The sequence below is a fragment of the Rissa tridactyla genome, chromosome Z (assembly GCF_028500815.1).
Source record: "Rissa tridactyla isolate bRisTri1 chromosome Z, bRisTri1.patW.cur.20221130, whole genome shotgun sequence".
In the NCBI taxonomy this organism is placed as follows: Eukaryota; Metazoa; Chordata; class Aves; order Charadriiformes; family Laridae; genus Rissa; species Rissa tridactyla.
This window is the reverse complement of record NC_071497.1, coordinates 165312-234689: the sequence shown is the minus strand read 5'-3', so window position 1 is coordinate 234689 and position 69378 is coordinate 165312. Positions and strand designations below refer to the sequence as shown.

Here is a 69378-nt window from a genome sequence, read left to right as displayed (position 1 = left end):
AGGAGCCGCTGGAGGCTAAGTCCTTGCAGGGAGGCAGCTGTAGTTACCTCCCGCCACAGCACGGCATAGGGGGTGGAAGTCGCACTGTTTTGGGACCGTTTTCTTGCCATGGGGCAAGAAACAGATTTGCTGCGGTGGGTTTGTCCAACGAGGGCAGGGATCCCTGCTCCCTCCCAGAGGCAGCAGAGTTGGGGTCAGGATGCCCCAGCTGAGCTGTTGAGCTGATCCCAGCAAGCAACGGGTGTAATCGTGGCTGTGGTGCCTGCAGAGAGCAGGACAAAATTGTCTTGTCTTTACCTCCGGTCATTTTGCCTCCCCAGCAGCTCTGGACCAGACCCAGCCCTGACGAGCCAGATCCTTCCCGTCTGATGCTGCAGACCCGCGAGCCTCGGGACGGTCTCGCTCTTACCAACAGATCTTGTTCCACCCACACTCCACTGAACGGCTCTTCCAAGTGCCGAGATTTTGCTCTGTGAGAGAATCAATTTAAAAGACAATCCCAGGCTCAGTTTGCGTGGATGGGTGGATGAGGACACCTCATCACCTCAGGCTTTCACAGGCTGGATCAGCGAGGCAGCGCGCTCACACCGCCCTGGCTCACAAGCGCTTTTTAGACAGGACTGGATTCTCCTGCCGGCGGGTCAGCAGCCCCCACCAGAGACTGGCCCCTTCCAGAGCTGGGTTTGCTTCTTGGGCAAAGGGATTTCTCCTTCCTCACCTGCTCCTCGCAGGTGCTCCCACCAAGACCCTACCACCAGTGCAAAGAGGATGATCCAGCATCCGCAAAAGGTCTTCTCCTGGTGGAAATGGGGTTGTGTTCAGCTCCCAGTGTGTGTGTCAGTTTGGAAGATGATTTGAGCAGGGAATTGAAATGCTAAACCCTCTCCTCTTCCTCGCTGGCGTGGCACAAGCCCTCTCAGGTGTTCACCAGGAGGGAATCTCCTGCTCTGCAAAACTTATTAAATCAGGCGAAAAACACGTCAGGGTAATGTGAGGGAAGCTGCCCACATGGATGAGGTGCTCTGTGCTTTGCTGCTGCCGAAACGTCGGTGGGTGCACTCGATAAAGCACTGCTGGAGCAGGAGAGCTGCCATCACCGTAAAGTCTGTCTGCAGCATTTTGACTTCCTAATCACTGGGTCCTGCAAAAATTCATCTTTATCCTGGTTTTTGGGGCTTAGGAAGAACATAAGCTCTAAGAATCCCACTATACGGGAAATTCAGCATATGCTGAAGCAGGCCAAGCAAAGCTTTATCCTCCTCCTCCTCCTCTTGCTTGTGTGTTAAGAGGTTTCTATTGAACTCCTGCTGGATTTTCTGTGCACGGTGGTTTTTCATTTTGTCTCACAATTTTTCCTTTAATGATTTACTTTCAACAAAAGAACAAAGTCAACACCAAGCTATAAAATGATATATTTTTAAAAATACACACATTCACACATTCTGAGCTTTTTTAAACTTCTAAAATATATGAGCAAAACCGTCTCGGCTAAAGGTAGGAAGCACTACCTAAAGTGGATGTTGTTTGCAGATCACACCCCTCGTCATCGTTAGAGCGCTGATTTGGCACCTCAAGGCCTCTGCTTTTCTGTCTTCTACATGGGTACAAGAAAGCCAACAGAGTTTAGACTCGTGCCCAACCGCGTGTGCCCTGACAGGCAGAAATCTCTCAGAGGAGCGCGGGGGCCTGGAGAGCTACGGCGTCCGGTCCTGCTCCCGTCCTCAGCCTGGGCAGAAGTTTGAGGCAAGGAGACACAAACTGGCTGCTGCGTCTCCCTTCTGCTCCTTGCTGCTGGCATGACTGAGGACATCCTGGAGAAGGAACGAAAGCCTCATCACCTTCGCATAGCTTCTCCAAGCCTTTTGGGGAGCAGGAATTCACACCAGCAGCCGCACAGCCCCTGCTGACAGCACCCAGCCGCACAAAGGGCCACCCGGCCGTTGGCCATGCTCCCAGGCGATGGCGGCAGGGCCAGGGGCAGCTGCGTGAAGGCAGCAGTGGCAGGGCACGAGCGTGACAGTGGGGAGCAGCCACGGGACCTGCAGCAGCATGTGGGAGCGCTGCTGCAAAGAGGGAACCGAGGCGAGCCTGCAGCATCACAGCACGGAAGAGCCCTGCAGCCGCCTGGGCGGGCGGCGGTGGCAGAGCGGGGTCCAGCTCCTGGGACGCGCAGCAAAGCCCCCCGGCCCCGGAGGGGACCAGCTGCACACCCACGGCCCCGCGCTCAGCCTGTCACGGTCCTGTCCCTGTGACCCCGAGTAACTCGACTGTCGTCACTGTGTTCGCCGGTACCAACGCAGACTTTCAGACAGTTACAGCTGACTGTGGCACGACAGCCAGTAATTGCACTTTTTTGCATTGCAAAACGATTATTAGCACCTCAGTTCATTATCAAAGCAAATTTAATTTTTCAATGTAAAGGAGCCAGTTGTATTTATAAAGGAAACACTGTTGATATAGCCAGAAAAAATTAATTCATGACAAATGTAAGGAAAATTAATAGTCTTTAACCAGGACAATATTTGACTGTGTCTAATTGTGCTTTGCCGGGTAAAGTACACTATCTTTGAAAAGTCCTGACAGAGATTCTTGCAGAAGCATTTTACGCTTCTTCTGATGAAACTGCATTTAAACATTGGGGGTTTTAATTAACCTTGTACCAGTTTGGTCAAATCATATAAAAACTGTTGTGGAAACTCAGTATTCTCTCGTGTATTTGGGCACTGGTAGAGGCGTTGTGTGCATTCAGGATGGTCTTGTCTAATCCAAACCCATTCAGGCAGAAAAAAAAGAACAGGGAGAGGAGGAAATACCAAGGGCAGAAAGGCGTCAGAGAGCCCCTGGACTGCAGGTGCGGGTCCTCGCTGGCAGGACAGCGTCATGGACACGCAGACGCCGGCCGGGGTCAGCTGGTGTCTCGGCCACGCCGGCATCTGCCGTGGCCTCCTCTGCTGGCCACCCCTGCACCGGGGGGCGCCTGCTGGCACCTCCGTAAGTGAGAAGTGGGACTGGGAAAGGGAGCAGGAAGCTGACAAGGTGGGGTGATCCCGCATCTCCCTTTGAAGGGGAAGCCAAAGAACCGGGCTCTGGTCACCACGGAGGGCTCATCCCCACTGGCGCAGATGGCCTCAGACAACAGAGTCCCTGCGCCTTTCCCTGGGCTCGGCTGTCCCCGATGGCTGTCCCTGAGGTAGACAGACAGGGAGAGCACCGCTGCGTCACAACAAAAGCGGCCACGCACCCGTGTTCACCCAGGGCAGGACAAGTCCCCTGGTGATGATCTCCATCAGGCAGGGTCTTCCCTGGCAGATCCCCTGGCTGACTGTGGCCTATTGATCCTGCAGACAAGGGTGGCCACAGGGACCCCAAAAGTGGAAGGTTCAGCAGTTATTGAGGGGGCTGGTGTGGGAGGAATCTCACAGAGACACATAGGCATCTCTGGGTCTCCTTAGAAGTTTTCTGGCAAGAACACGCTGATGCAAGTGACATTTTGAATGATGGTCTGCTTGTGTGTAGCAAGAACAGCTTCAGTAGAAGAGGCATAAGGCCAGCCGAGGCTTAGGTGCCCCCTTGGGTTGGAGCACCAGAAGGAAGGTTTCCATGTCCTGGCTGTGGCCCAGCCCCTCTACAGCACCAGCTGTCTCCATTCCATCCCTTGGACGCAACTGCAGCTATCCTGACTGACAGCAGGGGAGCTGCACCCTTCAGGTGAAGAAACCTCAGGTGCAGACCCCCTCAGGACAGGGTATGGGCTCATTAACACCTTCCCGTTACACTTGAGTGGAGGTCTCTTGAGGAGGCTGGTTCCAGTGCCAACTCTCCCACCACCTTCCTGGGGGCTGTGGCAGCGCCATGGGCTCCCCCAGCACTCCCTCACCGAACGACGTGTCTGGCTCCTGTGGTGCCCAGCAGGAAGATGCTGGTGTGTGACTCAGAGCCAGCCCCGGGCCAAAGTGGCATCTTGTCTCCTTTGCAGCCGTGCTGGATGCTGGCTGCAGCTGAGGCCAGAGACGGGAGCAGGGCGGTGCTGGCCGGGGCCACCTGCCGATGGGCTGATGCGTCCCGCTCTCGAGGAGAGTCAAAGCTTCTCCGAGCTTTGGAGCTTTGGAAAGGCAAACTGGAGAGCCCCAGTGCGTGTGAGCACCAGGCAGGTGGGACGAGTCCCCCCATTTTCCTTGTGGGGTTGCAGACAATGTCCGTCCCCACAGTGTCCTCCCCCGGCCCTGCGGACAGTCCCAGCCTCTCACCCTGCCATCGCGCGCAGCTCTTCTCAGGACAGCTTGGAAACACGCCATCTTCTCAACTCAGCCTGCCAACTTGAAGCCAATTTGCATTGGATAATTATTTTCAATTAAGTGATAACAATCCTGTTCTGAACAGAAATAATCTTGTCCAAAGGCCAAACAGTTTATCCTGTCTCGGAGATGAGGCTGCAGCTTTGTGCAGGCGCCCATCAGTGTCAGCGCCGTTATCGTCTCGGTGACGCTGAGGGGTACGGCTGGTGGCCAGGGAGGGCTATATACAGCCAACTGGCCACCTCAGCCCCCTTAAGGCCACCCAGCCACCCGCCCGTGTGCCTTCCAGGTCCTCACCAGCACCTCTTCTTCTGCGCGGGCCCACCAGCACACCCGCCCTCCCCTCCCGCTCCCCAGCGAGCCAAGGGGGTCCGCAGCCCTGGCGGTTTTATTCTGGTCCCCAGGTGGGAGCGGAACCATTGTCCATCTGCAGGTCTCGCCCGGCCACCGCCTGTCTTCTCCTGCAGCACCACATGGAGAGGGCACAGCAGGGTTCAGCCACAATGGGTACACACCGAAATGGCCCCAATTCCCCCAGCCAGCCGCCTCGGCAGAGAGGACTCGAGCACGTTTCTTACGAAGGTGGTACCTCTCCGCTCAGCATCCTCCCTGCTGCAGAAGCCATCCCGGAACCCCTGTGCACCCCAGCGCTGGTTGTGTGCCAGGGTCCATGGGCCACCGAGGGGCTCATATGCAGCAGGCAGTGAGTGTGGGTGGGTGAGTGACATCCCCCCCGAGAAGCTTTGCCTGTCGGTCGTCCATCTTTACCTCGCCATCATGAGAAAAGACAAGTGGCACTGATGCCACCAAAGTACGGAGCCAGATGGGCCCTGTCCTGCCCTCGGTGGGACGAGGACCTGCCCCAACCAAACGCTGTCACTTTGACAGAAGCCACAGGAATTTGGTGCTGCAATTCAGAGACTCTGCCGAGCTCCAGCTGCAGTCCCATCCCAGCAGACGCCCAGCGCGGATGCACCAGGGCTGGGGCAGCCACCTCGGCCGAGCTGCTCCAGAGATGTGACCCTCCGGCCACAGTCACGGCCCGTCCTGGCTTCCGCTCCCTCGTCCCTCCATGCCCAGAGCCACAGCCAGGGGCAGGCAGTGGCCACGGCTGCAGGGGAGGGCTGTCTGCAGGGCGCGGGGCGCCGGGCTGCGCTGTCGGCAGTTGTACACACACAGATTTCTGCACTGCGCTTTGCTGGATGGAAGTTGGGGGGTTTTGTTGGTTTTTTTTTAATCCACCAAAGCCCAGTCAGTTGGGAAGATTGGACTCCGGAGCTCCTGCAAGTGAAAAATAGCAAATCCAATATCTTTTTAGTGGTGTTTTTATATTCAAATTAGACATAATCTCCATGAATAAAATTACTGTTCCCAAAGGGATCATGCCCAATTTAAATGTATAAAATGTCATTAAAAGGGCACTGGCTTGCTATTAAAATTTAACTCCAGCAAACCCCCAATGTCATTTGTATTATAGTTTTACAATTAAGCCAGAGATGTTGGAAATAATAGTTTTGATGTACAATCTGGTACCATACAGTAGGAGCGCATTGTTCCTAAGAAGACTGCAGCCAGACCCATGGCTGGAAACACGGACACATCCGAGCGGCGATGCCAGCAGGGCCAGATGCAGCTCCTGGGGAGGGGGCGCTGCCGGGGGGCGGCCGCTCGGGAACAGGCCCGGTGCCACGCTGCGCCCTCGGCCGCTGCTCACGGCATGGCGCCACACGAGACCAACAGCCACAGCACCGGCAGGGCACGGCTGCGGCGCGGGGCCATGGGGCCACTGAGCTTGTGCAACGGCCGGGAGCCTCCTGGATGGAGGGCGGCACTGCCAGGGAGGAGGTGATCACAGTGGCAACGCTCTGAGGTCTGGGTCTCCACCGGAGGAACAGTAGCACATGTGTCACCCCACACAGCTCCGCTCCTGAGCCTGTGATGCCACCAAAAATGTCCCACAATACCCAGCTCTGGTGGGGGAGAGGCAGATCCCTCCTGCTGCTGGCCCCGGGGCTCTGGTAGCTCCCAGGAGGGCGAGCAGAGGGTGGTGTGTCCGTGCTGGCTGCCCCATCCACGCTGTGGAGATGGCTCGCTGCAGTCAGGGCAGCCCACAACGGGGGGCGAGGCATGGTCAGTGCAGGGAGCAGCTTGGCTTTGCCCCTGCTCTGCTGCAGCCGCACTGCTGGCCCTGCTTGGGACGCGGCGGCTGCCCAGGGCTCAGTGCCGCTCCCCAGGGCAGGACACTCCCGGCAGGACCTTCCCGGGCAGCCAGTGCAGCAGGAAACGGCTGGAAGCGGCAGCAGGAGGGACCTGGCAGGAGGGAAAGAGTCTTCGGCACGACGCCTGCAGAGGGGCCGGGGAGGCGGTGGAAGCTGCTCACCTGCCTCCCAGCCAGCAGAGGTGTAGATCAGGGTCCTGTCACAGGAGACGACATCTGGGGGTACGGGAGGAAGGCAGATGAGCTTTCAGACATACAGAGATCCCTCAGTTAGCAAATGACCTAACAAAAGCTGTTTCCACTCCCATAGCAGATGGTGACTCTGCTGAGCCCTCGCTGTTGTGTTTTACTGTCCAAAAGCAAAAGCAGGTAATCCTGAGCGGTGAGGGCAACCGCCAGAATGGCCTGTGCTGTCCTGGGCACTGGTGACCCTGCTTCCCTTGCATGGGCAGGTCTCAGCCTTTGCTGAACACCGGCCAGCATTTCCAGGGCAGCTCCTGACTCTGCGCACCAGTCCACTGTGGCCACCGAAAGGATGCAATCCATGTTTCCTACAAAATCTGACAACGTGAAGCACCCACCTAAAATCAGCAGGAGTTACCTCCTTGACAAGCTCGTCACCAGGTCCAGAACCTTCACTGAATTTGGGCATCTGAAGTTAGAGCATCTTTTGCTGAGATCTGGAGGAGAAAAAGGAGTCCGAGCGAGCTCTCTGGACCCTTCCCAGCTGACGCTTCTGTCACAGAAAGTGCACGAGGGCCCCAGGAATGGAGCTGCTGCCCTGTGCCACGACCCAATGCTGCAGTGCCGGCAGAGGTCTGTCACCCACCCTAGGCCATGCCGGGTCACCTGGGGGACCGGGGCACGGCCACCAGTCCTTCCCCTTCACCCCTGAAGCCCGGCCCTTCACAAAAGCTGGGGTGTTTCTCTGTGAGCGCCGGCTTCAGACCCGGGAGGGCGAAGCGGCCACCGCAGGGAGGAGGCTGCCGGCCGCAGGGACCGTCCTGCAGGCACCGTGTCAGTGCCGGCGGCACACCGGGTACGCAGGGCTGCGCAGGGCGACGCGAGCAGCCCCGCCGTGCCCCGTGAACTCAGCAGACCTGAGGCGTTTCACCTCCCAGAGCCAACGTGAGACCCCACAAGACAAACATCTACTCCCTTGAAAGGGACTCCTCAAAAAGAGCCTTTGCTCTCTACCAAATCATTACTATGCATTAAAGGGTATAATGCATATTTAAACATGCATTTAACTGCCAGAGTAAGCAGGTGAGTGAATACGCATGTTATAAAAAATACGTGTTTAACTAATATGCAATTAATGGGGCAAAACATTCAAAACTGTTTATTACTTTTGGGAACAGAACACCTTCCCAAGCATTTTAATTACTGCAGTAATATTCTGAACACAAAGATCACATTCAATCTTTCTCACTCTCTCTTCTTTTTCCCTGAAGAACAGAACTATGTTAAAACCTAGCAATCCTATGCGTAGGAGAGAACTGTTGAGCAAAACAGAGTATGTGGACCCCTGAGAAAGTTGCAATCGAACACATGGCCGCAACAGGAGAAAAGTAAATACCCTATTGTGGACTTTGCAAAAACCAACCCAGCTCGTGGCCCCAGCTCCAGCATGGCGAAGCCGCAGCCCCCGGTGACACCTGGCAGCGCCACGGGCAGCCGCACCACGAGGGACATGAGGCGCTCCAGTGCAGCTGGCCCTCCCAGCCAGGCTGGTGGCCACCCCCCGGGCTGTGAGAGGTCCCAGCCACGTGCCAGCGGCAGCACAGGTGGCAGCCAGCGTCGCCGCGTCCTCTGCCCATCTCCTCTCTCGTCATCTGTCTGGCAGTTGCCTGAATTACTGCCGGAGCTCATAAAGCACATGCAAACAGCCTGCAAAATGGGAAGCATTCATCTGAGACATGCAGCCCAAACACCCTGCTTGCACTGCAGACGGATCACTTAGCCTTGTCACTGTGTTTATGAGGGTGAGAGAATTTTTCGCTGCCGTGATATTTTCCCATTAGCCATTACAAGAAGATGCTGCTGGAGGGAACAAGGAAAAGGCTTCTCCTATGCATGACTGAGCTGCAAAGGCCAAATCAAAGGGACAGGTTGTGCCCTGGGTAATTCTTACCTTGATTTCCATGTTGAAACATGATAAGCCATGTAATAAAAACCCAGTTTCCTTCCCACACCCGCATGTCCTCACTACCAGACCCCCCTCCAAGCGCAGCCCCATGGCCATGAAAACCACCAAAATTTCCATGGCCTCCCCAGGCCAGCACTGCCCCTGTGCCCACCACAGCGGATCTCGAGGGCCAGTGTCTCCTGGCTCACGCCAGAGCCTCTGACCTGCCACTGCAGAGGTGCAGCAAAGCCTCGGCATGTGGTGGCACACAGGAAAGGCCCCGGGACCACCCTGCACATCGGCATGAGGATCGGCGAGCTGTGCCATCAGAGCCACCGCGGCAGCAGGCGGTGCCCATCCTCTTGACTCTGGTCCCTCTGGCTGGGTCTTCTCCACACACATGGGGTCTCCTCCTGCCGGTGCACGGGCACAGAGGGAGAGGGGGATGACAATGACGCCTCCTGCCAGCCGCCCCCCCCAGCCCTCCCGCTGTGCCACACGTGTGCCCTGCGGAGCCCGGGGTGCTCTGGCAGCTCCGCAGCCGTGTGCCTCCCCAGGGGTGACAAGCTGCGCATAGCTGTCCCGGGGGACCCCGGTCACCCTGGAGCCAGTGGAATGCATCCCAGGGCGCTGCTCCGCTCATCCGCCCCTTGCTGCTTCTCCCCTCTGCAGGGGACACGGGCAGGACCCCTGTGAGCACCATCAGGAACCACGGCACAGGTCTGTGGAGCAAAGCAGTGTCTCTCCAGGCTTCTCCTCAGTGCAGAGCTGCACTGAACACCTTGCTCCCGTGCGCACCCGGAGACCAGGATCCGCCGGCGCACTGTGGGTCCCCCGTCTGCCAGACCCTCCCCAAGCACTTTCTGTGCATCCTGCCCCAGGGAGGGAGCTCTGCTTTTATTGTTGGAGACATGCAGTAACTTAACGAAAAATACATTTTTTTATGTTAAAGGAAGTTTCCAAATTTATGCTAGTGGCAGAATGCTTCTGAGTCATTAGGTGGCTGACAGCACACCAGGTCATATTTTGCGTTAAAATACATGAATCCAAAATTAAAATACTGGCAGATTTAGCATCTAGCGTTCTGGTGGGGAAATGCCCCCATCTGGGCAATTCCAACAAAGATTGCATCTAAAACAGTTCTGAGTTCGGTCCTGACCACTAATGCTCTGCACAATCACATGAAAAAAGTCCCTTTTAATTCTTAAAAGGAAAACAGTTTAATCATTATAAGAAACTATACCTTCAGGGTATCATTTCAAAAATACAGGCAGAGATTAGAAGGGATTTGCGAGATTGTGTTTATTCCCAATTTAGGTGCTTTCCATAAATTAATTATAAAAGCAAGCCCAAACCAGTCAGAAGTACACTGGGAAATTCTCAGAGTGTTAGTCATTTTCATGCACTAATATTCATGCCATCTGCCTGCCTTTTTTCTCTTTTCTCTAAATGCTCCATTGTTAACCGTAGCCTGCTTTCTTTCACTGCGTTTAGTCCCTCTCCCCCTCACCCTGCTGCAGGTAGTCACCCTGAGCACGCCGCTATATTTTTATTGAAAGACCATTAGGAGGAGGAAGGCTTGTTTTGGCAATTGGCAGTGATGCACAGCAAACAGCGCCTCGTCACAATGCCGACACCAGCCACTTATTTTGTCCCTGTTTAGAGGGTTTCGCTCCCTCTTGGGCTGCCGTTCCCAGTGCCCAGAGGGGCTGTTGGTGAGGAATACAGGCTGGACCCCCTCTCCCCGTATCCCAGCGGGACGGGGACCCCGGGACAGGGCTGCCGAGCCCCCAGCCGCTGCTCCACAGCAGGGGCTGAGGCGTTGGGAGAGGCCCGGCAACGCGGGGGCTGAGCCAGGATTGGGCAGTGCCGGCTGCCCATTTCTCCACACGCGGCATCACATAATGCAACCGCAGGCTGCCTTCTGGGTCCACGTTTAACGGCAACGGTAAAATGCAGGTGCCAGGCCTCCCCCAGAGGAGTTTCCTCCAGCAGCCTTCCAGTTACATCTCTGGAAACTGGTGGCTGCCGTGCAAACCCAGCGTCGCTGCCCGGGATGGAAGCTCATCTGGTAAGACTGGAGGATGGGATGAGGTCTGACAAAAAATGGTGCAGCACCATCGCAGCCTGTTCAGGAGGAGTCTGGGGATTAACGAGCCTTCCCTCTTCTTGGGAACCAGCTTGACTCACCTGGCCTCGGCCTCAGCCAGCAGCTTTCGGCCAGAAGCGGACGGGGCGAGCGGAGGAGAGCTCCAGGGAGGGATGAGCTGCCAGGCTGTGAGTCTGGCATGTCCTCCCTGCACACCGGGCAGGCGCGGGGCTGGGGGGACACCCGATGCCATGATGCCAGCCGGACAACCCTCCCTCTTGCCGGGCTGGCCAGGGTGACCACTGGCCCAGCAGCTCAGGAAGACGGTGCTGCCCACACCTGTGTGCGATGGCTGCTCGTGCAGCACTGGAGCTCATTCCTCTCCCCGGTCTCTCTGGGCCGCACCAGGTGCTGCGCGGTCATACCCCTGCGAGGAGTCTCCCCACTCCCCCCCAAAACGGCTGCCTGCTGTGAAAATCCAGAAGCCCCGTCTCTGCTGCCTCTCCTGGCCAGCCCAGCAGGGAAGCAGCCGGCGGTGGTCTGGGCTTGTCCATTGGGCCTGGCAATGGGAATGCAGGGCAGGAGATGCGTGGGGAAGCCCCAGGAGCTGCCCCAGTTCCGGGGCCATGTGGCCGCTCCTCCAGCCCCAGCTGGCAGAGACCCAGCACGGCGGCCACCACAAAAAGGCAACTAGTGCCCAGTTTGATCTATCTGCTGTGAATTCTCTCCAGGTAGAACTTTGAGCCTCCTTTTAAAGGTGGCAGTTGTCTGTTTTAAGAAAGGAAAATTAAAATATTGCTCCTTAGAACAGCATCGTCTAAAGGTTTTGGTTGCTCATAAATACAAAATCCTAGCTATCCCTTAAGAAGGATTACAGAAACTGGTGTGGTTGAAATCCCTAATGGAGATGATATATTTTTCCTCCCTACAGGAAACCTCGGGAAATGCTTTAAAAATAATCTTGTGGTAATAGTATAACAGCCTAAGTACACATCACCCTCCAGTAAAGGCAGACTTTCATCTGGCTAATAGACTTCTGAACATCACAGAGCCTCAAACGGCAGTGCCCTGCACATTGCAGCCCACCTGCAAAATCCCTGGCCCTGCAAGCTGCATGAAGGCGAGGAGTCGCCTCTGCTGTGGGCACAGCAAGGGACGCGGGGACACGGGCACAACGAGGCAAGCAAGAGCAGCAATGGAAGGATGCTCAGACTGGGACAGGACGGGGGAAGCCGGGCTCCTGCTGTCTCAGGCCCCAGGGGGATGGGCGATATGCTCCCATGATCAGCTCGGGTCCCTCTGTCCAAGGCGGGACCCTGGAGATCCCGGGGAGGTGAGGGGTGGGAAGTGAGTACATTCGGAGGGACGACCCCGAGGCTCCCTCCATTCCCCACGGGACAGGGCAGTCCCTCCAGGCATGTGGAGGCCAAGGGGCAGCACAGAGCTTGGAGGGCTTGGAGGGCTTGGAGCCACGGGATGCAGGGAAGGAGAGACGAGTGCCGGTGCCTCAGGAGGGCCCATGGAACCACAGCATGAAGCCGTGGATCAAAATCTTCCTGTCACCAGAGATGCTGGCAATGACAGGAAGAATGACTGATGGAGGAAAAAGCCCCTTCTCCCAGTGGGTCCTTGTCTCCATGTCTCCATGTCCACTCTTCACTGGCCTTGCAAGACCGTGACACCTCCAGGCAGCTTTGCCAAGCCCTCACCCTACCCGACAATCTGGCATTTATGAGTTAACGGGGCTAGCAGCACCTTCTCAGCAAATTAAACCACAGGCTTGTGAGTACAGGGTCCTCTCCCACCACCCCACCTCCACAGCTGCCACATGGAGCAAGGGGGTACTGGTGACCCCAGTCCTGCCCAGAACTCCCAACATTGAGTGTCCAGGACCCCAGGGCTGTGCATCTGCTGCTGGAGGAGACGCAGCCTTGGCCAGAGCGGCAGGAGGCCACCAGCCCTGCTGATGGAGGACTCTGTGGGGCAGCAGCACGGGGCTTAGAAGCTATATGGGACAAGGAAAGTGCCTTGTGCTGAGACAGTCAGTGGCTGCAGGCGCTGCGATGAAGCTGACTGACGAGGTCCTGCTCTGCTGGGGACGCGGCATAATGCTGCCAGGCTGGCTGGTTGTGGTTCTGGGGGGTCCCTTCCAGCAGGAGATTACCCATTTTGTCAGGAATAGACCCCAGTGGGGGCTGCAAACCACCACCAGGCCAGCTTCACTCTTGCCATGTCAGGAACCCAGACCCAAGAGCAGTTAGCACCACTGCAGAGGGACACGGCCACATTTACCCCCGGGGAGCCCAAGAGGAGGTGAGCAGTGCACGGTGAGCAGAGCGCGTCCAGACCCTTTCCCCACGGCGCAAGGCAGGGGCTGCCGAGGGGCTCTGGGCAGGAAAGACGCCCAGCCCCGCTCCCCATGGGCGAGGGGCACGCAGAGCCCACAGCATGGACCGACCCACAGGGCACGGACCCACAGGGCACAACGCTCAGGTGCGCAGGTCCCCCCGCTCCTCCCAGGAGCCAGCACCACTGCTGGTGCCTGGCTTTGACCCCGGAGACACAGGGCACATCCTGGAGTGTGAACGCAGCCATGCCCCGTAGCAGAGTTATTAATTAACCAGCTGGATCCCAACAAATAGGCTTTGCTCTGAGAAGCAACCAATGAATTTGGTGGGTGTAAGTTTGGCTGTATTCGGTCCCACCACCAGCCCTCTGGGCACGTGCTTTTCCAGTCCGGGCTGACGTAAACCCCTGGGAAATTGGTTCTCGCCCCCAGCGCTCCCTGGAGAGCCATCACACCTTGAAACCCCCAATGCATGGCCAGGATGGGATGGGATGGACGAACGGACAGTCACCCAGCCATACTGCTGGTTTTTCGCAAGGACCCTCCACACTCCTGTATCCCCTGCAGAGCCACAGCCTTTGGCAGGGGTGACTTGTACTTCAAAGGACATCACCTTCACATAGTGAAAGCCAGTGGTTGTTTTCGTCCTGCCCTGACAAGCACTCCTAAAGTGCCCTTCAGACCCCTGCTGTACCCAGGAGGGTGACATTTCCACCTCTGCCAGGGGAGCGCACACTGCAGGGGCACCGGCAGCGGCGGTTGCTCAGCTCACAGCAGCTCCGCGGCCCCGCTGGTGATGGCCCATGGCTGGCAGACACAGGGGCGAAGCTCGGACACATCTGCCGTGGCTGCCTCCTGACTCAGGTGGCCAGCTGGCTCTCTGCACCGAGCCCACTGGCAACAAGAAATAAAAATGAAATGTTGGGAATCAAAAAGCTTTGCACAGGATAGATGTGAAAACAGTGTTCGGGGAGGCTAATCCCATGGCAAGGTTTTTCCAGCTGTGATAGCATCAATGTGCTGCTAAGGCAAACTCCTGCAAGTTTGCACAGGAGGAAAGAAAAGCTGTCCCCAGTCCGGGCTGGAAGGCACCCGGTGTCCCTGCTCCTCCGGGAGCAGCCCAGCCACCAGCCAGAAAGTGGAGGAAGATGTGGCATCCATTCATCTCTCTCATTTTAGCTTCCAGAAAGGCTTTGCAGAGCTCTGCAGGGTTTTCCAGGTGTGAAATGGTCTGCAGGTCTGTCTACAACAAACCACATGGCAAAAACAGAATTTACAGCTCAGTTTTCACCAGGGTGTCCAGATAACAGGAAAGATGCTGAGTTGGGCATGAAAGACTGATTAATTACTTTAACAATCTGAAACTCCAGGGTGAATCAAAGCATGGCAGAGCAAGGAAAGGCTGCAAGGCATCCCCAGGTCAGGTCACTGCAGCGTTTCAGAAGGAGCAGCAAAGGCGGGTGGGTGGTGGAGGAGAGCGGCGGGGGCAAAGCTGTGAGGAGCCGTCAGCAGCAGCAGGATGGTGTGCTGGCCTCCTCACAGCCACCCATGTTAGTAGCCTGCTGGAGGCGACACCTCAAATGCAGTAGGAAAATGGTTCAGAAGGAAAAGGAGGGATGTGAATGCTGTGACAGTTAAAGATGCCACGGCTAAGCCTGGCACTGCCTGATGTGTTCACCTTCACAGCATGCACAAAGGGCAGAGAGCTGGCCAGGGCAGCTGTGAGGGGGCAGCACGGGCTGGCATTTCATGAAAAGAAGGGAATTAGAGGAAATCCAGAAAATACTAAATGTAAATTACGTGCATGTGTGTATGAACAGTATCCAGTGTAAAACCAAGAAAATGAAATCGCTCCTTCTCTGCATGGCATGCCCTCAAGCCAGGCAATGAAGGGGTCACATTCATGCTTAGAAATAGTCACTGCCATGTTTTGCAAAGGGTGCTAATTAATAAGGTTATTTCTTGGGGTGGCTTACTGATACCCGTGCTCGGAAAGGCCCGAAGCAGCTGGCGCAGGCCAGCCTTAGGAGTGGATGGAGAGACCCAGTGCAGCCGCCAAGCTGGAATGACAAACAGGTCTGTCCGCTCAGCAATGGCTTCAAACTGCTTCAGTCTCTGCAGTGCCAGGGCCACCGGATGCCTCTCTGGATATGCAGCACAGTCTCCTGCCTGATCTCCTGGTGAGCTGCCCCCATGAAACCCCCGTAGCTTACCCCAGACTTCATGGTCCTGCCCCAGTCCCTCCAGTTCTCCCGCAGAGTTCCCAGTTTCCTCCTATGTCCACAAGTGCTGGCTGAGCAGGAGCTGGCTGGTGCTCCGGGTGACTGGGTGCTGCTCCAGTGGGCAGGCTGGCAGTGCCAGCAGCACTGGCAGCGCCGGCAGCGGTTGCAGGCAGGCTTTCCCTTTCCCTCGCAGGGACCCTGGTCCTGGTCTCCCTCCTTCGCCCAGTTTGAGCAAGTGGGAGTGCTGCCAGGCTGGGGTGAAAGTGGACAGAGGTTTCGCCCACATTTGGGCAGAGACAACAGAGGTGGACAGACAAGACCCAGACGTCACAACCTTCATCCCTGCAAGGAGGGACGGGATGTGTGTCGCAGACACTCCTGACACCCACGCGGTGGTGTTCTGACCCTCCTGACACTCACGGGGAGGTGAGGTACCATGACTGTGCTCCCCCTACTCAAAGAAACGGCGTTGGGTGCTCTCTCCTGCCCTCTGCCCCCAACTTGCTGACTCAGAAAACGCAAGGGCTTGGAAATGTTGGACCACTTTGATTTGCACTCTGTGTCTGGAGATGTGAGACACATTTCTACAGCCTTTAGGGCGAGAGGTGGATGGGTAGAGGACCAGGACCTTGCCAGCACCCCGTGGAGGGGAGGGCTGCGTTGCACACTCAAGTCTTACAAGACGCCTGGTCAGTGCCCTCACCCGCTCTGTCCTCATCCCCAGGGAACACTTCAGTGAGACGTGCACCTCCTTCGACACTGAATGCAGTCATCCACAAGGCAGCGACTCACGGGGAATCAAGCTCCATTTGTTCTCTGCTCACAAAATGCCTGTGTTTTTAAAACAAAGCACACAATCCCATGATGCCAGGACCCGCGGCTCTGAGCAGCGCTTGAGGCAGGGGATCCAGAGGAGGACACCGCAGGTGTCAGGGGCTGTCTCAAGTGCAATCCCATTTCTGCCCGGCCTGACAACTCAGTTTTGACCAGTGCAGGAGCTGAGGAAAGAGAAGGCTCAGGGGACCTGTCCCTGTGTATAAACACGTGGTGGGGGAATGGAGATGTGGAAGCAAGGCTCTTCTCAGCAGTGCCCAGCGGCAGGGCAATGGGCACACACTGAGACACAGCAAATTCCACTGAAACAGAAGAAAAGTGTTTTTTCGCTCTGAGGGTGGCAGAACACTGTAACCGGCTGCCAGAAGAGGTCGTGGAGCCTCCATCCATGGAGATACCCCAGTTCCAGGTGGACACCATGCTGGGCAACCGGCTCTAAGTGACTCTGCTTTGAGCAGCGGGTGGGACAAGGTGACCTCTGGAGGTGCGTCCAGCCGCAGGGACCCTGTGGCTCCGAGTTGCACCCTGCCGCAGAGGACACCAGTACGATGCAGCGCAAGAGCACAGCACTGACAGCAACCTTGCCTCCGGAGGGACTGAGGAAGCATGTCCGTTCTAAGAGGCAGCGAGTGTCTCGCCCCAGTGGGCTGTGACTTGTGAAGCAAACAGGCACGTAGAGCTGGGCTGCCGCCGGCTCGTATGATGCAAAAGGATTTTGTCACCAAACTACACGAGTGACGTGATCCAGAGGCGCAGGGCTGAGTCTGTAAGCAAAATATCCTCAGGTCTGGCAGGAGAGGCTGGGTTCATCCCACTGGAGCTGGCTGCCAGCTGCAAGCAGGGAAGCATACATGCCCTTGTCCCTGCCTGGATCAGCTTGTCACAAGCTCTTGCCACTGAGCAGTGATTTTCTGAGACATCGTAGACCATGCACAGGGTGCGTTTACTGAGCAGTTCCCACAGAGCCCTTTGGCTGGAGTGGGTGGCCCAGGAAGGCGGTGACAAGCCAAGGCACAGGAGGAAAGGATTTCTGCACATTTATAGTTAGGACTTTGAGTTCGAAGCCAGACAACAAAGGAGACAGTTTATAGATGCTCTGCCCATTTAAGTGCATTGGTAAAACCAGTTTTGCCAGGTTTTGTTTTGTTTTGTAAATAAATCCTCCATGAGGGTCTCTGCTTTGCTTGTACTGGTGCCACTGGAGGAACTGGGCAGCGTTCAGATGTTGCCACAGCACGTGGTGTGCTGGCTCTGGCAACACAAGACACCAGCATCTCCCGAATGAGCAACACCAGTGTTCACTGGGATGAGCAGGGAGGGCAGCGGGAAGGTGAAAGGAGAACCCTTGCAGCCATTGCGCCGCAAGATTACCACGGAGATGTCACACTGGAGAGCATATACTCCTGACACAAATCCTTACATGATCAGGGAGGGAGATAAGATGTCAGCTCTAATGATAACCCAGCTCAATAAAATAAAATAAACTTCAAGCAATTATTAAAAAATAAAATGGATTCTGCTGGTGTAATCTGACAACATACTGACGGTGGGAGCAGACATGCTCATGATAGAGGAAAATCCCACCAGTAGAGTACAGTCTCATTAGATAAGGTGATACCTTACATAGCACAGCTGATTCGTGGCAGAGAAAAGTACTGCAAGTCCCTGTCCTCTGAGTTTGCTATAAAACTCCCATTAAGATCAGAGGGTTGTGCACTCTGCTCTCTCCAGCCCCCTTGTTAAAGGTTCCATCAGATAACAAAGGCTCTTATCTCGCAGGACAATAACAGGGAAGAAGCCCCACGGCCGACAGACCCTTTCTTTTCCCAGCAGGTCCAGCACAGTGGACCAGGCTCTGCCCCATGGCCACATCGCAGCTGCCAGACCGGAGTCACAGCCTGTGCCTGCGGAACGTCCTCTTTTTAAACTCAGAACCTGCCTGGTGTCTGTGCTGCAATCCATCCCCATCTCCCGTGTGGCACAAGCCTGTAGAGCACCTGCTGTGGAGCAGCAGAAGGAACCCTGGCTAGATATTCTGGGACATTAAACTCCACTTTCCCTACATCCAGAGATGTGTTTTCTTTACTGGTATGACTCTGCTCATTCCCGGAGATAATACACCTGTTTTACCCCATGTGCCTATACAAGCTCATATCTTCTTTTTGTGTTTTTTTCTTCCTCCCCCTGCCCCCCCAGCCCCCACCCCAAACCTAGCTGTGTTCATTTTGTGATTATAAGGCAGATTCAGATCAGGTCTCCAGCAAATTAAAATCTGGCTATTAACAAGCAAAGTCAGTTTAGCGCTGGTGGAGGCTTTACTCTGCCAATGGAAACCTCCCAAAGTAGTCCCTTGAAGCTCTGAAGTGGAAACTCCCATCCTAAGACACTACCCAATACCTGCAGCATCAATTACCGGCTAGAGGTGGCAATCCTTCTCCATCAGTGAAACTTGGACCACCAGCCCAGCCTAGACCCTTGCTGTGATGTGTCAGAACAGGGCTGCTCTGTAGTGTCTCCTCAAGCAGGTGAGCAGAGGGACCTTTGGAAGATGAATGCTGTTCCTGGAGCTGCAAGTTGGGTGGCTTGTTCCTCTTGGCTGGCACTGTCTCACTCTGGCTTTGGAGTAGACATAAACTGCCTAGAGACACTGGTTGGGTCCCAGTAGCGTGTATAATCATGGCTCCGCTGTGCCTCCTCGGCCAGCAGAGACAGAAGTGCCTAAATGGTGCCACAGAAGATAGAAGTGAAAGAGCCCAGAGATCAGAAAACAGTTCTGGTCAGGAACCAGGTTGGGTGATCACAGCAAAACCAAATCTGGGAGGACCCATCACCCTGTATGCTGGTCCAGAAACCCACCGTGTCCCAACGAAAGTGTTATAGGTCATCACCAACCCAACTTTAATAACACAAATGGCACAAAGCCATGTCTAAAAGGTGGTTAATGTAGCTCCCACTCCACCTTGCTTACTTAGATTACCAGGTCTTTGGCTGATTGGTGATGATATTATATAGCATTACACATTATAGCATAACAGCGGTACTGCTTGTTCAAAGGTATGAAATTATCACTGTGATGATGGACACAGTGTCATAGTTTGCAGTATTTGGTAGTAGCCCCTCTGTTGGTTCTGGAGAAGACAGCAGGGCTTGCAGATAATACCCTGATGTTGCAAGGAATTTGAAAAAAAGTGCAAAGGAACACAAATAAATGTATGCAAACGTATATACACAGATACGTGTGTGTGCACGTATACCTTGTCCACACCAGGGTGCCCCTGGAACCACGGGCGGCTTTGCCCTTCATATTGGCATGCATACTTGTAGACACACACACACACACACACGTGTGAATGACGGACAGAGGGATGCACCCAAACTGTTTGTTCTGTCCTTACATTTGCCTGCTCTGCTCTTGTGAGACACCAGCGCATTGACATCTGTAAGAATCCAGCCAGATTTTATTAAAACATCATCTTAGTTTAAAAAATCTTTTAAAAGCCCTGCAGGATTCTTGAACATTTCAGTCCCCTGCCAGCTTGCAGGAACAGAGCAGGCAGGTAGATTGGTGGCAGGCGTGCTCTGAATGCAGACGTCTGCAAGCTGTAACACAGCAGGAAGGTCTCCTCTGCCGTCCACCAGCGTTCCATTTCTTGGGATTTGCAGTCTCCATACCAACTCCCGTGGCATTACTGATCTCCAAAAGACCTACGGAAAGGTCCGATCTCCCACTCTGTGATGCAACCCACCTTTCCCCTCTCCCATCCTTAAATGTCCCCATCAGGATCCCAGCCAGGCTGCTGCCCCCACCCTGCGGGATGCCCAGATGCAGGCAAGGCGGTCCAGGCACCCACAGACCCTGCTTCCCCGGGGTGCCGATCCAGCAGCTCGAAAGGCCGGGAGCCTTTACCTCCTGCAGCCAGCGCTTGGGCCTGGGGCCATGTGTCCTGTGCAAGGACGGCAGGCAGCATGCAGAGTGACTTCTTCGAGGGATCCCCACCAGCGGTGCCTGCAGGACCTGGCTGTTGCGGCTCCTCCTGTCTCTGGGGTCCTGCCACCCGCCCCAAGCACCAACGGCAGCAGGATGGGTGCTGCCAGGGGCAGCCACGCTGCGGGATGTGTTCCTCTGAGGCAGAGGTGGTGGCACGGCACAGAGTGACAGCTCCCGCCCAGGCCTCCAAACCAGCTGGCTCTCAGGACAGACGTGCTGCTGTTCTTGGTGGGCATGGCAAAGCTCTCTGAGAGGGGAAACCCACCCCTGAAACTTTACAACCATTTACCGTCCGCTCTCCCGACAAGCTGCTGGTCCAGCCCCAGCCTGAATGCGGCCCAGGCAGGAAAGACTTAATTTCCTTTCTAGTAATTGCCCTGAAAGGAATGTCAACAATACATATTGGTTTAGTTGCTCTGAGATGTTTATGCTTTTCAAGGGCTCTCTTCAGCTTCCCATGGAGGCTGACAAGGGAATACAGACAGAACAAGGGAACGGCCTGTGGAATGTTCTGGACCACAGACAGCATGCTTGGTGCATAAAAGGGGGCTGGCCAGGGGCAGGTGCGGTGAGAGTGAGTTGTGTCCTTCTTGTTGTTATTTTCCTTTTCTGTTATTGTTGTATTAAACTGTCTCAGCCCACGAGGGTTTTTTTCCCTTTTCCCTCCTTTTTTCCCCACCCTTCTCAGGGAAGGGGGAGAACTGCTCGACCAGCTGCGTGGTTCTGGCTGCCTGGGGTTAAACCAGGGCATCATCGTCGCAAGGGACGAGAAGGCGACTGGTGGGCGCCGCGCTGCAGAGGGGCTGTCGGCCGCCCGCGGTGGGCTGGCACCAGGCCGCGCGTGCCCCCTCCACGCACGCGGTGCACCGCTGCCTTGCCCTGGCGCTCCACGTGCGCCCTGCGCGTGCGCCCCGCGCGTGTGCGCTCACGAGCCCCCCGCGCGCGTGCGTTCGTGTGTGCCCGCCGTGCGCCCGCCTGCGTGCGCTGCCGCGTGCGTCCCTGCGCATTCCCGCCACGTCCGCCGCGCACGCCCGCCCCGTGCCGGCGCTCCCGTCCCCCGCCCCCCGCCTGCGGGGCCGGCGCTGCCGGTGCCGGAGCGGCCGCCCGGGGTCGCTGCGGGTCGGGCCGGGTCGGCGGCGCGGCCATGGCGGTGTTCGTGACGCGGCGGATCCCGTCCGAGGGGCTGCGGGTCCTGTCGCAGGCCGGCGGGTGAGCGCGGGGACGGGCCGGTGGCGGGGCCGGTGGCGGGGCCGGTGGCGGTGCGGTGCGGTGACGGTCCGCGCTGCCGCCGCAGGTGCCGCGTCCAGCAGTGGGACTCGGAGGAGCCGGTGCCGCGGGCCGAGCTGCTGGCCGGCGTGGCGGGGAAGCGGGGGCTGCTCTGCCTGCTCTCGGACCGCATCGACCGCGAGGTGCTGGAGGCGGCCGGTGCGTGCGGGCTGCGGCCCCCTGCCCTCCCCTCCGCTTCCCACCCTTGCCCTTACCCCTACGCTTACCTTCACCCCTACCTGTTCCCTTCCCGTTCCCTTTCCCCTCCTTTGCCCCCCCGTTCCTCCCCCACTCCTGTTCCCTGCCTGCCCGATCCCCCGGGTGACCCTGGGCAGCCTTGTGCCGGTGGTGTCTTGCAGGGCCCAGCCTGAAAGTCATCAGCACAATGTCAGTGGGGTTCGACCACCTGGCCCTGGACGAGATCAAGAAGCGGTAAGGCTGGCCCGGCTCTGTGGGGTGGACCTGGCCGGGGGAGGTGGCAGGGAAGGAGGGCGAAGCTCAGCAGTCGCTCATCCCAGAGAGATGGAGGTCACCTTGGCACAGGCCTGGCGGGTGGGCTTTCGTGGAGCATGGGACTGGACAGGATTTGCCACCGGCACTTTGCTCTTGCTGGGGTATGGCTATGGTCACCCCCAACCCAACTGGGGCTGGAGGAGCGTTCGGGTGCTTGAGTGGGGCTGGGATAACACCCCCAGCTGTGGTTGAGAAGAGTCAAGTCAGGAAGTGTGGCATCAGCAACTTGCCTGGAAATTTTGAGGTAGCAGCCCAGGCTGGCAGCATTGACCCTGGAGTGCTGTGCTTGCCTTACAGAGGGATCCGCGTGGGCTATACCCCCGACGTCCTGACTGACGCCACCGCAGAACTCTCTGTCGCTTTGCTTCTGGCCACATGCCGCCGGCTGCCAGAGGCGGTGGAGCAGGTGAAGAAGTGAGTATGGGCAGCTGCCAGCCAGAGCAGGGGCTGGCTGCTGAGCCGGCAGCCCCAGGTGGAGAGCCGCAGGAGAACGTGTGCCACACTGGACAGGTGAAGCCAGAGTTGCACCGAACATCTTGCAGGCCAAGGTGGAGTCCCCTGCAATTCCGTGGCTGCAGATGTGCTGTGAGAGGGGCTGTGAGAGGGGCAGAACTCCCCTCGGTATGCTAGGGAGAGGAGCTGCGGGAGAGGGCACTCAGGGCCACTACAGACTCCTGGAGGAGCACAGACATGGCAGGTCTGGCCAGAGCTCACTGACTGGCAGTCGCCCCAAGGCTGTGGTTAGCAATGCCTAAATTAAATCAACCCCAAGGCTGCTGCTGCTGTGCATCTGAGGTCCAGGCAGATTCCTGCAGGCAACCACCGAGGTCCCTTGAAGCCGGAAGCTCGTAGAGGCTGGTTGTAAGACCATCTGTCTGTGCCAGAGGGGTTGGCTGCCCACAGCATTGCGCTCTGGCGCTGGGCCCTGAGCAGGCTCTACCCTGCTGAGGTCTGACATCTGTTTCTGTCTCACTCTCTTTGCTAGTGGTGGCTGGACAACATGGAAGCCCTTATGGATGTGTGGCTATGGTCTATCTGATAGCACAGTGGGCATCATAGGTCTGGGGAGAATAGGTAAGTGCGTGTCAGGTGCAAGATTCGTGATGACAGGGTGGTTTTGGGGCTTCAGCCAAGGAGGTTTCCCAGCGCTCACCTCTTTAAAATATATGAGAACAACAAGGAGAGCTGGGTAGAGCCTCTCCAAACAGCAATCCTGACTCATCAGGACAGACCGTAAAGTTTAAAGCATTCAAACACATCCAGTACATCTGAATGCTACAGCAAACTGGACATCGTCCTCTCGGCTTTCAGTTAAACAAATGCCCTGACAAAGTCCAAGATGACGTGCTTGTCTTCCATTCAGTTGTGGACTTTTGTCAGCAGATGGCTATTTCTTTCCTCATTTTCCAGTTTGCTCCCAAGGGTAGCTTCAGGTTTAATGTCCCGCAGCTCGCTTTCAGCAGTTCCAGTGTGGTGGGGAGGTCATTCCTGCTTGCGTGAGGAGCAGCAGAAGACATACACCCCTTGCCCCGTGCCTGCCATGCTCCAGGCTTGGAAGCAGCGTGGCAGGAGTGATCCCACCACAGCCACCCTTCATCAAGCGATGTGTCCTGCTGGCTGCTGCGCTGCCAGCCGCACCAAGTGCCAGCTTGCCAAGGACGGACTGCATGGAGAGCCCTCAGGGGCGCCCACAGCCCGGCATCCGTCTCTGCGGCATGCCTTGTGCCAGTGCTGGTACAGCGGCTGGACAGTCGTCTCTCTCGCTCCTAGGACAGGCGATCGCCCGCCGCCTGAAGCCGTTTGGGGTCAAGAAGTTTTTGTACACTGGCAGTCGCCCAAAACCAGAGAATGCTGCGGAGTTTGAAGCCGAGTTTGGTAAGAAAGGCACCCAGAACAGTGGTGGCGGTCATTGGTCTGCTGCAGGGCAGCACTGGCTGGGATGGCTCCGGGGGTTGTCACCCCACAGGGGTGGGACGGTGGAGGGAGGGAGTGAGCTGGAGGTTCTGGGTGGCTCCTTAGTGTGAACTGCTGTGGGGACACCAAAGGAGGGAATGGCAGACCCAAACACTTCCCATGCGGCGGCAGCAGGGAAGGAAACCTGCCTCCTCTGAGCCACGTGGTGTCAGCGGGAGGCTGGACACATCAGGGCTGTACCTGACCACCTGCCACAATCGCGGTCTGTCACTGGTTCTGCTGCTTTTGTCTTTCACCTTCCGCCTGTGTCTGTCCATTTGTGATTTCCAGTTAGTTTCATCCCCACAAGGAAGTGAAACCTAACGGACAGAGGGGAGAAAGTGGTGGCTGCCCCTGGGAGGTGGGGAAGGGTCTTGTGGGGCATCTCCATCTCCCTGCGGGGAGGAGGGGACAGGCTGACCGCAGATCCTCACTGAGAGCAAATGTTGGTTGCTGGACACAAATGTCAGCTTTAACCTCCTGCTTTAAAGTTAATGTCACAGTCCAGCCAGGCTCAGTGTCTCTGAGCTGCTGAACGGGACTGTTCTGTGGGCCTGTTAGAGTCCCGAGACGTGCATCAAGTGCTAATTTTTCAATCCAAAGCCAGCACATTTCCAATTCATACTTTTGTTGCACAAAGTCATTGGCAGAATTTTTTTGCTCCTTGCACTTTCCTCTAATTTCCAGGAGTGTAAGTGGCACAGCTCGTTATCTGTAGGTAGTGTATAGAGATATTTAATGCTGGTGTAAACTGCTGCTGCCGTATTTTGCTGTCTGAGCATGAAGTACATACCAGAGCCTCCTTTGGGCCAGGTGGCTGAAGCATCATTAGATTCCCAAATGGGCTGATTTTAATTTAAAAGTGAAACAAAATGCTACAGTAGTGTCTGTAAGAACATGCGTGATTTCTCTTTGGTGTTTGCTGGTCCTTGTTTCTCCCCGTCTGTGGAGAAGGGTCAGCCAGGTCTTTCCGGAGCAGCACTCACTTGCTAACGAATCTCAGGGATGAGAGAAGCTGGTGGGCTGTGTCGGGGAGGTCCCCGAGCAGAGCTGCCACCTGTGTTTCTCCACTCAGTCCCGCTCTCGAGGCTGGCCGAGGAATCGGACTTTGTTGTGGTGACCTGTGCTTTGACTCCGGCCACCCAGGGAATGTGCAACAAGGACTTCTTTGCCAGAATGAAGAAGACCTCCGTGTTCGTCAACACGAGCAGGTAATTGCAACACAGTCTCCTGCACAGCCGTGGCTGCAGGGGGATCCAGAAGACTGTGTACAGCCATCACGGCTGCAGCTGCCGGCACCGTCTGTCCAGTGTGGGGCCAGTGGCCTCCGGCCCACGATCTCTGCATCAAGCCAAAGGCAGAATAAGGTGTTGAGGGGGGTGAAAGCCTCTCTTCCTCTCTGGGGACCTGTGTCCTGCCCCGTGGGGTGGACAGACGGGTGAGTGTTGGGTGACGGGTGGGAGAGGCTGAGGGGTTGCCCAGGAGAGGGCTGTGACCGCCGTAAGCTTTGTTCTTGGGATGGAGGCGTCTGTGACAGGGCTCCTTGGCCGAGTCTGGCAGTAGCCCCGCATTCCTGTCACCTTCTTGTGGTGTGGGGCAGAACCTGGGACACCCCACACACGGCATCTGCCTGGCATGCCATGGGCTGCTGCAATTCCCTCTGTGGCTGCCTGTGCTCGGGCACCCGTCCCTGCTCCCTGCTGGCGGGTGGCCTAGAGCAGGAGCAGCGCGTTGCGCCAGGAGGTGCACCCGGACGGGGTCTGACCTCTGCTCAGGCAGCCCTGGGGACCCGGGTGTCACCGCCCGGCCTGTCCCTTGTGGCCCGTGCCCTGGCCGTGCGTCCCTGGGAGGCCATGGGGCCCCTGAGCAGCGGCGTGGCCTCTCCCTCTGTTTGCCAGGGGCGCTGTGGTGAACCAGGAGGACCTGTACGACGCCTTGGCCCATGGGCAGATCGCAGCAGCGGGCCTGGACGTCACGACGCCGGAGCCACTGCCCACTGACCACCCCCTGCTCTCCCTCAAGAACTGTGGTAAGTGTCCGGCGGCGCAGCCAGCCCCACTCCGCTCCAGCAGCGCACACCGGGTGCCTGCTGCTCCTGCAGCGGGCAGCCTGCTCGCTGGCGAGATGAGGATTCCCTGTCCTGGGAGCTGGATGGTACAAACAAGCGCTGAGACGTGGAAGGACAAGGAGTTGGATGTATTTAGCAGAGTGTAGGTCACTGTCATACAACATGGGGAGCTGTTAGATGGGAAGATTTCAGTAACATGATGTAAAACAAGTGTGGGAGGTATTTTAATTCTCCAGAAAGCTGCTGAGATCAGCTCATTTTTTGACACCTTCCTGATGGATCTCCATTCGGTGGGCTGAGGCATGGGGTGAAGTTCATGGAGGAGTCTGATACCAGCAGGTGCCTCAATGAGAAACCAAATCCGTGCTCGTGCCCTGTCGAGCTCTGGTGTTCTGTAAGCTCCTGGGCATGTACTCCGCTAGAAAATTTTCCAATGTGGATAAAAGGGTGGGTGCTGAGTCTGCCCGGAAGACTCTCGGCCTCGGGAGCATGGCAGCTGCTGCAGGACTGGCTTGCTAGCCTCACCGCTGTGGGTCTGGGCTGCCAGGCGCAGGCTCGAAAGGCGTGCTCAGGAGCAGGGTTCATGGAAGCAGTGTGTTGGGTGTTCAGGCTTCTGCATTGCCTGCAGGTGCTCTGTACTGTAAAAGAGATGCTGCAGTGCAGGCTTTTATCCATAACGTAGGCAAATAATCTCCATTACTAATGTTATAATAATTGACCACTAAAGCAGCTCTGGCTCATTCCTTTGCCTTCTGTAAAAGGAGCCTTTTCACATCGGTGGATGAAAATCCCTGCCTGACTTTGCCAGCTCTGCTGCGCGGGGGCCGTTTGCCTCCACACATGCCCTGCAGTGCACCCAGCGGTCTGTAAAACACGATGTTTCACAGCAGTCTTCAGGCTCTTGCCCCAGTAGATGTTGGTTCATGCCTGTCACTGAGCAGAACCTGCTAAAGCTGTGTGGCAGTCAGGCAACAGCATGCAAATTTCATGTGTGTTTGGCTGCTACAGGGATAGTATTTTATATCTGCCACTGACTCTCAGTCCATGCAGGAAAGTGAGTGCCAAGCCTGAACACAGAAAGGAGGATCCACTCTTGGCTGACTGTGGCCTGGAGGACTTAAAAAATAGCTCAGTTAGCCACTTACCAGATGTCTTTTCCAGTGCTTGGCAACTGATGATTTTGTTTCATGCTCCATGTCCAATGTCGGCTCCAGGTGGAGCGGCAGCTGATGCAGGACCTGGGTTGCCCCCATGGGAAGAGCCCTAAAAGGGGCTGTAAGAGATCAGTGAAGGTAAGAAACGAGCGAGTAACCCTCCCTGTCCCCTGCAGTGATCTTGCCGCACATCGGGAGTGCCACCTACGCCACGAGGAGCACCATGGCGGTGCTGGCAGCCAACAACCTGCTGGCGGGGCTGCGAGGGGAGCCGATGCCCCAGGAGCTGCAGCTGTGAGGGCCGAAGCCCCACGCCTGCAGGGCAGCAGGACCTGCGTTAGCTTCCCTAGAGGAGCCCTGCGGACCGGTCCTGTGCCTCCTCGTCTCTGCAGCAGCGCGACAGTGGGGCCTGCGGAGAGGGAACTGCACCGCAGCCATTAAAGAGATGCAGCAAATGTGTGGTGCCCGTTTCATTTGAGAGCAGGCTGCCCCCCGGTGCGTGGTGGAGCCCCCATGCGGTGCGGTGCTGGGGGCAGGGGGCTGCCAGTCCCATGGTCACGTCACCACTGCTCTTGGCAGGCGAGGGACCGTGTTTGTCCCAATTCACAAAACACTTGCGGTGTCAGGACTGTCCTGTATTTTGCTAGTCAGCGTCTGTTGTACTGTAAGGCAGCTGCTGATGCAGCTCCCATCCTTGAAGCTGGGCTCCTGGTGTCACAGCTGGGGACAGGCAGTTCCGTACCTGAGTTCCCAGCTTGTAGCCAGGGAGGGTGGAGAAGTGGCCAGGCGGGAGAGCTGCTGCCAGCCCACTGGTGAGCACGCATCAAAAGGCCACGCTGAATCGGTGCCAAGGTGTGATGTTTCTATTCTTCAGGTGCCTAAAGAAAAGCAAAGAAGGCTTTGGCAGCTCCCCTGGCATCTCCAGCTCTGATTTTTGTACCTGTAACTCATTCTGGGGCACGGCTCTCAAGTGGGTTACAAACGGGAATGCACGCTGGGATGTTCTGACACCCCCACACTGGTTCTTCCCCCCTCAGCTCTGCTCCTCTGTTCATTTTGTTCCCAGAGACGTGATGACACGTGTTAGTGGAAAGGGAAAACCTGAGTGGTGCCAAGCCTCTAGCTGCCAGGAGAGGCCTGGGTGGGCACATTCCAGGTACTTTGTGGGTTCTGTCTGTCCTGCAGCGACAGTCCTGCTTCTATAAATGGGGGCTGGAACCCATTTGCCCCCTGCCAGTCCAGGCCAGCAAGCTTCTGCTCCAACTGGTGAAGAAGCCAGTGAGGTGTTCTCCTTGGATTGCTCCTGTCTGCTGCTTTCCATGCCCTGTTTGAGGGCCACGTGCCCTGATGACATTGTTCCCTTAGAGAAAAGACAAAGGTGTCTGTGACACCACGTTGCAGTGGCTGGAGGAAATTAACACATTTAATTCTTCTCAGAAATCCTGCTTTGAATGTGTGTGTGTTTGGTGTGATCCCCCAGCATCTTTCTGCCACGGTCACAGCTTCATGGTCTTGGACCAGCAATTTTCCCACCCTCCTGCACAGCCAGCACGCAGGAGCCGTTTTGAAAAGGTCACTACACAGCAAAGGAGAACACCCAACAAATTGTCAGAATGAAAGGCAAGGATTTGATATGTAGGATCATTGCATTTTGAAATCAACAGCAAAATGTGTTAAACAAGCACAGGCACGTTATTTCGCTGGAGCCCTGCCAGAGGCTTGTCCTGTGCCCAGCGCTGTGGTGACAGCAGTGCCACTGCTGGACACATCTGCGAACCGCGAGCTTGTGTTCCCCACGTATGAACACATGTATGATGAGGAAGCCAGCTCAATTTAACGGCTTTTCATGTTCTGCCTAGGTGGGGCGGTGGGGAAGCCTTTGCCAGTGCAGCCTGCTAGGGCTGGTGGGGGCCAAGTCCGGGGTCTGGTTGGCCCATCCCTGCCTGACGGTGGCAAGGCTGTTTGGGGCACATGCTGGCCTTGCTGCGGTCCCATCCCTTCCTGCCCTCCTGGCGCCCACGGCCACAATGTGGGTGGGACAGCCCTGCTGCCGCCCACGGGATCTGCTCACAGACCTGCCGTCCACGGCCAGCCCCGTGGGTGCCCCCACCATGTGGTGCAGAGATCACTCTCACCAGGTCCAAAACAGCCTCGTCCCAGCTCCATGTGCTCCCAGTCCTTGTGCTGGGCAACATGGTGAAAAGCAGACCCGGATTCACGGAGCTCCCTGCGAGCCATGGCTCTCGATTGGCTATGCAGCTCCCCCAGCCTCATCACTATTCTCACTGGGTTTTGGCATTCAGAGCAGCGTATGGAACAAGGGACAGCCTTGTTTCCAAGGCCACAGGACGTGTGGAGAGGAGGAGGAGGTGAGCGAACATTTCAGCTCGCCTGACCCCAGGGGAATCCATGCCATGGGCACAGAATGCAAAGCCCCTCGCCACATTCAGCCAGGGAAGGTGCTGATTCTGCCGAGCAGCGACAAGCTCTGCCAGCAGCAGCACCTGCACCAGCCACCAGCTGCTATCGCCTCATCTTTGTCTGCTGTTTCCTCCAAAGCCAAGACTGGAGCAGCTCTGTTCACCCGATGGGCACAGGAACCGATCCATGTGCTCCACAGCAGCGCACGTAAAAGTAACCCAGGAGCTTCTGCCTTTGGAGGAGCCACATGCAATTGGGACTAAGCATGATTAGAGATGGTGGCTCGCAGTTTGAAGCAAGGTTGAGAAGCTGTCCTCAGCTTCACCCTGGGATTTCTGCTCTGTGCGTGTGGTGGGTGGGCACGGGCACCCTGCTTCCAGCCCTGTGGGCTCCAGCATGATCTCCTGACCAGCCCTGCCAGGGCCCGGCACCCTCCAAGTCTGTTCTTACGGGTAATCCACACTGTGAGGGTTTGGTACTTAATACCAAATTCACTTCTCTGTAGGCATTTGATGTTACACTGGATTTTGATTTAGCAGAGTGATACAGCAAGGTACTGAAATTGCAGTACAAGCACAGCACTGTGATTGTGATATACGGTGGGATTGCAGTAGAAATGTGATGCCCGTCTCCGGTCTCTGAATGCTCCACCATCGCTGCGCTGGGCTCCAGACGCCGTGAGGGAGCACGTGGGCTGGAGCAGCTCCAGCCTTTGCCCTCTCCAGTGCTCTTTTTGCCGTCATTCCGTGCTCACACTCTGTGTTGGGCTGAGCCAGCTGAACCTCCCCGTGGAGTACCTCTGGCGATGTCCAGGGTGAACAGAGACACAAGCAGCTGATCCACCCAGCTGACAGGCACGTTTGTACAGGGGCCCCTGTCCCTTTGCATCAAGATCAGCCCAGTTGCTTCTGCAGCCACCCATGTCTTCTCTGCGCCTCCCTGCCGTGGCTCTGCACCCCTGGCCATGCCGCATGCCCGGCCACACCACAGCCCCGTCCAGCGCCCCCACACCCAGGGAGGAAAGAGCCTTCCCAGGCAGCCCAAAGGCTTCCGCCACACCTCGGGTCTTGGTGAGAGCTGCTCATACCCATAGAAATCGCGCTGAAAAAGAGAAGTAACACAAGGCCTCGGTTGTTGGACAGATGCAAAACCAGTGCTTTTCTGAAATGACGGCGTAAGGGGAGGGGGGGCTGCAGTGGGCAAGAGGAAGGTGTGTCAGCCGCAGCTCAGGCCCTCCCCGGCAGATCTCCCAGCAGCGCTGCCAACAGCTCCACTCTGCCAAGCCCTGGGTCCATGGGCGAGGAGAATGAAGAGGCTCGTGCTTCCTCTCGCAGCCTGGCCAGACCCCCCCCGTGGTGCCCAGCGCCTGGCATCGCCCCTCTCACCCCAGCACATCGCCCGGCTGCGCTGCCGGGGGCCGCAGAGCCAGGAGGCAGCAAGGGCGCTGCTGCAGCCGGACGGAAGAGAAGAGCCTTGGAGAAACGCCCAGGACAGTAACCGGGCGTAACGTGCCTGAACTGCTCGATTTGCTGCTTGTTAATGTACAGCACAGGAAGGTTTCTGGCAGGGGTAAAAGGAAGTGCACAAGCCCACACCTCTGAGAGCCACAGTGTACCATTTTCTCCAGCTCTCATCCCATATAAAAGCTGAGCAGGGTGCTGCATAATAATCCAAAATACTTCTTAAGTGACGAGAGGGAAGGGCAGCAGCTGGCAGTGTCCCAAGCCTGTTGCAGGGAGGGAGCTGAAACACAGAGAAAAGCCTGTGCTTGGGAATTACAGCTCATCTAGTACGTTCTGTACTTCTCTTTCTGTCCCACAACAAGTGTTCTTTTTGCTGAATTCTCTGCTTGAATTTCTCTTTATGTTAAATGAGCCATACTCTGAAAGCAATAATGGCTATTGGAAGATGTTCATTAATTAGTTATTGATGCTGGCCAGTTAAAGGAAGACCTTTGCTTCATGCCTCAGAGAGTATCTGACACGTTTATCAATACGTTTTGATTCACAAGCCTTGCTGATCACCATGTGCCTGCCCATCAGAAGCAGAAAGTGTTTGGGAAGTTTCTAACGAGACCTCTGCTGACCAAGGAAAGGTTTGTAGCCGTGGTGGAAACAGGAAGGGTGTGGGCTCCTGGGCATCTCAACTGGCTGGAAAGTTCCCAATTGACATAACAGAAACCAGAAGGATTTACTTTGCTGTGAAAACCTTGGGTGTATGAAATGGGCACATGTCCATGCAGTTAGTTTGCTGGTCTGTATGATTTTTGAGACCTGTTAGTTTGACACTAAAGATTCTGGTATTGGTGAAGTTACTGTCATGCTGATGGATGTTGACTAAATATTTGAGAAGTTATTGTGACCCCTAATGATGTGAGAAATAGTTAAGTGTAAATGAACTGGTATCCGAGCACTCGTATTACATTCCCCAAGTATATTAAGAAATAGACGCGAGCTTGTAAATAAGGCTGCTGAAGTGACCAAAGCACATTTCAGGTGTCATATCTTGGAATTTCTCCAAGACGACAATCATTTTGCTCTGCCAGCCACAGAAATCATCAGTATGTCCTTACTGAAATGATTTTGCCTTCTAAAGATAGATACTTAAAAAATTGTAAATGATAAAATGCTAACCTCATCTCTCTGACCCTGCTTAAAGGAACCTGTAGTTTTTTTAGGCAAGTCTGAGTGTGTCTGGTCAGAGCTGAACCTACTGACAGCAAAGGAGAGGTAGGCCTTGCCGCATCTCCATCCGAGGCCAAAAATACCTCTTAACAGGAATTCTTGCTCACTAAGTTCTGGATATACGGCACACCAGCAACCACCACTCAACTTTGTGGCACTAGCAGCCGCAGAGCAGGCCAGTGCGGGGAGCTGCAGCAGCCTCCGGGGCAGAGGAGCTGTGCTGAGCCTCCAGGTCACTGCAGCGTCTTCCCACGAGGGACTCGGAGACCAACAATGCAATGGATTATGGATTTTACACATGTCATGTAGATATCAACATTATTTCAGTAGCAACCACAATAATAAGCTCTTACAAAGAGTATATTCTACTGGGAACAAAATTGTTACTGAGTAAAGTACAGGCTTTTACAATTAGTTTTTGCTAAGAACAAGTATTTCTTCACAGGCCGTCATAGAGCAATAATCCCTTGGCAGGTGCCTTTTGGGTGACCTGTCCTGGTGGTTAGATGGCTGGTGGTGCTGTTGCACAAGGAGGGGAAGCAGCATTTCACGCCCGCAGATTGATTTCTCTGCTCCCCGCGCCATCGGCTGGAGGCAGAGCCCCGAGCCCGGCAGGGAGGAGGCGCGGGAGAAGGGACGGTGGCCTGTCGTGCGTCCTCCTCTCAGCCCCTTGCGAGGGCTGGCCCCCTCGCGAGCAGCAAAGGAGGTAAAACTGCTGCAGAGGTGAGAGCATTCGCTGCAGAAGTTCAGCACGTGCAGTACCAACATTTCCAAGGTTTAGCAACCCCCACCAGGGCCACAGCCCTCCCTGGGCGTCCTGAGCAGGGGATGCTTCTCGCGCGTCGCAGCGTTCTGCAGGGCTGACTCTTGGGAAGAGATGCTCCAGGGCTGACCAAGGGAGACTGCATCAGCTGCAACAAGGCTGGCAGCCACCGACGGCAGTGAGCTGCAGCGGCAGAGGCGACCGGCGAGGACTGAGCAGGCAGCCCAGCCTCTGTGAAAGCTTTCCCACAGGAAACTGCCAGCGTCTTTCCAAGACCGTTTTCTGCAGCAGGAATGGCCAAGCCTTCAGAAGTAATTCCACAGCGTAAGTAAACACGGGGCCTCAGCTAAGCATCCGCTCCTGCACAGTTACAAAGATGTAGTATCGACATATGGCTATGACCAACTGACACTTCACATTAGTTCAGAGTCATTCCTTTCTATAGGAAGCTCCAGACTGAACTTATTTTCATATATTATTAAGGAGAATCAAGAGAGCACAATATTACATTTAAATTACAGATTGCTGCTTTTATGCCTTTTCAAAATCTACTGAACTACCCTGTCTATTCAAGACATGCATGATGCTATCATGTCAAGCAATTTGGTCTCATCAGCACAAATACATTTTATTAAGCAAGTTAACAAACCAGCCTCTGTTAGGTGCTTTGCACTGCAGACCTGGAGGGTCACGGATGGGCATTCAGAGGTTGTTACCAAAAATAATTGCACAGCCACTTACCCAGCACCTGTGCAGTTGCAAAGTGAACTCATCAGGGAACGGACACAGCTGGAAAGAATGTAAATAATCTCCATGCACAAGGAGAGATGGTCCCAGAATGCCAAGGTTTCCCAGCCTGCATCCGACGCGGGAGGTGCAGGCAACGCGCCCCTTCCCATCAAGGCTGCGGCAGGAGCAAGAATCGCTGCAAGGTCAGCCAAGCCGCAGGACATCTCAAATGGTCTGCATGAAACATCTTCAGTGTCACCTCCCGCAGAGAGAGAGCCAGAAGAGCCCAGCACACCGAGGCGGTGGCTCCAGGGGACACTAAAGCACCCTGAGCCTGATGACAGACACCACGGCAAAGTCCAGCCACGCTCTGATGGTCCCAACAGCTCACAAAGCATCGACAGGGCAACACCATCCTTCGAGGCTTCATACTGGCTCAAATAGAGACCCCCTTCTTGTTGATTAGATACCACATGTCCTCTCCAAATTGGCAAAGCCTCAGCGTGAGGCAGATGGCGGCCACAGGCAGCACTGTGTGCTTGGCCTCATTTGACAAAAACGCCTGCGTGTGCGCCTACGTTTCAATGGGATTATTTAGCACCGCCAAGCGATCCAGTGACACAGAGAGCCCCATCAGCTAACACACAAGCATCACTTGTTCAGCCAACCCCTTAGATGCTGTTGGCAGGCCGCAGGGTAACATCAGCAAGTAAATCAAGTCAGACACAGCAGCACAAAAATGTAGAGTTTATTTTCAGATGTTTCAGAATACTAACACACTGACATCTTCACATGAGATCTCACTGTAGCATTTGTAAAGTTAATTTTTTACAAAAGTCCAGGCAATAAGCTCTTTGACAATGATAGCAGGCTTTGAGATGAGATACTCCCATTTCACGGCAGGGGAGAGCTAAGGGGAGAAACCGTTCTGAGATATTGCTTCATACTGGAAGACTAGGGGAGCAGCACGCCGGCCACAGGCTGCTGGGTTTGCAGTGCGCTCCTCCAGATGCACCCGATGCCAGTGAAGAAAGAAATCTAAAGCTGCTGCTTCCAAAAATGCTCCAAGCTGAATTTTTTCTTAAAGAAAGAGGACAGAAGTCCTTCCGCACAAGGTGTGATATTTCACAATGACATTGAATTTTTTATAAAAACAGATCAAAAGTATAGTTAAATATGTTTATCTGTTCATATTAGTACTTAATTACTCTAATCTCCTTACTCTCACAGATGCTTTATTCCTATGCGTCATAAGAATTCAAGGAATTCAGATGTGCTCTAGGAAACAGACAGAAAATGTAAAAAACCGTCTATTTTTAAAACAAAACACTAGAAATGCAAAGAAGATGAAACAATCTAATAAGGCAACACAAGAAAATATTAAAGTACAAAATACTGCATTTTATTGATGTTTCAGTAAGATTGTTTAGTATAGCTCAATGCTGTTAGTCCCCTGATATCAAAATTATTATCAAACAAAATGTGGCATATCCTAATGCTTTAAAAAAATGCAGCACATTTCCTTAATGCTTATAAAATCAAGAGCCAGAAACGCAACCACTAAATAAATCCTATAACAAAATCTTAGCACTTTAAAGGCATGAATCCAATCATTCACTGTGTTTCCAGGTTTCTGTTTACCTTGCATGATCAAGTGACACATTGACTGACATTTGGCATTTTTTTTTCAATGTGGAGCAATGTAATTAGAGATGAAGACACATTTCTTCATTAGTGGACTACTCTTTCACATAAAGCCAAGCACAGAAAGATGCCCATGTTTCCTTTGGTCTGACAATGGCTGTTTGGTTTCTGCGCTTCAACAATTTTGATAGCTAATCCTGCTAAATGACCTACAGGACTGTGGATTAGGATTTTGTTTTCAGTTTATCCAAATGTTAAATCCAAGGTGTTTAAGAATGCTAACTATTAGGTAGCACAAACTCCATAAAACTGCTGAACGTCATCACACAGAATTCATTTGCTATACAGAACAAAATAAACAGGGGAAGGCTTGCAAATTTTTTTTATATTAACAGAGAGCTGTTGCTCTGTGACTTAAATACCAGGAAACGCAAATCCTCTCTCTCCTGAACACAACGGACACGCTGTAGCCCTGACCCAGCTCCCAATGGCAGAGCAACATTTATCAGCAGAAGTGCTCCAAAACTGTATTTAGAAACCTAATATGCTGAACGCCAGTAGTTAGTTCATGTGCATCTTTAACAAAGGAAAAAAGAGACTGCAGAGAGTATTAGTTACAACGCTATCAAAGAGGAGGAAATTAAAACAAGATTTACATGATTCACTTGAAGAGTAATGATCACTGAATTTCTGCTATACAAAGCATACAGTGCTATTTTTTAAATTAAATTTATGCTAGATTTTTTTAATTTACGTGGAAAAGTACATCTATGACACTACTTTAAGTGGAAGGACTGGATTTGATAACTACACTTTATAGAGAGACATAAATATGGCAAATGAGGATCATTCCAGACTGGTTTGATCTGAGGAACAATCCACAGTAGTAAGTAAGTAGAAAGTAAGTGTACAGAGGAGGAAATTAAAGCCTGATGATAAGAGTGTCAGAAAAGGACAATATGCTTACACAATAGCAGGGATCAGATTGAGTATCAGCATCTGGAAACAGCAAGAGACCATCTTACACAGTAAAAAAAGCCATCACAAATTATCTCTCTCCTTCAAAATAACAAAGCAGACAAAGACAAGCTCTTTTCAGACTTCTGTGTATATAGAATTTTAACAGAGGAGATACAAACTGGTTAAAATACGGCTAAGAATAGCACGAACAAGAAACAGTACTTCACTTATCACTTAATACAAGTTTCTACAGAAAAAAATCAGTCAAACATCCAGATCTTGCTGTATTCAAAGTATATATACATCTGGTAGTCCAAAAGTTACTTGTCTTGGATTTAATTTAAGCACCTTCATTACACAGTGTCCTTTACTACAAAACAGCCAAACATACATTCATAACCCTAGAACTATTTTTATAATTAGCATATTTTAAAGCATTATGTCAGACAGGTGCATCCAAAGGCGTTTTTCTCTTTTAAAGATACGCAGTCTGCGTTAGTTACAGCAAACAACTCTTGCATTACTGTCCACACATAATGCGGCAACTTGTTTTACAGGTCATTTATTTAAATGCTGTCACTTTTACAAAATATTTTAGAAAAAAAAAAAGAGGAAATTTGCACTTCAGTTTCTCACTCTTGAAACCTTCTACTTCATGAGACAACCACGCTCTCACCCCTCTGCCCTGCAAAGGAACCGCTTCGCTTTAGAGATTGTATCCCCATCAGCCCAAGGCCTGAGCGTACGTCACAGTAACGCTTCACACAGCCGCAGCGCGACTACTGCAGACCTCCAAGTTCTTCGCTTACAGCTCGTTAAGCCTCACAACACCCCTGTGAGGTAGGTACAGTAATATCCCCAATTGACAGAACCAAGACTTTTGTGTGTGTGGCACAATCACACGCTACGTGTTCACGGACCAACGAGAGCAGCCTCTGAGCCTGCAGCCTTGAAGAAAACAGTGTTCATGTTCCTGTGGTGCTTCAAGGAGCCAGACATCTGCACCGGCGCTCTCCTTCAGGCCCAGGGTGGAGAAGGTTAAAGCAACGTGCTGGGCAGGTTGCTGCTCTGCCACCTCAGGCAGGTTGTCTTGGAGTGTTTATACAGGTGGCTGGACTGGCTGAACCGCTTGCCGCACTTGAGGCAGGCGTAAGGCTTCTCCCCCGTGTGCACACGGATGTGCTTCTTGCAGTCTGTCAAGGTCAAAAACGTCTTGCAGCAGATCTTGCATGCATACTTGCGTGCACCTTCTACAACCAAGACGTTGTGCTCAGATAAGGCCTTCTTGCATTTTGAAAGGACATCTGCAGACGCCCTCGTCAGCTGCGGTGGACCAGGTTGTGACGGATGCCCGTTTTCAAAAGAAGTGGTCCCATTCATGATCAGCTGGGAACCGGATGAGTTGTCTTGCAGCTGCGAGCTCCTGACAGAGGTCACCACAGGCATTTTGGGGGCTATGCGGCGGTAGCCAGGAAAGCTGCTAGCTCCACCTCTTACTGAGCCCATCATTGCCCTTGACAGGGAATGCAAGCCCAAGCCTGACCGTGGGAAATCAATGCTGAACTGCTCCGCTGCCCGGTAACCAGAAGTCTGCACGCAGGGAAGACCCATCACGTCCTGCATTGGTCTAACGAAATGAGAGTCTGCGGGCTCGGTAAATGGATTCTCGACATGAGAGACGGTGGCGGATGAATGGCCACCAGCAGGCCCTGACTCTGGACTCATCAGATAAGAAGCATCACTGTCCATTCTGCAGTCACTGGTGGTATTTGGAATGTTGTCATCACTGTTTTGACTAGCACCGAAGCCACCACCTCTGCTTTTATTTAGAAAATTTGAAATACTGAAAGTAGACTTGTGTTCCAGGTTATTTGACACCTCCATAATATGGATGTCTCCCACCCTATCGGTACTGGACTGTGGGTCAGAAAAGCTACGATCACTGCTCTCAGGACTCAGTTCTATCTTCTCTGCGCTGACTACTCCTCCTTCCACTTCAACAGACTCACTGCCCTCTGCTTGGGAAGTGACATCGCTCACCTCATCTTGAGGCTCTGGGGAACTCAAGGGCTCAGACTTTACCACCACCCTCATGTGCTCTTTTTCATTCAGACTGACCTCTGGATTCTCACATGGGAAGTTGTTCTTCTCAGAGGCAGCCTCCTGGTCAAAGCTCGTTTCCACCTGTGTTGCCTGGGATGCCATGGACATCTGCGAAATGTTTCCTCCGCTGTTGTCAGACTGGCTGGGCACTTGAGCATCTTCCTGAGCACTGAAAGACTGGTCAAACATAATAGTGTTATCCTCCTGGTTATCAGCAACCACATCAGCCTTAGAGTTGTCCACAATCTTCAGTGAATCTGGTGAGAAGAAATCTTCCCGTGAATGAACTACTGACTGCCCGCTCTCTGCAGTCACATCGGAAACAGACTCATCCATGGCAGGCCTTATGCGCTGTCTGGCCCTATCTTCAGAAGACTGTTTACGTTTGTGGAGACGACGGATGGGAAAAGTAGTGCGTTGCTCGATGTTACTTCTCATCGAGGAGCTCATAGTATTTGGTTGTTCCTCTGTGCTTGGAGTGGAATTTAAGGCAGAGCTCACGATGCTCAGTCCAAGCTGCTGGAGCATGAAAGACCTCTGCATGCGTGCATTTTGCTCTTGAACTCTATCACTCGGTGGAGACATCGGCAGTGTCCTGGTAGTAAGGTAGTGTTTGCATGCTTTAACAACAGAGTTCAAATGTAAGTGAGAAGCAGCCAGCAAGACATCCATAACGTTGCTCTCCCCAAGCATTAGTGTGGAAGTATACATCATGTCTATCAGAGCAGCAAAAGCTTCTGCTGTCACCACTTCGCTGTCCAGCTGAATCATATTCATAGTCTGATCTCCTTCTGCGACAGTAAACAAAGCTCGGAAATGTGTGCTACATGCTGCCAAAACAGAGCGATGGGCTTTGAAATGCCTGTTCCCCACCACAATGACACAGTCGCAAAGCTGGCCATGAAGCCTCTGGTAGTTGAGCTGCTGAAAGATTTGCTCAAAGTGTCCTGGAAAATCCATGATCCTATAAAACAAAACATAAGAAACGATAATATTAAAAATGGCCAAAGTCGTATTCAGACCACAGTGAGCCTGGGTTTAAAAGTGAAAGATGACAGCTGAAAGCCCGATGAACAATAACTGATCTTAATTTACCACTGCCCCACTGGCACTGTACCAAAACTGGCAATTCTGCGGAGGAGGACAAGGAAGAAAATGCAGGTTCTGCCACGGAGCTGACCTAGTGTAACAGCTGCCTCAGCATCCCAAGTGTCACAGGCAGCTCTGCTGCCAACTGAGTAACGCAGGTCATTTCACTGCCATTGGCTCCTGTCCAAACTAAAACACACTCTTCAGTAAAACATTTAATCCTGTTTTTTAAAAAAATCTAATTGTGAATGATCTACTCCAACCTTTGATAAATTGCTCACATTATTAGATAACCTCCCACTGAAAAGTCTGAACTTTAATTCTCATCTTATTTAATCCAGCTTCACCTTCTGTAAATGACTTTCTGCAGTTTCTCACCTACTGTGCAGAACTGCCATTCAAGCATCTGCTTTCAACGCAGAAAAGAGAGTTAATGGAAAAGAAGGGAGACGCTTCTGCACTGGAGCAAGCGGTCAGTTCTTATGTCAAACTGCCACCTTTAGCTATCCGAAGTGCAATACAATTTTCTTATTCACTATAGTTCAGCAGCTGGCATGCACTGAAAGTCCTCTCTTTTTCCCACAACACAAATAAAACGACAGTAAGACTGAAATGCCTGTCAACGTTACGAGCTGTCTCCACACTTGCTATTCCTTATGAGCCTTCTTGGTCCATAAGGAAGTTATGCGAAGCTTTTGACAAAATGATGCACTACGCAACAAGACAACTAGACAAACTCAGGGGTGTTTTCTTCTTAAATTTCCATCAACAGAACATAAGTCAAATCTTATTAGACTCGCTTTAAGACTGAATAGGTGACTTTTGCGACATCTCTACTTTTTTCTCATGACAAATCAATGCAGCATAAGATTTGGGGAACAGAAAGGTTTCATTTATAGGGCACACACTCACACATATTTGTGTTCACGTTTATTTTTCAATAGCAATACTGTAGTATCACGTGACACAAGACTGTAAAGCAGCTGAAAAAAAAGTTCACAGAGAATTATACTTTTGAAGAGGGATCAAGTGTGACTCTGCCAATTTAAAATTCTGTCCTCAAATGCACACGTCATGAACAAACTATATGCTGCATTTTCATATGTGCACATGTAGTGGTTTGTCCTCAGACGGCAACAAAGAACCACGTGTCGCTCTCTTGAGTCTTCCCAATACAGGAAAGAATTGGAAGAAAAAGGCAAAACATGAGTTGAGACAAAAGCAGTTTAACAGAACAGCAAAGGGAAAAAGAGAGGAGTATAGCAGACAGGACACCTGACGCTCTGGTCCAAGCCCTGACTTCCAGCCCCCTCCCCCAGCGGTGCAGAGTGGGCATGGCTCCCATGGGATGGAATACCTGTGTCCCTGCCAGAGCCCGGGGAGAATTAACCCTATGCCTGCCGGAACCAGGACAGCACGGTCACAAGCTGTATGAGTAAATTACATGCAAAGCTTCTCATAGTCACGTTGACCAGCAAATAAAAGTTTGCTCAGAAATAATGTTTGTATTTCAAACTCTTTACAGGTGTTGCACTTTATGAAGCGACTTTGCTCAGAAGTTATGCTCAGGCCAAGTACATGCACTCATTCAGAGGAAAACAGATACAGCTGTTGGTGTAGAATGTTAATTACTTTTCAGTTTCATTCACCTGGATGGACAGAGATTAACTATTTCCTTGGAAGGATCATCAGAAAAAGCAAAACCTCAGATATGCAAAGAGCGGCTCCCAAGATCACAGGCATGGAGCAACAGCAGCATACATCCACAAAAGCTCACTCAGCCCACAGAGCTCGAAGCCCTGAGCTCTCAGTTCCTGCAAGGCAAACAGCGGCACAGGAGGCAGGGCAGACTAGCCACTAGCCCCTCCAAGACACGTACTGCTGAAAGACCGTGCTGGTACAGGTCAAAAAGCCAAGCCATACACAGAAGATCACTGATGGACTTACACACTTATGCACACATAAGCGGGCAGCTGTAGAAGTAGAAAGACACATGGGCTTCCGGCAGAAACTCAGCTCAAACTAGGAAAGTACTTCTGCAAACTTCCCCCACCTTGGATTATCACCATTAACGTGTCACGGGAAAGCAGGATTCTTGATCCTCTTTTATAAAAAATACACTTCTGTTGAACTAGTTCAGGAGTTATTCTGCAAGCAACATGAGATTAGCTTTCTCATTAGGAAACGATGTTAACGTGTGCTCTGTGTGCCCTCACTCCCTGCACAACCACCCACTTGCTCCCACTCCTCACCCTGCCAGAACAAATGTCCCAGAGGAAGCTCCCGCTGGGGCTGATGGAGGTTTCCCAGTCACACCACCCGATGGCAGAGCAGAAGCACAAGCTGAACACATGACAGGCTCTCCATCCAGCAAGCATTCAAAACTGGGCCCCCGTTTTCTTTTAGGCCCACAGCTACAAACTGTGTTGGACTTAAAATACTCCTCTCCTCAGCCAAAACTTGCCAGTGTCTCCAATAGCTATGGAAGGAATGGGCAGAGTAATTGTGCTCTGTAACACTTCTTGTCATTAAATAAAGTTTTGCTTTGTCAGGGGCAGGAGACTACAGACAGCTATGGGGTAAGAAGGCCTTAGATGCAGATACTCTCCATTTTTAGCTTGTCTTGAGGCTACTATGGACACTACTGTGTGATCAACAGCTACCATTTTCTGATTTGGAGGTTTTTGAAATGCCTTAGGAAGAAAGAGCCTGGACAAACAGGACAAAGGGACCTGCTCAAGGTTGCAGCTTTTGCTGCACTTGGACTAACATCAGGCTACATAAAATAATAAGCAAAAAGATCTGAATTCATGCCAGAAGAGGTAGCAAACTAACATAAAAGCACAAAGACTAAAACCATTAGGTCACAAAAACACCCACGGAACAGCCGCTGCCAGGTTGGAGCTAATGCAAGAGCAGCTGCTGTCCCCAGTTGAGCGGCAGCTGGCACCCAGGCACCGTGTCCTCCTCCAAGGCACACGATGGACACTTCACAGGTCTTTGCTGGAGAAAGATTTCACCACCTAGCCCACTGGGCAAAGAATCTCTCCAAAGGATACAGTTTTACCTAAACACTGAAAAGCCGAAACTTCTGCTGGTAAAAATCTGTTACCTCCAACTGCAATTGGTTCCTGTGTATTTTAAAAAGAAAAAAAAAAAAAAAGCTTCCAGCAATGGTGAGAGTCCAGGCTTACCGGCAACATCAAAAAATCCCCTAATTTGGCAGCACTACGATGCCTGAATGCCTGAAATAAGCACCATAATGAGATTTAATTAAGTACCATGTCACAGTCCACCCTACCGCTATAAATGAAGTTATGTAATAAACCAGAAGAATTTGAGTTTGCTGCTTTTTTTTTTTAATAAGAAATAGGAATACGGATAATAGGTGATTTTATTTCTCTTCACTAACAATGCATATTTAACAGTAAAAATAAGACAACATTTTCAAACAGAAAAAAACATTAAACAAACACTAGACAAACTTCGGAATTGCACAGTTTTTATTTCTACACATTTTCTCCGAGAGAAGCATAACACAAAGGAAGGTGAGGAAATGCCTTCTGGGCGCTGTAGGAGGAGGGAGGAACAGGATGGACCCTGAAACTCACTGACCTCAGGCAGCCAGACAAAAGGAAGAGGGGGAGCTTGTGGTAAGAGCCACAGGTCCCAGCAGGAACGTGGCAGAGGCCTGGGCTGCTTTATGAGCAATGCTGTTGCTTTGCTGTCTGCCTTTGCTGCTCGGGCAGCCCTGGTTAAACTCATGGCCGCCCTTGTTCCTGCGAGCACCATGCAGGGATGGCCTCCACTGCAAGGAAAGCTCCCCTCCAGCCAGGCATCTCTGGGAAGTTGAGATGGGGCTGCCAAACAATTCTTCATTTATCTTCTTTTGCTCGCCTCTGAGATGGGTGAGCTGTTATGTCACAGATAATTCTCCGTTCTGGGCTTCACAGGCCTAAACCACAGATCTAGGGGGAATTTGGAGAGGGGGCCGGCGAGGGGCAGGGGGAGCAACAGTGCTCTGGCAAGAGCAGCAAAGAAATTCCTGCTCCATCTGGAGTCCCATCACTATAGCATCCGTGTGCTCTTGGGGGGCCTGGATGTTGGTCGACTTTCTTCTCACTTCACTCCACTCCGCAGTCAGGAGTGACAGGTCCAGGGAACCATTTGATAGTTGTACAGCTATATGCACGGCTGAGCCGCACAGTGTACAATGAGACAGCCCACCAGCAGACACCCCGGAAAACACCAGGCACCCACCACACCAGGAGAGGCAAGGGATCTCCTTTCCCTAAGGACCAGAACTGGAGGACACCACAGAATTACCTACAGTGACTCCAAAATGCAGCAGTGCCGAACCACTATCACCACCACCTACAATGGCAGCCAAGACAGGCGCACTTTCCTGTGCCCCATCTGCAACCATGAACAAAATCGTTCCACTTGTACCTTCACCGCAGAAAGCACAGGGCCCAGCAGAGACTGCTCCAGCTTCAAGGATCGTCAGAAGCAAGCTGTTTACAAGTACCCAAGCATTTCCCAGTCTGTGCTCTACTTTAGGTCATTTTAGGAAACGCACTGTAGAAGATATAAAATACTTGAGAGCTCAGGCATTGCCCTTATCAACCCAACACCAGGAGCTGGTATGCTCCAGAAGGCTATGTAATAAAGCATTCGAACCAATGCCCAGAGAAGACCGGAGGTGGAAAACACCAAACATGAAGACAGGATTTCACATCAGTAAAAAGACTGAACTGGACTCCAGCAAGGAAGATGGCTAACAGGGATGGTCCAAGGTATTTCTGCCCAGGCAGCAATATGTATTTCAACCAGAGAAAACAGGCAAGAGTTGTTGTTTTGACCAATGATTTGGGATTTCAGAATTCAGAGAGAGTCCTTGCTTACAGTCACCAAAAGTAGTCGTATCTGTCATGCACCTGAAACAAGACAAACCCCAGTTTTTCTTCAAATAACAGTAATTTGGCTTGCTACTTAACTTTTACTACACCATAAAAGCTAAATACCTTGAACCAGAATCAACAAACACAGACCTCACAGTGAAGCTGAGATCTTGTACAAGATGAACTGAAAATTATAAAACTAGATTTGAATCATATATACTGCCTCCTATCCACATACCACCTTCATCAAGAGATCAGCTACTTCAGGTTACTAAATACATGCAACACATCTAAGTCATTACCAAAATATATGAGTGGCGCATTTCTGGATACGCACACTCTGTCTGTCTTCCCCTCCTGCTCCAGTGATACCTCACCTTTCAGCGACAGCTGGCCATAAGGCACCTCTGAACTGCCCATGGAATGCACACCCCCATCCTTCCCCTATCAAACGACCCGACACCTCCAGCACAGGACGGGTGGCATCCCATCACACGGTGTGCGAATGCCTGTGCGGATGAAGGACAATCCCAACCAAGTAGTGAGTGGTTTCAGTAGCCAGTCTCTGCAGCCTTCACGAGGCTCACAGCCAGCCCCAGTTCACAACCTGGGGACCCATGGAATGTTAGATGAAATCTTTGTTGAATCAGATCCAGTCAGTGGGACTCAGGGGAAGCATCAGTGGCACGAACAGCAGACATCAAGTCCAGCACCTTTTGGAGAGCAGCAGGAAAGGGAACAGCTTACTTTTATAATCAAACAAGTTGCCACAAGAGAACAGAAACTATACCAAATTGTTTAGCTACAAGGAGTTTTACTATAAATACAAACAGTCAGAGCTAGGAAAATTCTAAGGGCAAGCAATGAAAAAACATCCATGAAATCCTGACTGGAAAACAACTGTTCTGCCTGTCCCTGAACTAAGGCCTATGAAATCAAACTAGCAGATCAGAACCAAAGAAATACTCCTTCACGTAACGTAGTAAAGCTATGAACTCCTTGCCACGGGCAAGTACACATGAATTCAAAAGCCATTACAGAGATTTGTTGAAGAAAAATCATTTGAGAGCTGTTAAATATTCAGATGCCACCTCCGTCTGGGGAAGGCACTAAACCACAAGTCACTGGAGGCGTAGTTTTATATACACTTACCTCTCTGGCTTTCAATTTTACAGATTGCTTTGCTATTTTCAGAAGAGTTTTTTAGGAGAGAACTGTGGATTTTTTTTCATGTAAGATTGATTTGGTAAAAATGAATAAGGAAGCGGTTTCTTCGTAGCATTTCGATTATACGCTTAAAAAGATAATTAACCTTTGAATAAAAAGTGCACTCAGTAAATATTTAACTTGCCTCTTCACTGCTATAAGAAAGCATACCACAGCAGATCCAACAGCCCAAGAGAGGTGAGGCTGCTGCTGCTAAACGTCCCCAGGTCCCAGCAGGAGAGCCAGGGGAAGATGCATTCCCAGGGGCGCAAATGCACAGAGTACACGTAAATGCTACAAGGGACACTCAGCACTCACACAAACACGGGCAAGGCCAGAGGGCCCGTCCCGCTCCCCTCTCTGGCTGGGCAGGATGGAAGTCCACCTGCCAGAACATACATACAGGTGCAAGGTGGAGACCTCCAGCAGCTGGCCCTCCCAGTAGCTGCTCCCTGAGTCCCAGTCTCCAGGCACATAGTCCCCGACGCCACAGCCTGGCTCCTGCACAGACTGTCACAGGCACACAGAGCCAACCAGGACGTCCCTGCTCCCACAGCTGACCCTGCCATGTCCTTGTCCCTATAGACACAGGCGCTCTCACACCCAGAGCTACCCGTAGGGACCCACAGACCTGTTTGTCTCTAGGGCACTTCACTGGCTGATCCAGGTTGATGTTCGCTGGCCATCAGACGCTCGCACACCTGCTCTTGCTCCAGTCAATGCCTCTAGGACACGGGGACCCTCTGCCTCGTGGCAGCACTCACACCAACACAGAGCCAGGAAGGAGTTTAATAAAGGGCAGGACAGACAGTGCTTACCAGATGCAGGGCATGGCCAGGCAAGAGCACTGACCAGCCAACTGCCTACACGTGACCAGCCCTTCTCATCCCCTTACCCCACTGTACTTCCACGCTTGTTCCTCCCCACATCCCCTAAACTCTTCCTTTGCCTCACTTTTGGTTCCTCCCCTAAACAACCCATAATAAGTTCCGTGGGATCCCAAACTGATCTTCCCCGCAGCCCACATGTCCTAGAGGTGGGCAGCAACCCCCTTAGTCTGACAGAGCTGCTCTGTGACTCAACATGATGGGTCATGACAGGACACTAGGCAGAGGCTCTGCTGGGACTGCCCTGGCAGGGGCCTGGACAGGGTGCTGCTTCCTCGGAGTCCTTAATTTGGGTTCCTGCCTGCACCTCTGTGCTCCTCTGGGCCTGTGGAGATATGCCTGTGATGGGCTGGCTCCAGGGATGGGCTTGGGAGCAGCCCCTCAAGGTACTGCTTGAGATCTACCTCCTGACATTGCCTCTCCAAGCGCCCTTGGGGCTGTGCAGAGGAGCTTGATCATGTAACCGTTCATGGTGGCACATAGTAAAATATTCCTTATATATGTGGAGGAAGATAAGGCTTACATTTCTTACACTATGCCTTCCGTGTTAAGAAAGCATCAGGATTAAAAATACCTAACTGGGAAGACAATGTGCAAGTGTTTTGAAATTCTAGGAAAAAATACCTAAAATTTACAATTACACAGCCTGTTTATTAACTTCCCATTACCTATTAACCTCAGAATCTCCCTGTCAACTCCAATCAAGTTTAACAAAGAGGAGGTAAGATACTGGACTCCAACATTTTTTCTTTAAGTTAGTGTCTGGTTACAGAAGAAGCCAAATTTATACGGACTACTTCTCACACAGTCATAATTAATTCCCTTTTTCTCTTAAACAACACAAAACTCCCCAAACCAAAACCAGCCAGCCATCCAGTTTGCACACAGAGCTATGAATGAGGCACTCGTGCTGCCATCTGTACAGCCAGGCAGGTAGCAGGAGAAGGGATACTAGAGATTTTTCCATAGGGGTTCAGGCTTTGTTTGTGCATATTTCTACTACTTGTAGTGGTATAATTTCTTCACATGGTTTCCTTCTATTTCTTCAACGAATAGTATTGATAATAATATGTAGACTTACAGCCCCTTTTTCCATCAAATCCCTCTGCTCTAGCACTTAAGCTGCAGCAAGATGGGACAAGGCAAGCATTTAAATACATTTACACTGAAACTACTGCAGAATCAAAACCTTTTCTCTCACTTCTTTAAAAAAAATTAAAGCCAGCCCCCTATAGTGTGAAAAAATAACAACTCTGAATAATGATCTTTTTAAAATTGTGTTACTAAGTCCAATAGTAAAGGACACAGTTTAGTTTACACTGCAATCCTGAGCCACTGTCAAGAACTCAAACATACATAATCAAACAAATAGAAAAAATCAAATGCAACCCCAAGTTCCCCACAAAGAAGCCTTTAAAAAGTATGCAAAGTAATTGATTGTGTGTTATTAAAACCAACAACAAAAGCTGCCTCAACTACACTGTTCTGTAGAACGACACCAGAAATCTCACATACAAATATACTACTGAATACTTTTTGACTAGGTACTTGTTTTTTCCGTATCAGATAAAAGAAGGGCAATTTATTACTTGCACCTCAAACCCCTTTCCCAACAATCTGTATTTAAATGCATTTGATAGTTTAGGTACCAGGCCTGAAGGAATCCCTGGCATATAGACAAAACTTGAGAGTGTGCCAATATAATAACTGTTTGCCTCTTAGCTTAAATTACATTTTACAAAACACTACAATACACTTGCACTGTGCTTTATCACTGTGCTTTACATAATGCATCTCATAAAAAGCTCCCCTGAAGCCTGAAACACAAACAAATCTAGACAGGACTCTGTGACACAAGTGTTATTTTAGAAAACACTTTCTGCTATCAGTTATGTGGTTTTTTTAACAAGTTAGCAGGACAGTGGGAAGGTAGAGACAGGAAGAAATGGAAGTCTTCACTTTCTTTGACATCTTCAGCACGTTCGGTCACTTTGAAATACGGATGGTGTGCATTCTCTCCTCTGAGAGTGCTTTCAAACTCAACATATGGAGGAATTTTAGTTAACAGTAGTTAAAATGATTTCTGGACTTGCCCTGTACAACTAAAGCAGTCTCCAGTGTTACATCACTTTTGTGTATGCAACAATACGGTGAATGCCAGCCACAAACAGCATTTTTTGAGTGTGTCTGACAAGCACCTGCAACTAGTGACTTCCATGACAGCTGAGCTTACAGCATCTCATTTGATGTTTCCTTAGCCAGGTTTTATATACAGTTCCACTCACACAGTTTATCTCCCTATTGTCAGGGAGGATGAGTTACAACTTGTCTAAGAATCAGAAAGGATAAACTGCATTACAAATGCAGCTGCTGGTTGCATCAGCCCTCCATAGAAGAGTGAGAGATTAGCATATGGCTTAGTATTTTCTCATCATCTGAAAGGTACTGCAAATAGACAGTCCAGCCCATGGAAACACTATTAACAAACAGTAACAACATAGCTTGCCAGTTGCAAAGAGCAACAGGACAGGAGCAACAAAAAGCTTCCTAAAAAAAGGGCTAGATTTTTCTTAGACATTCTTAGTCATCTGAAGAAATGGACACTACCTGTGCCATGGCCATCCTCCCTCTTCCTAACATTTCCACTCACCTCCTCCCAGCCCTGTGATGCTTCTCTCAGTCTCCAGATCCTGCAGCACAGTGTGACTTCAGAGGAAGACACACAGGAGGAGACTGAAACGTGACACTCCTGCATTTTGATGTGCCATCTCAGCTTGCCACCAGGCGGGGCGTTTCTTTGTTGTAATTCTACTATTTAACACACCTGTACTGTGTATGTTCTGAACAGACCGAACACTGTTTCCTTGTAATTCCCGGCTCACCCCTTCATCATTTGGGCTTCAAAGTCAAGATCATAGCTTTCATAGGCTGCAGTCTCTCTCAAAAGAGTTGATGTGTGCTTTACCAGTCAACTTACAAAAGCACGGTGTTTTCTAAGAATCAATAAGAAACAGAAAAAGATCATGCATTCTATTCTTGATCTTAGGAAGCTAAAAAACTGTATCTAGATATGAGAAAACAGCTGTAACCAAGAGGACTATGGGTTTTTAGTCATTGCACAGTGAAACACCTCAAGAAAGCTGTTTGGGCAATATCACTATTTGATTTATTTACAAAGGGAAAAGCAGAGAATGGTGCTACACAGAACTGGCAGTAACGCCATTTAAAGGCATGGGAAGACAAACTGCCATCAACAAGGATTGATCTGAATTGACAGTTATGTTACCAGTTCAGAAAACCTCTCTTGAGGTTCATGGTACCTTGGCAGTCTCTGTCACTGGCATCATACTCTCACAAGAACAGCCAGCGCTGCAAAGGAAACTCAGTTGTCAGCCTCTCTTGCCTACCATCACCCCAGTTCAGGAATCAAACCATAAATACCAACAGAACCAAAAGTGGTCTGTGGCCAAGGATCCCACAGGAAAGGGCAGCCACAGACAGCTCGGCACCAGCATATCATCTTCTTGCTCAGCATGGCAAGCATTTCTAAATCTAGCTCTTCAACTTCACTATTTACCAGAGATTCAAGAATTTTTAAAAACCCCATCCAACAACCTTCCTTGGTGATTCCTTTGCCTAAGCTTTTAACCCAAATGGAACTAGGGTTAACTGCATAATGAATAAATCTACTTTTGCCAGGAAATGGTTTAGATTGAAGAAACAAATATTAGTTTGCCACCACCACAATGGATTCATTAGTATTAAACATCTTCCGCCTAAGCAAATAACTCTATTCACATAACTGATTCAACAGATGACCACTGTACTTCAAAGGAGAACTACTGAATTATCTGCTTCTGACCTTCCCAAACTTGTTTCAAAAACTCATCTTCTAACATTATCATTTTACCCTCAGAAGGGAAAAAAATCTACCCGGACACATTGCACACTTCTGCCAAAACCTGGAATTGTGGAGGGTTGACTAGAAACCCGCCCAGCCGCTCTCTCACTCCCCATCCTGAGCAAGATGGGGAAGAAAGTCAGATTAAAAGCCTGTGGGTTGAGGAAATAAGGATAGGGAGATCATTCACCAATTACCATCCAAAACACTCAACTTGGAGAAGATTAATTGAATTTATTGTCAATAAATAACAGAGTAGGACAGAAAGAAAGAAAAACAAAACTAAAAACACCTTCCCCCTCCTTCTTCCTAGGCTCAAATTCGCTCCCAAATATTCTACCTCCTCTCCAGAGGAGCACAGGGAGATGGGCAATGGGGGTTGTGGTACAGTTCATCACACCGCTCCTTCTTGCTCACACTCATCTCCTGCTCCAGTGTGGGGTCCCTCCCATAGGAGACAATCCCTCACAAACCTCTCCAGCATGGGTCCTTTCCATGGGGTGCAGTCCTCTGGGAACAGACTGCTCCAGCGTGGGTCCCCCATGGGCCCACAGGTCCTGCCAGAAGCCCTGCTCCAGCACAGGCTCTCCACAGGCTACAGCTTCCTCCAGGGTACATCCACCTTCTCTATCATGGACCTCCTTGGTCTTCAGCTGGACAGCCTGCCTCACCATGCTCCTTTCTACAGGGGAATCTCTGCTCCGGTGTCTGGAGCACCTCCTCCCCCTCCATCTTCACTGACTTTGGTGTCTGCAGGGCTGTTTCTCTCACATTTTCTCACTCGTCTCTCCCAGCTGCTGTTGCGCAGTACTTTCTACCCTTCCTTAAATATGTTATCACAGAGGCACCACCACTGCTGCTGACCGGCTCAGCTTTGGCCAGCAGCAGGTCCGTCTTGGAGCCAGCTGGAGTGGGCTCCGTCCAACATGGGTCAGCTTCTGCTGTCTTCTCACAGAAGCCACTCCTGCAGCCACCCTGCTACAAAAACCATGCCACAGAACCCAACACAGGCATGTACTAATGAAGAATTAAAAAGAACACGTTGTCCTAATCACGGTTTAAAAGTCACGCTAGAGGGTAACAATTTACATGACTTGAGTGTATTATGATGAATTAACTGAACTCCTTCCGGGCAGTTTTTGAAAGGCGGGGGAAGAAATTAAGCAGCTTTTCTCAGTTTGAAATTTAACTTCCTTGTCTGTTTCACACGGACACCACTCCAGGTCTACCTTTTGTTTATAACAGATGGGTTTAAAGCAGAGCACAACATAGTTACCAGCTTAACCACTGCAGCATTTGCCTTCGCTAGCACGACCATAAGAAAACTGGCAGCTAGTGAGGTCACTACCACAGAGATAACAAACACATTCCAGAGAAGCAACTGGTGTGGATGCAACTTGTGTTGCAAACAGTGCATGGGACACCTCTCCACCTGTATGCTGTCCTCCAAAGACGAACTGTGATTCAATAATTACAGCCAGTACAAAAAAGTAAAGCCTAATTTGTGTCATCCAAAGATATGCTTCTTTGAAAATTTCAAAGCATTAAGTTAGCTGACAGCTAAGAAAGGCTGTTGTTCCTGTGCTCATTCCTGAGTACGCTGAAGGCACTGTTCTGAAGAGTGGAGTCGTACTTTTTTTTTTCTTTTTACATCACCTGTAATATCAGAGTTCTATGTCCCTCTCAAGCCTCAGGACAGCACCTACATCTTATCCTTACATCGTCAGCAGTTAAAAACACATATGTACCTTAAGCAAAGGTCATGCACACACAACAGAAGGGCTCTTTGGAGATGCCTTGCCGAGCGCGGAGCTTCAGGTCCGGCCCGAGCGACAGCTCTGTTACCCCGGGGCCCGGCAGGGCCGCCCGGCCGCCGCCAGGGCTCTCTGCCCGCCGCTGTGACCCGCCGCCACCAGCCGGCGGACACCCCGAGCCGGCGGGTACCGAGCTGGGACTCCGGGGGGAGCGAGGCCCCGCAGGGAAACCCTGTTCTGCTACGGGCTCTTCACCAGCACGGCGGCCTCAGCGGTACCTCCGCCCCGCAGCACCACCGGCGGCGGGCCGAGCTGCCGCCGCCTCCCGCCCGGCCCGGGCCTGCCCGCAGCTCGCCGCCCCCTCGGGTGTTCCGGGGGTCCCGGCTGTGTCCCAGCAGGGGCCGGGGAGGGGCGGCACCGGGGACGGGCGCGCTCTCCATCCCACCCCGCCCACGTCACCCGCCGTCCCCCGCGCGCCGCCGCGCGCCCCCCCCCTCCCCGCCCCGGCCTTGTCTGGCGCCGGCACCGCCCGCCGGGCCGGGCCCGCCCCGCCCCCGCCCGCTCACCTGCGGCCCCCGCCCCCCGCTGCCGCTGCTCTCCGGGCGGGCAGCGCCGCGGCGGCGCCCCGGGCGGCGGCAGGGCGGGCTCGGCCGTCCGCCTCCTCCGCCTCGGCCCTGCGGCCCCGCGCCGCCGCTCCGCCCCCGCCCTGCGCTGCGGCGGCCGCGCCGGCGGCCGGAAGTGACGCCATCGCGCAGCAGCCCCGCTCAACGCGCGTGGGCTGCCGCCTAGCCTCCAACCAATCAGCGGTCTCATTACTCTTAAGCTAAGGTGCCGCCCGGAGACTCGGTAATAAGCGCAGCCGTGATTGGGCCTATCCCGCTTGCCGGGGGGTGAGGGGGTACGCCGGCCACAGGTTGTGGCACGGCCGGCGCAGGAGCAGCGGCAGCGTCCCGGCACCGCCCGGCGGCAGCAACAGCAGCAGCGCCAGCAGACGAGGCGCCGGCACCTCGCGTGGGGCCCCCCAGGGAGGCGGGCGGGGCCTTCTGCTGCTATGGCCGCCACCGCCACCTGGCGCTACCGCGGGGACCCCGAGGCGGAGCAGCCGGCGGTGCTAGGTGAGGCGGGGGCCGGGGGGAGCAGGGCGGGGGCGCGGGGTGGGGGGCACCGCCCGGTCTGATGGCCTCTCCCCGCCCTCGCAGTGCGGTTCTCCAACGGCAGGCTGCAGCGGCCCGACGCCATGCGGTTCACAGTCTACCGGAACAGGGACGCGGCCCATCCCCGTAAGAAGCACCGGCGGATTCTGGTAAGGGCCTGCCCCGGGGGGAGGGATGGCCTGCTGCGGCCTGGGCCGCCGCGGGAACGGCGGGGGGCGGCAGCGCTGCGGGGCCATTAGAGTGGGGAGGGGGCCGGAGCCGGGGCCGGGGCCGTGCCAGGGCGGCTGGGCGGGCAGTCCCCGCCGCGGCGGGCAGTGACGGGTTTCAGCCGGTTTTGCCGTTATGTCTGTGGTCGCGGCAGCTCCTGCAGTCGGGAGCTGGAAACCTCGGACATGCTGTCGCCGCGGTGCCGCTGCGGGCAGGCTGCCGTTCCGCCCCGACGCCCTGCTCCAGCTGCTCTCCCTACCCCATCGTGAGCAAGGCTCGGGAAATTGGCATGGAGCTTTGCTTTGCAGCAGATTTTAAAAAAAATAATCGGAGTTTAGCCCCAGCCTGTGTGAGAGAGAACCGTTTTCCAAAATTCACAAAATCTCTATGATTTCAGAGGAAGTTCTTGTGTGGGCTGCCACCACAATGAGGTGGGTGTGATGCTGGGTGGCAGAACAGGGAAGCGCTTAACGATCAGGGTCGCCCTGGGCAGGGGGAGAGCCGCTCCTATATCCCATAGAGCGTTCTGTGCTCCCCGCCAAGGCCCCCTGCGCTTCTGACGAGACCCACGAGGAGAACCCCAGGGTTCCAGCTGTGGATCTCAGAGAGGCGGGTGCAGGTCCTGCTGCCTGGCTGAGCCTCGGGGCACGATGGTTTCCGTGAAGCCCATCAGGATCAGATGGTGCCCTCTCGGGCTGGGACAGAAAGAAACCTGAATAATGCAATGTGGGACGTTCTGAATAATGCAATGTGGGACGTTCTGATTAATGCTTAGAGTGACATGTGAGAGACCTTTCCATCAGAACTGAATAAGTGCTTATTTGAAAAATTTTAATAAGTGTTCGTCTGTTCTCAGGCAAAGGCTGCTTTACTGAAGTTGTGTGTGTGTGTGTGTTCATGATTTATTTTAATAACCTAAAAGGAAATAACATTTGAAAATTAAAAGCTCTTACTTAGCAACAAGTCAGTCAGTCATTTGACCAGAAAATCTGTTCTGTTATGTTTACACAGTGAATTCTTTACCAAAGATTTTTTTTGTTGTTGTTAGATTACATTACAAGGAGATTTCTACTTCTTTCAATGAAGAGAGAGACAAGCTTAAAGTCAGAAGATGCTTTCTGCTGCTATTGTAAAGTTTTACAGCTGCTTACACTCATGATTCAGTCAAGGAATAAATGACTTTTTGGCCATAAACATTTTGAAATGCATTTAGGTGGTTCAGCCATTCTTGGTAGTGCTGGCACTTTTTTTTAACTTGGTGAATATCAGTTACTTGAGTACTAGAACTTAAATGGATCATTGAAAATTAACTGAATTCCCCATACTGGTAGAGGTGGCTCTGCCCAATGTGCGCCTTTGTCCCAGGCTGAAATCTGTAAGGTTTGTCCTGCCTGGGCACTTAAAGAACCTTTGATCAACTGTGTTAAGGACCCTAAAGCATTGGAAATAGTGTCTTAAATTCTCTGGCAGAGAGGCCTGATCTCTCTTCACTAGTGACTCTGTGAGTAAACCTGTGTTTTTTTTTCACGAACTGTTCCTTCTAGATTAAAGTATGGTGGTCAACACAGCGGGGCATTTTAAGTGCGTGACACCTAAGTTTGCCACACTGATAAACTCTAAATTTAAGTTATGATTTCTGTGTTTTCTTTGCAATGATTCGTCATCTTCTGGCCCAGTGAAAGCTGAGGTAGAATTATATATCATGCGTAGTTTCAGCTTCAAGAAATGTCTGTCCTTTAAAGATTTTGACCAGACACAAAATGTACCCAAAATGGGTAAAGTGAAGTTTACCTATGTGTTACTAGTGTCTGATGCCTGGGGATATAGAACTTTGTGTCACCAGGGAAAACAAAGCAGATGCAGAGAAGGTTTTTCACTGCCCTATATTCAAGTAATTCTTCTTTGTTTTTCAGGTCTCAGAAACTGAAAGGCTTTCCTATGTGGGGAATAACTTTGGCAGCGGAGTTCTGAAGTGTAACTCCCTATGCAGGTATGGGTTGCTGGCAAAATGGGGGCAGGAGCATGGAGGTGGAAGCAGAGGAATTGCTCAGACACAAAGTTCCTGGTAGCCTTTCTTAAAGCTGCCTCAGAAGTTCCCACAGAGGCCGTGGTTTGAATCAAGAGGATTTTGACCGGAGACTCCAGCACCTGGCAGATGCATTGTTTTTGCATGTCACATCCCTTTGAAGTTGCGATGTTAGATATAAATAGAACGTATTTGTGGAGGAAGGGGTGAGGAGGTGATTTGATGTAGCTCAAACCCAGGAATGACAGCTTTGTTATTCAGAAACCAAGAAATTAAGATTAAGAAATTGCCAAGATCATACTCTGCTGCCCAAGAAATCTCTGTGTCATTAATTACCATTTAACTTCAGGGCCAAAGCACAATGCTGCTATGTGAACTAAGCTGTCTATGCCACACACTGTAAAAGGAAGCATTGGTGAAATCACCAGATTTTACATGTCTTTGTTTAAGAATGTGACCTTGGTGGCACTGGGTCAGATCCCGCTGGCCTCCTGAGAAGTATTCTATCTGCGAGATCTTTATCATTGTCTAATAGGAGAACCACCAAATGGTTAGAGAGCCAATGTGTAACAATCTTCCCTTACTATTCCCAAAGGTGTTTCTTTTCTCTTTTGATGCGTGTTGCTACTCCTACTAGCCTACACAGCGCTGAAATACATGTAATATGCATGTCAGGCTCTTGGTACGAAGCACTCTGCTCCGTAGATCCACTCCAGCTGCCCCGCATGATTGCTTACATAGCTCATCTCTTCTCTGGCTGGACTGCACTGACCTCATCATGTCCGACTAGTTAAAGTACAGGTGGGGTGAGGGAGTGAGGAGCAACTGAGTTGTGTAAAACTGCTAGAAAGAGGAGGTGCTTTCAGATGCTAGTGCCCTGGTGGTCCTATGTTCTGATTAAGACATGACATTAGGAAGCATTTCTTTACAATGAGGGTGGCCAAACACTGGAACAGGTTTCCTGGAGAGACATTCGATGCCCCATGCCTGTCAGGGTTTAAGAGGTGTTTGGACAATGCCCTCAATTATTTGCTTTAACTTTCGGTCAGCCCTGAATTGGTCAGGCAGTTGTACTACATGATCATTGAAGATCCCTTTCAACTGAAATACTCTTTTCTGTTCTATAATTCTGTAAAAGGAACTGGTTTCACCCCTGCAAGCAGTCTGTCAAAACGTGCTAATACTGATCTTTCTTCTTTCTGAGAAGTGAAACCAGGAAAGCTGGACCTTCAGATGTAACAGTCTTCAGTTTAAGATGCTGTAGCTGAAAAAAGGCACCAAGGGGCTTTTTCTTCTTGAGTTGGGAGAGATAAATTTAGTTTAATGAATATGTATGGTACAGGTACCAATGCAGTATTATTTCTAGACAGATTTAGTGCTCTTACCTCTGAACGCTTCAACTTCAAGTATTAGCTTTGCATTAGGTGCGCACATGCCTCTGCATCCAGAGATGCAGGCAAGAATCAATGAAGTAATTTCTTGCTTTTCTTTCAAGTTTTCCCACCCCACCTTTCTGTCGCTTTCTTCTCACATCTGCTTCAGCTGCACGCATGAGGATTTCCTCCAATGGATCTGTTCCTGTAGCTCTTGGCAGCTCTCAGCCTAAAACTGTGCACTCAACTGCTAATGTGGACATAACAGGGAGCAGAAACCACCTCTGAGCAAAGAGCCCAGTTTCTTCTGAGGGGGAAGTCAATGAGTCTGACAGACCTCTGGGCTTCCTGGAACTGCAGGAACTGCCCAGAGATCCTTTCTGGCCAGTGGGGTGCTGTTATTCCCACTGCACTTGGACCGCTCCTCTGAAAGCAGTTGCATAGAGAGTATTGCGCCCACTGCAACAAGCAGCCTGTTGTGCAAGCTCACTCAGAAAGTGTGTCCTGAGTTTTAGGAAGATGTGTTATGGAGCAGAGCTAGTTCAGACACCAGTCAGAAGGGGTCACGTGGAATAAACTCTTCTGGTGGATAAGAAACTGGTGCAGTTGATACCCTGATCAGCTTCAGCCAAGAGTGATGTACAGCCTGTTCCTGGTAGGTTATGAGACATGGTGAGGAGCAGCACGCGCTGTTTGGGCTTCCCCCTCTGAAACTTAGGATGACAAGGAATTTACCTAAGAGAAATTACCCTGTTTTAGACACAGCAAAGTCACATTTCTGAGAAGCTCTGAGGACTTAAAGTTACTTGTACTAAGCAGAGAGAACTTGTACTAAGCAGAGAACTGGCCACAGGGAACTCAAGTTTTAAAAACACAGGAAACTGCATAGAAGCACTGAGAAACCAGGGGTTGTGACACATCCAAAAAGACAGAATAGCAGCTGGCGCTCTGGCACCTAGACTTTGTGCATTTTGGAGCTAATTTAATTTTCTTAAGACTTATACATTTACTTAGAGCTATGAGTATATATATTTTTTTATATGTGTGTGTATATATGTATGTGTGTGTGTGTATATATACAGAGGGAGTATGCCTTGGAGGTAACTTGTTTTTTTGTGGCATTCTGAATGTGCTTGGAAAACTTGTATTTGCAAGGTAAAAGAATTGGCAGGGGATGGGAAATGCACATGGCTCTGCACCATGTATTTTAAAACCTCATTTCCACTGAGCTGTCTCTGGCTGATCACTTGCCCCTGTTCTTTGCAGGTATTTCATTGGTGTGTTGGACAAGGACTCTGGGCAAATGGAGGTTTATAATGCTGAAATATTCAACATGCAGCCCTTGCTGTCAGGTAGGAAGATAACTGTTTTTAACCACAGCACCACAGTCACAGCATGATAGACCTATGTATGTATTCAGCTATTGACTGCTTGGTTGCTGACAGCAGTGCTCTCTGTTGTCTCCCTGACTGCTCTTTCTTCCTCATTTCTGCCTTATTCCTTCGGCATGGAGGAAGGAGGGTACTTTACACTCTCCTTCTAAGGCACTGCATGATGTGAAAAGAGAGAGAGAGAGGGAAGCAAGGTGAAATTTAGGGTGGAGGTTAAACAGAGAGTGTTATGGCTGGGAGGGTGGAAGTGCTGGATTCAGTAACAAAGTTGTCACTGTTCACAATAAGTGCATCCTTGTCTAGTTAAGCTCTGCTGAGGGAAGCCTGGAAATTGTCAGGTTAAGAGACTAGAAGACTGAAAAGCAAAAGGGCTTTTCTTCAGCAGAGCTGCTTTTTGTTACTGAGCGCAGGAGGATAATCCAAAGAATACAGTCTTTTGGGAGCTTTTGTTTTTTGCCCTGTGCAGCAGGACCTGAGTATTGCTGCAATCCTTGCTTTACACTCGTAGACTCTATAGCAAAAGTTGTCCTGTTTTTCCTTTTTCTGTTCTAGGTACGTATTCTTATGTTTAGTGTGTTCTTTAATTGACCAAGTCCTATCTTTAAGCAGAGATCTTTAAGTCTTGTGCAAAGTCTTTCAGTAATTGATTAGACCTAAAGGGATACTGAATATGTATGCTGTCCTTGCTGCTGCAAGCCAAGCATACTAACTTCTGTTCTGTTATAGATAACTTACTACCTGACGACACGAAGGAGTATCAGAATAAATCATACAGGGAGAAGGTAAAGTTGAAACCCTATATCGTATTGTACTGTGATTATCCAGCTAACAGTGGCAGATGATACTTGTCTGAGACTGTGATGTTTGAACCTGTGCAGACTCAGCACTGTCTCTGTGCCTTGGAAGTCTAAGAGGCACTGCATTATTAGTGCCTAACTTGGCAGTATTTTCATAATTATTTCAGACTTGAATATGATCCCAGTTACTCCCTGCCCCCTTGCAGATCAGTGTTTGTTGTATGATTGGATTGTACCCAGTGAAATGTTTGAAGTTCTCTTAGAGAGTGAATGTGGAACAAGTGGTTGTTAGCTGAGTTTTCCTCTTAGATGCAAAGTGTCTTTAGTTCAGAAGTGTGTTTTAATTTGTTTCTCTTTGGCACAGATGGATTTGTGCATTGAGGCCTTTGGTACCAGCAAACAGAAGCGAGCTCTGAACTCCCGGCGAATGAATGCAGTGGGCAACGATATTCTGAATACTGCTGTGACAAAAGCAGCAGCAAATATTATAGATGCAAAGGGAGTAACAGGTAAGAATATTGTCTCAAGGTCACAGGCCCATCAAGTGCCATCCCCAGTGCTGTTGTGAGCCAGGGTGATGGACTTAGGCTTCCGCTATGGAGGAGCCTGCAACAAAGAGGAGTCTGCCCTGGCCTTAGTTATTGTCACTACTACAGGGAAAGTTCACTCTCCAAAGCGTCACACTGAGGCGATGATTCAAGGAGAGTTGATAACCCTGTTACTCAGTGCTGATGAGACTGCATCTGTATTATGTTGTCCAGCCCATGCCACCCCTCTGCACCCCTGGCCTGATCAAGAAGGAGGTGAAGAAATGACAGAGGAGTCGTGGCAGGGCAATAAGAACGGTCAGGGGCCTGGAGCACACAAGCGACAAGGAGAGGGAGAGCGGGCTGGGCTTGATTAGTCTGGCAAAGAGGAAGCCACAGCTACCTGAAGGGCAATCAAAGCCAAGCCCTTCTCAGCAGTGCCAACAAGGATCAACAGCACAAGTTGCAGTGGTCCTTGGACCTTGGGAGGTCCATGTGGGAGACTGGGGGAACCTTCTTGCCTTGGAGGGTGGTGCAGCCCTGGGACAGGTCACAGAGCAGTGTGGAGTCACCATCTTTGGGGGTTTCCAAGCTTTGGCAGGACAAAGCCAGGGCTTCTCTGATCTAGTGCTGTAGATAGTCCTACTCCAAGCAGGAGGTTGGATAGGAGACCTCCGGAGCTCTTTTCCACCAGCACTTCTGGGATTCTGAGTTTCATTGGCTATGAATGGGAGAGATGTCTGTTCACTGTTGAACCTGTCAGCTCTCATCCCTGGTGTTCCAGGTTGGATATTGACTGTGCTCTCAGAACTGCTTTGTGCCAAAAGGATGTCCACTGGAATCCAGGGTGCCAAAAACATATTCTGCCCACCCTGCAGGCAAGTGGTGCAGCAGCAGCAACCAGTTTGCCTTGGTGCACTTCTTTCCTAGATTTTTCTGTAGTCTGAAGTGGGTTTTCTAAATTTGAGGAGCAGAAAATTCTTGGTAAAGTGTTGACACCAGTCTAAAACCCAGCATGCTCAGTACATAGCAAGCATATCAGAAGATCTCGGCCTTTCTGTGCCTACTGGCATGCTTTCTGTACAGTCAGCACCTACGTGTGGCAGTAATGAAACAAAACGGGGAAGAGCTGTAGCCTTTTCCTTACTACTGTCCCAAGGGAGATAAACTGAACTGGAGTTTTAAACCTTTAAAACTCCAGCTGTGACTACACTAGTGTTGACTCAAGAACCGCCATTGAGTAAACTTGTGTTTAAAGAGAAAATTTGTGTTGTGGTCGTGTTCTCTGTATTTTTGTTTGCATGGTCCAAATACTCTTGTTTCTGCTTCCCTCCAAAGCTTTGATCCAGGATGTGGCCCAAGATGATGTACAGAACATCTCTGTCTTCCTCCCACCGTGTAATGAAGATGCTGACAAACCAGAAAATGTTTACAAGTTTGAGGACAGTATCTTTTGTTGTGGCAAAGTGGTTTCCCACACCTGTAGGCCTTGATGTCGGTGGTCTGGCATGTGGGACTAAGAGCTGCCAGGCATGTGAATGAGCCAAGCCTTCTCCCCTCACAAGCCAAAAGCTGAGAGCAGGGACATGGTGTGATGTTTTTTTGGGCCTGCAAGTTTCATATCCTGCCTCTTACCTACAGAGAGCAGGATGCTGTACCTCCCTGTTGGCAGCAGTTCAATCAGGAGTAGTAATGAGGTCAGCCATGCAGGAGAAGTGGCTTGTGGTTGAGCCACAGTCCTTTGGAGACCTTTGTTGTTGGCCAGGTTCCTAATCTTGTTGTTAGATCCTGCCTATTTATAATTTCCTTCCCTGCCCCACACCTCCTAAAGCAAGAGTGGACAGAGCTTATCTCACTGCAGGCTGTTCAGACCAGAAGGGAGAGAAAAGGCACGCATGTTGTTTTCTTTAAAATCCTGCCAGTTCTATCGCCAGCAGAGTATGAAGCATTGCGGGTTCCAGCAGCAGTCTTTGTTAACATCACACCAGAAGAAATCACCAAGAAAACAGAAGATAAAAGGTAATGCTGCTGCAAACAGCCTTGTAATAGTCGAGGTGGGCCCTGTGACACTGTAGTTCTCCTGTGGGCCAGGCTGGCTACTGCCACCAGTTCCACAATACCCGGGCTGATCTTTTCAGTGGAGAGGGGGGACATGAGATCCAAGTATGGCTGAGCAACACCTTCCTTGGGGAATGAAGGGTATAGTTTTACAGGTGAGGAAGTTGTATGCACAGCAGCGTGGCTGCCCTTTGGGAAGCTGATGGCAGAGGAAAAGAGTGGAGAAACCCAAAGTGGGGTCTGAAGGCAGGTGCCTGGAAGGGAGACCATAGAGCTCTACGGAGCACGGTATGCCCACGGCTGGGCACTGTCCCAGGCAAGTACAGACTTGCTGCGGAAGTTGCTGTGACTTGGCAAGCTGACATGGACTTACAGTTAGAGCTGTTAAGTCCTTGTGCTGAGGGGCTGAAGTGAGCAGGAAAAGCATAAACTGCACCTCACTTCCTGTGCTTTCTGTCTGCCTGTGCTGGAGTAGAAGAACAGTTCAAGAAGGACGGGACAGCAAAGGGCTACCAAGATGATGTGGGGACTGGAACACCTCTCTTAGGAAGAAAGGCTGAGGGATTTGGGTCTTTTCAGTCTGGAAAAAAGACAACTGAGGGGGGATCTTATCTTATACTTATAAATACTTACACTACTTATAAGTATTTATCAATGCTTATAAATACTGAAAGGGTGGGTGTCAGGAGGATGGGGCCAGGCTCTTTTCAGTGGTGCCCAGCAACAGGACAAGAGGTAACGGGCACAAACTTGACCATAGGAAGTTCCATCTCAACATGAGGAGGAACATCTTTACCCTGAGGGTGGCAGAGCTCTGGCACAGGCTGCCTAGAGAGGTGGTGGAGTCTCCGTCTCTGGAGACAGTCCAAACCTGCCTGGATGCCATCCTGTGCCACCTGCTCTGGGTGACCCTGCTCTGGCAGGGGTTGGACTGGATGATCTCCAGAGGTCCCTGCCAACCCCTATCATTCTGTGATTCTGAGAAGTGTGTGCCATGTTGAGAGCCTGCAGTTTCTGCAGTGCAGGGACCTTCTTAGTAGGTGCACACTATAAGGGGCTGACTGAACATGGTAGGCATTGGCGAGAAAGTGCCCTCACAAAGCAGCCTCCTGGACTATCCTTTATAGGTGTCTAGGGAACTCTTCTCAGACGCTGAGCATTGAAGTTACAGGTGTGTCCTGTCTTCCTGAGGATGTGAACTGGTTCCTGGTTCTTTGAGCCTCATCTTCCCCCTCTTTCTCTTTCAGCCATTGCTCCTTTGTTTTAGAGGAGCTGAAGTTCCTGCCTGATGATGAGAAGAGAAGAGACCACAAAGCCCGATGCCTTTGGTTCCTGGACACCCTGATTAAGTTCAGCTACCTGAAAGTGATCAAGAAGAAACGTAAGAGAATTTTCAGCTCCTCCACTTTTAAGCTACCTGCTGAGACTTGGTTTGTAATTACTGCAGTAGAAAACAGTAAAGCTGCCCAGAACGAGCTGTGATCAAACAGCTAGCTGGAGCAGTTGTTTCCAGTGTGTTTCATGCTGAGGTTGAGTATCGCTGTGTTGTTGAGGGTTGTTAGACCTGCACCTTCCAGGAGGTGTATGTCTAATTCTTTTCAGTCTCTTCATAACTGCTGTGCATCAGGATGGCACCATGAGATCCTCTTAAGATCTTAGGTAGGAGACAGGGTAGCTTAGATTTGAAATGTTGAGATTCTTTGTAGTTCTATCAATAGTTCTGTACTTAAAAATGTGGCGTATATTTTCACACTTTAGTCCTAAGCCAAGAGACTGGAAACTATCAGCTCTCTCCCTTATCCAGCCTCCATATTCCAGATGCAAGAGGCATACAGTACACAATACATCCTTTGTATCTCCTTTTGTGCTTTTCAGAATGTTTTCATCATCCTTTTGTTATTAGTTCAACGTGTGGATCACGTTGATCATACCTCTGGTGTCTTCAGGATTGTTCTTTTAAAATGGAAGGAGCTGGTGTTCTCAAAACCATTGCACAAAGTATCTTGGTTGAGATTTTCAAGACTTCACATCTTTCACAGAACTTGTGTATCTAAGTCTCCTTGTCAGTGCTGAAAATGTCATTGTTAGCATTTTCAATAGCAGGGTGTGATGGACAAGGAAATGGCAAGCCTGTCTGGAAATATCTTCCTGCATGGCTGGAGACACAGGAGTCACTGTGTAGGACTTAGTCAAGGAGGATGCGGAAATGACTAGTCTTGGTGCTAACAGGAATTTGTTAGCGTGGTTTCAGTTTTAATAATATTTTGTGACAGAACTATCTATTAAAAGGCAGGAATCTATGAAATATATGTGTAGACATACATGCATGCCTTTTAGATTGTGTAGTATTGAAGTGAGAGATCCCATTTGTAAAGAAAAAAAAAGCTGTTAGGAGCTTGTCTCTGACCTGAAAAATGATGAGACCTAGAAATCAAGTGCCCGGGTTCCTTTTAGGTTCTCTGTGTTCCTGTGAAGAGGCAATAAATATCATGGTAATAAATGTGGTATTATGATAGCTGGAGACAGGCAGTACGAGGAAGAGTATGTGTTTCTCATTCCACTACAAACCTCCTTTCTGTCCTAGATCCAATGGGTCCTGAATGCCCACACATTATCAGCAGGAAACTCATGAAGAATTTCACTTCGCTGACCTACAACAATGGCAGGTAAGGAACTGCTTTTATGTTCTTGAGGCAGAGATACAGTAGAGTGAGTTCAACTTGAAGGGCCATGGACAAGTTATCAGGAAACCTCCTACCAAAATGGATGATGGCAGCAGCTTCTCTTGCTTCACACCCCCATACCTGTAGAACATTGGGTCATGGCTGGTGATAGTCCATTTTAGACAGCAGGTTTGAAGTGTGACTGGGAGAAGCAGTGTCATGTGTGCAAAAGCAAGTCTGCACCTGTGGATTTAGCTAACGTGACCAAATGGTGTGCCCAGACATCTGCCTGACTGTTTCTGGATGCAGGATGGCAGAATGGGCGCTTGCTTTGCGGCTGACTCAACTGTGCAATTAAACGGGTAGCTGTTTCACTGAACCAAGGCAGCTGACGGATGGATGTGTCAGCTCTTCCACCATCCTGGAGTGGGTCAGGACAGAGGTAATGCAGTGGCAAAATAATGGTGCTTTTTTTACTCTCATACAGTTTAATTAGCATAACAGGGGCGCTTTTACATGAACCTAGACCTGACTTGACTTATTTGGATTCTCCATTGAAACCTACACCGACAAAACTGCGTGAAGATTTGCACTGGTTAACTCGTGCTGGCTGACACCCACGCCGTTGCATCCGTATGGATACAGTCAAAGAGTTCTGCCTAAGCTTTGTCCAGGCATTGCCCTGCCAGCAGTGACAAAGTTCGGTATAGTAAGGTAGGGCCTAGTCCTGCTGTGGAGGTCAGCCAGGAGAAGCCACCACCCTCTGACAGAGCAGAGGCTGGGAAGCTCACGTAAGGTCCTGCTTTCCAGCAGTGTCAGCCATTTGTGTGATGCTGAGTGCTGTCTCGCTGCAGGGAGGGCCTCGGGCAGCTGTCAGAAGCTGCCTTTGACCAGATGGCCCTTGGCTGCAACCTTAAGAAGGCTCTTACAACTAAGTAGTTATAAATCTGGATAAATGTTTTCAGCAGTCCTTTTGAGTGGAAGCACCAAAATGCATGCAAGAGTGAACAGTATCCTCACTCTTGCCACAGTGCCTTCCCCACACTGGGGGAGCCAGCAGCCTCTCTGCCTAGAGGGGGCGTAATGCCCATGCTCAGCTGTTGCAGAGCTGCACTGCCATGAGCAGGGAATTGCAGTCCAAATGGACCAGGTCTTGTCTGAAGGCTCAAACTAGTGACGAGCAGTCAGATGGTCCTAGAGGATTGCCAGCCAGGGATCTTCTCCATGTGGATTGTGTGTTTGAGGTGCTGTTACTACTTACACTGAATGCCCTCAGAACAGCTTCCCTTTGCTTTCATCTTGCAAGGGACCAGCCTGCCAAAAAGGCTGAAGTGCCATTAGTTGGTGATTTTTGTCAAGGCTACATGGTGATAAACAACGCCAGGGGCATGTGAGGAAGACAAAGAAGCCTGTTAGGCTCCTGTGATCAGAGTTCTCTGTGCTTTGAGCTCTTTCTTGGTGCCTAGGAAAAGTTAGTCATGTCTAACTAGGACTCCAGTTCTGTCCGCACCTCATGGGGGTGTGTTTTGGGTTCATTGACGCTCCACATCTCATATATTCTCCCTCTTGGCATGCAGTGTCCAGAATTTAGTCTCTGCATCAATGAAGGCTAAAATCACAGCATACGTCATTGCATTGGCTCTGCACATTAACAACTTCCAAACAAACCTCACCATCCTGCAGAATGACATGAAGCTCCAAGAAAGCAGGTGAGTCATGTTTGTTCATACCTGCTGAGATCCTCCTACAAAGAGCCCCTGGGGAGAGAGCTCTGGAGCCTCACTGGCACCTGGGCAGTACAGTGATACCTGCTAGCAAGTCCCTTTTGTTTGGACTCTGTCCTACCTAACTGTGTTGAAGCTTTATTTTGAAGCCCCGATGCTCGTAGAGGAGGGTAGTTCTACATCTCAAACTTTGAAAGGGCACTTGTTGGAAAGAGTTCCTCAGGTCCATTGAGAGGCTCTTTAGCTATTCTGCAGGGTTGTAAATGAAAGCAGGTAGCCCAAAATGGGCAGCCAGGGCAGATACCAGGACAAGACCAATGCTGTCCAGCCCTGTTTCTTGCCTGATAAATCACATCACTCTTCACTGTCCTGTCCTCTGTGCCCCTTCTTTCTGCTCCAGTTGGGTGGGGGTTAGGTACCAGTCTCGGTGTAAGTGCAGGTTTGCAGTTGACTGCAACGGGAAAACTAGAAACAGGGATTTATTTTCTCATAATCGCACTGGGAGCATGTAGTTGGTGTTTACATGGAGGAATTCCAGGCCCTTGAAACTTACCCACGCTGGGTTTGGCACGAAGAAGATTGGTTTTGTTTCTGAAGTGCTGATCGATTTGGGGACTTTTCAGCAAAGCATCATGGGGACAGGTTGTAGGCAGAATTGCTGGCTATAGTATTTCGCCTAAGGACTTGCCAAATCTGGGTTAGTGAAGGTTAATGGTTAGAAAACAGCTTGCAGAATAAGCTTCAGGGCAAACAGCCCTCGCTGTATTAGCTTTTGGGGGCAGTTGTTCTCTAGATTTTAATTTTCCGTGGAGGAATACAGAATTTTCAAGCACCTCCCGTTAGCTGCAAGACCTGCGTTTCCCAGCAGGTGTCAGCCGGAGCCTGCTGCCAGCTCCTCCATCTGTGGGAGCTGTTTGCTGGGAGCTGTTTGCGCTCTTGCTGGCCCCTGCAGAATAAATCAGGAATTGAGCAGTTCCAATCAGCCAGTCCACTGTGCTTGCTGGGAAGCCTCCCAGCAAGCAGACGTCAGCTCAGCAGGCAGCTTGTTAACACTGTCTGGGAAGAGGTCGAGTGTCTCCATTAGTGATGGTTCAGCCACGCTCATTAATCTCTCTCTTCCACCCTGTGCTTTTCTGTGGGGAATGGTGATGCCAAGGACTTGTGCTTCCTAACTCAGGCACACCAGTCTTTCTTAACAGGATTGCCTAGTGGTTGTGCAGCTGGGTAGGAGCCGTGGAGGGACACAAACCCTCCACTGCAAGTGAGAAAAATGTGGACTATCTTAGGGTTTCTGGCTGAGGGTTGTAATGTTAAGGTCTAGCAATAACTGGAGGTTATCAAGCCCTTAGTTACCTCCTTGGTTTTGCAAGCTCACTAGTTAGCCTTGAAGTAATACTTGAGATTTTGCCCTGAGTTTTGCTCTTTATTCTTTGATGGGTAGTAGTGGGTTTCCATCCACTTTTTTCGTTCTTTTTTTTTTCCCCCTCTTCCTTTTTGGAACTAAGCTTTTTAAGGAGTCCACATTGTTTTTTGCAATTCATGCCCAGGTTTTGTTCTTAACTGCTGTACTGGAGCTGGGAACACAGGACATAGAATGCTGTTGAGAAGAGGGTGCATGAGGCTGGGACCTGTTGGAAAAATTGAGGAGAGACCTGAGCCACCTGATGGCATGATCCTTCCTTGCAGTGGGAGGTTTGGCTGAAGAACCCCTTCCCAACTGAATCTGTTTGTATTTCAAAGATAGTAAAGTCAGGATTCTGGGACTTGCGTGTTCCCAGGACCCCAGCTGAGGCCAGGACGTCTATTTCCCTGCTAGCTCCCCTTTGGATGCACTTTGTTCTCTCTGTTTGACAAGCCTCCAGGTGTGTTCTGGCTTGTACCTTTTTACCCAAGCTCTTTACACTGCACATCTCAATCAAGCCCCTCTTCTTACAGATGAGGATGCTGAATTTTAGCAGCTAAGAGGAGGTGTTCTTGCTGTTCCACTGATTGAGTCACGAACAGGAGATGAGTGCACTGGGAAGCAACCATGGGCTGCCAGCGGCAGTGGCTGGACACAAACGACTGTTCTCTGCTTTGTAGGGAAGTGGAGAGCAGCGTTATTTTGTCTCAGGTCAGCTGGCCACTGAGTAAAGCATGTGGGTTTATAATGCTCTCCGAGGTGGTGGTGCACAGCTCAGTAGCATTCTGGTCTCCCCAGGAAGGCTCTTGTAGTCTTTGAACACTTCCAGCTTCTGTCTCTGTGATATCCTTGAGATGCAGAGAACGTATCCTGCTTGCTGGTGCCTCCTGGCTTCTCTCCTGAGGCAAAAGGCTGTTGATCTGTGCAGTGTTATGGTACAGAAAAATCGTGCACCCCACTGACACAGTGTTTCTCTGGTGTTTTGCAGGATGATGGACATTGCAAAGGCCATGCGGTTGAAGGTCTCCAAGGCAAAGGGCCTGCTGGGACTTGAGAATGATCAGAACCACAAGCTGGGCACTCTCTCTCTCCCCTTGCCTGTGCAGAAGGCATCAGGGAACCAACAGAAGCGTAGGAAAATGAATTAAAATGTCTGGGAGGTCTCAGCAAGGGCAAACCGGTTCATTTCTCAACTGCTGTTCTGCACACAGCATCATGGGGATGCTTTTGTCCAGCATGTGACCCTGTGAAACCCTGTCTTGAGGCTGGATTGGAACAGACATTCACCTCATTAAACTGCTTTTTTCTATTTCTGTAGAAAAAAGCTATAATAAAACATTTTTATTTTTTCCTGACTGTATGAGGGGAGAAAGATGTGTTGCGCCAGAGCAAGAGAACACTGAAACTGCCGGTCCTCCACTGACTACTGTCCGCTTGGTTCTGCCAGCCTGTGACCTGTTTTACCACTTTCACACATGCAAAGTAGAAAGCATAGAAAGAGAGAGACTAAGAAAGAAAAGTGTTACCAAAACACAGCTTTCTGGTTCTGTGAGTTTGTTTCTCCAGAGTTTCAGTGTAATTCTGTGTTCAAAATGTGTAAAGATGCAACACAAACAAAATACTTCTGCCATTTTTCCTATCCTGGCTTTTTGCCGAGAGGAGGGAGAATTCTGCTGAATTCTCAGAGCTGGTGTCATCTTCAGAAAGGGTGATGAGTTTGAATTCACAGCTGTGGAGTCCCAGTCCTCAGGAGAGAGACTTCTGTGCTAGTTTCTCTGCATTTTCAGTATAGTCCTGGGCTGCAAGCCTTAAGCAAGGCTGTAGGAATCTGGGGCTTGTGAAAAGCTCAGGGTCACCTTCAAGAGAAGAAGCTTATGTGAAACACCAGCATGGGATGTCAAGACCAGTCTTCTCTTTGAGGTGTCTGCTTCAGATAGTG

General features: G+C 51.2%; 3 protein-coding genes across 6 annotated transcripts; 2 read left to right on the top strand and 1 right to left on the bottom strand.

Moving 5' to 3' along the window:
* The first annotated feature begins 21173 nt into the window (after positions 1-21173).
* On the top strand, positions 21174-27530 carry GRHPR (glyoxylate and hydroxypyruvate reductase). Its single transcript, XM_054186923.1, has 9 exons — positions 21174-21330; positions 21416-21546; positions 21747-21819; positions 22198-22314; positions 22886-22974; positions 23671-23775; positions 24929-25064; positions 25752-25882; positions 27252-27530. Exons 1-9 carry the CDS (start codon positions 21266-21268, stop codon positions 27371-27373), a joined length of 969 nt encoding a protein of 322 aa, XP_054042898.1. The 5' UTR covers positions 21174-21265; the 3' UTR covers positions 27374-27530.
* A 6874-nt stretch (positions 27531-34404) lies between these two features.
* ZBTB5 (zinc finger and BTB domain containing 5) lies at positions 34405-52803 on the bottom strand. Of its 2 annotated transcripts, none has more exons than XM_054184741.1 (2): positions 52684-52803; positions 34405-39343 (listed from the first exon to the last, which is right to left on the bottom strand). In XM_054184741.1, exon 2 carries the CDS (start codon positions 39337-39339, stop codon positions 37315-37317), a length of 2025 nt encoding a protein of 674 aa, XP_054040716.1. In that variant the 5' UTR covers positions 39340-39343; positions 52684-52803; the 3' UTR covers positions 34405-37314. The 2 variants fall into 2 exon arrangements, with proteins under 2 accessions (XP_054040716.1, XP_054040717.1); XM_054184742.1 differs by lacking the exon at positions 52684-52803 and adding an exon at positions 52112-52377.
* A 169-nt stretch (positions 52804-52972) lies between these two features.
* Positions 52973-68799, top strand: POLR1E (RNA polymerase I subunit E). Of its 3 annotated transcripts, none has more exons than XR_008463688.1 (12): positions 52973-53232; positions 53317-53420; positions 55392-55468; positions 58144-58229; positions 58995-59050; positions 59430-59574; positions 60931-61038; positions 61515-61611; positions 62898-63031; positions 64235-64316; positions 64623-64755; positions 65891-66023. XR_008463688.1 is itself a non-coding variant. In XM_054184745.1 (12 exons), exons 1-12 carry the CDS (start codon positions 53169-53171, stop codon positions 67595-67597), a joined length of 1098 nt encoding a protein of 365 aa, XP_054040720.1. In that variant the 5' UTR covers positions 52974-53168; the 3' UTR covers positions 67598-68420. The 3 variants fall into 3 exon arrangements, 2 of the variants coding, with proteins under 2 accessions (XP_054040720.1, XP_054040719.1); XM_054184745.1 differs by lacking the exon at positions 64623-64755 and adding an exon at positions 67585-68420 and having other exon boundaries at positions 52974-53232; positions 65891-66022; XM_054184744.1 differs by lacking the exon at positions 64623-64755 and adding an exon at positions 68428-68799 and having other exon boundaries at positions 52977-53232; positions 65891-66022.
* Positions 68800-69378: the final 579 nt, after the last annotated feature.

Excerpts from the sequence above, each read along its gene's own strand:
- GRHPR (XM_054186923.1), top strand. The coding sequence starts at position 21,266 with ATGGCGGTGTTCGTGACGCGGCGGATCCCGTCCGAGGGGCTGCGGGTC. Across the intron at positions 21,331-21,415 it reads GTCCTGTCGCAGGCCGGCGG|GTGCCGCGTCCAGCAGTGGG; the intron begins GTGAGCGCGGGG and ends CTGCCGCCGCAG. Across the intron at positions 22,975-23,670 it reads CATAGGTCTGGGGAGAATAG|GACAGGCGATCGCCCGCCGC; the intron begins GTAAGTGCGTGT and ends TCTCGCTCCTAG.
- ZBTB5 (XM_054184741.1), bottom strand. The coding sequence starts at position 39,339 with ATGGATTTTCCAGGACACTTTGAGCAAATCTTTCAGCAGCTCAACTAC.
- POLR1E (XM_054184744.1), top strand. The coding sequence starts at position 53,169 with ATGGCCGCCACCGCCACCTGGCGCTACCGCGGGGACCCCGAGGCGGAG. Across the intron at positions 59,051-59,429 it reads ATAAATCATACAGGGAGAAG|ATGGATTTGTGCATTGAGGC; the intron begins GTAAAGTTGAAA and ends TCTTTGGCACAG. Across the intron at positions 64,317-65,890 it reads CTGACCTACAACAATGGCAG|TGTCCAGAATTTAGTCTCTG; the intron begins GTAAGGAACTGC and ends CTTGGCATGCAG.